The 52,022-nt window shown below is 52.7% G+C and overlaps 1 protein-coding gene across 1 annotated transcript; it reads right to left on the reverse strand.

The window, feature by feature from the left end:
• Positions 1–25,144: 25,144 nt before the first annotated feature.
• Positions 25,145–50,205, reverse strand: MTURN (maturin, neural progenitor differentiation regulator homolog). Its single transcript, XM_055131408.1, has 3 exons — positions 49,850–50,205; positions 39,965–40,087; positions 25,145–29,823 (listed from the first exon to the last, which is right to left on the reverse strand). The coding sequence occupies exons 1-3, from the start codon at positions 50,009–50,011 to the stop codon at positions 29,713–29,715; spliced, it is 396 nt and encodes a 131-aa protein (XP_054987383.1). The 5' UTR covers positions 50,012–50,205; the 3' UTR covers positions 25,145–29,712.
• Positions 50,206–52,022: the final 1,817 nt, after the last annotated feature.

Here is a 52,022-nt window from a genome sequence, read left to right on the forward strand (position 1 = left end):
CAAACTGGATGCTTTTCCACTGAAAATACTCCAATAAGAGTAATCAACAGTAGGTCTGTTCAGATGGGTGAGTAAAATTTGACATTAACTCAAAGAACTGAATGTGTGCTTGGTGCCTCTTTTCTTTTATCTTTTCATTTTGAAGCTCTTATTTCATTCCACAGTCCTAGCTCTCATTGTGGTCTGTGTTTGAAAGTTTTCTCAGGGTCAACCCTACAGATTGCCTGCCCCCATAAACAGACAGTCCATATGTCCATCTTCAGTGCTGACTTTTTTAAATTCAAAGCTTAAATGTACTATTGTTTCTCCTTAAAATGCAAATCTTCAAGTCTGATGGAAAGAGGCAGCCTAGAGGCTTCCTTTTGTGTGTGTGTGTGTGTGAGGGGTATCATACCGCATGTGCTCAAGGCTTACTTCTGGTTCTGTGTGCAGGAATCACTCCTGGCGGGCTCAGGGGATCATATGAGGTGCCACGTATTTGAACGAGGGTCAGCTGAATGCAAGGCAAGGGACTAAACCCTGTAAAATCTCTCCAGACCTTAGATGTTTTCTTTAAGCCTTGTGAAAAATCCATGTTTTACAATAATCATGTCTTTCTCTCCTAGCATCATTTTTTTTCTTTCATGTAAAACTTGACTTCTCAGTTGTGAAGAATTACCATCTCTATCATTATTTTTGGTAGAGGTCATAATTTTGTGACAGTGAAGAAATCCAAATTGGAACTAGACATTTTTTTTCCAGAATGAGTTCTCACAGAACCATGCTAAACCCAAGACATTGGGAAAAAGTTTGGGATTGAATGATGATTTTTAGGATGTATCTGGCTTTCTCAAGCCAACTCTAAAAGGAAAGGTTCTGGATGTTAAGATTAAGAACTGCATAAACTTCCCTCACCGCGGCCCACGGTTCTCTCAAATCTAAATGTGGTATTTCAGATTCTGTCATTAAATCATCCATTAAGCACCCATCTGGCATGTCAACACTCTGGGTAATTAGCCGTAATGAGTAAGAAAGAGAGAGCAGACCAATTAAAAAACCTCCACTTGTTAGTCCTATTTGCAAATTACCAGCCAAGCCCTGTCCATACCACATCTATTGAGAGGGCAGATTTTTGAGATCATGATTCAGATTTGAGTCGAACTGCATGAGTCAGAATGGAAATGTCCAAGGTCAACAGACAGAGTGAATAAGACTTGGAAGAGTTAGAACCAACAGGTTGGAACAGAAAAGAATCATGCTGCCAAATATTGACGCTTTAAGAGTTGGGTAAAATACCACACTTTAAAATGTTAAGTGTGGGGGCCAGAGAAATAGTACAGGGATAGGGCATTTGCTGTATGCAGCCAATCCGGGTTTGATCCCCAGCATCTCATATTGGTCCCCTGAGCACTACCAGGAGTGATTTCTTGAGTGTAGAGCCAGGAGTAAATCCTTAGCACTGTAGGGTGTGGCCCAATAACCAGAAGCAAAAAAATTAAATGTAAGCATCTGGAACTATAGGGCATGCAGCCAACCTGGGTTTGAACCCTAACACCCCATAATGTTCTCTCAGTCTGCCAGGAGTAAACTCAGAACAATACTGAGTATGACATAAAAACAAATAAACGAACAAAAAATAATTCAGTACAGGGGCACAGAGATAAGTAGGTAGGATGCTTGCTGGAAAGCTGATGTAGATTCAATCCCTGATAATTCTCCCTATAATTTCCCGAGCCCACCAGGAATGATCTCTAAACTCAGAGCAGGAGTAAGCCCTGAACTAAGACAAGGTTGACTCCCAGACTGAGAAATTTTTTTTTTTATTTTTTAATCAATTTACTTATTGAATCACCATGAGAACAGTTATAAAGCTTTCGGGTTTAAGTCTCAGTCATACAATGATGGAACACCCATCCCTTCACCAGTGTTCATTTTCCACCACCAAAACCCCTAGTATCCACCCCCCATCCCTTCCCCTCCCTCTACCTGTGTGGCAGATGATTTCCACATTACTCTTTCTCTACTTTGATTACATTCAATATTTCGACATCAGACCCACTATTATTATTTGGGATTTTACCCCCGCACTCAGATCTGCTGAAAAGGCAACATTAGCCAATTTGTTTTCTATTGCTGATTATGAATAGTATATGATGCCAGACTGAGAAATTTAAATTTAAAAATTAAAAAACAAATGTTGATGGGCTGGAGCTGTAGTACAGCAGGTAGGGTGTTTGCCTTGCACACGGCCAACCTGGGTGGTTTCCTGCATATGGCCCCCCCAAGGAACACCAGGAGTAACCCCTGAGCATCCTGGGTGTGACCCCAAAACCCCCCAAAAATGTTGAGTGCGATGTGGGCCCCTGGTCATGGGCATGTTGAGCCTTTCTTCCTTTTGCATCTCTAGCAGCAAACTGCACACAGAACTCAATAAGCATTTTGTAAAGCAATGAAGTGGTCATCAGATAAATAAAATGAAATTAATTTTCTATCCCTTGTCTCTTAGTCAAATATCCCTAATGATGTCTGTTCAGGTGGACAGACATGTCAGCGTCCTGACTGTAATAAGCCATGAGCTGTTCCTGGGGCAAGTTTTGTCCTGTTTCTCTGCTTCTCATCAGTCTCAACTGTCCAGGGTTCCTCAGAGTCAATCCAAGTTCAGTAACTTTCTTTGCACTGAAAGTTGCTGGGGTCAAGGAACACAGTCCAGTCTCTGGCAATGAGCTCGCCCATCTCTGGTACACGTTTCACTTCAGCATTGCAGTGAAGAGGACTTTGGATCCAGATTAGGGTGGGAACCTGACGCTGAATACAGACCTCAGCAGGTCACCAGACCCTCTTCATTTTTGCTTCCTCCTGGGAAAATAAAAGCTGTAAATAGAATGAAAGCAACCCCAGAGAGTAGTTAAGAGCAGGGAAAAAATTCCTAGTCAAGTACCCAGCATGGAAATTCTCCTGTAGAAAGCAGACCAGAAACTGGTGTTTCTCAAGTGTGTCCCCAAATGGCAGCATAGTATCACTAGGAATTTACTACAATGGCAAATTCTTAGTCCCACCTTAAATCTATTGAATCCAAAAGTCTGAGTGTGGAGCTCAACAATCTGTTTTAACAAGATTTTCAGGTGGCTAGATGCAAGCTAAAGTGAGAAGAGCAGCAGTAAGTTAGCTAGACTAACAACAGCCCTACAACAGCTAACCCGAAATGATGCTATAAATATGGTTACTAATATATGCTCATCATAAAGCAGTTAATAATATGCTGATATTTTCATTCTTTGACAAGGGCACATACAAAATTTCAGTTAAGTTGCTTTCCAACAGGTTACTTGGACACTTTGAGACTCACAGAAATACAGGTGAAACATTTCAAATGTTAAGGAGCAGAATTGCAGAGTTAGGCTGCCCTGAGACTGGAGGGATGTACAACCAGCAGGCACTTGCCTCCCCTTGTGGCCAACCCTGTTCAGTCCTGTCTCCCCATATGTCCCCCAAGCACCACCAGGACTGATCCTGGAGCATAGAACCAGGAGGAAGCCCTTTGCACTCCACCCCCACCAAAAAAAAAGAAAAAGAAAAAACACAATATTTAGGCTGCCTTAATTCTGCTTTGATAAGTGATCTCAACTTTATCAAATTTAGGGGCCAGAGAGATAGCACAATGGGTAGGATGTTTGCCTTGCAGCTGACTCAGTTTAAATTCCTGCATCCCGTATGGTCCCGTGAGCACTGACTGCCATGAGTAATTCCTGAGCAGAAATTACAAGGAATAACCTTTGTGCACCACTGGGTAAAGCCCCCAAACAAAACAACAAATAAAAAACAACAAAAAAAAACCCTTATCAGTTTCATATATGTTTGCTTTTATATACAATTTCAAAATCATTCTGCTCTGAGATAAATCTTGAAAGCTGCTGACTGGCCTACAGGGCCACTGGCCTAAAGGTGATGAGGGAGAAGAGAGCAAACTCAAAGACTTTCCCAGCTCTGGCCCCACACTGTGACCCTGAACACAGATCCAAATCCCGAAAGCTTCCTCTGGGCAACTGTGACACAGCAGAATCGATCCTTTCCTCAGATGTCTTATCAATCCATCTTTACAAGGTATTTGACTCCCTCCTTTACAGGAGGGAAAATGAAACCACAGAGAGGTAAAGTACAAGTGTGCAAGGTCAGGCGGGTTGTGGGGCTGGGGCTAGAAAGCAGATGGGCTAGTGCTGGGTTGCAGGAGCAGATCTCTGTCCCCCGAAGAAAAGTCCCCCCAGGGCCCAGCTGAGCTCTACATGGATTCGTAGGTAACACTCTTGGGCTAAAACTGGAAGGCAAAAGTAGGATCCCCTTTGCTCAGCACCACAGTCTGAGTGGGACAACCGACTGCTTCTCTTGCAAAATGATTTCATGCTCATGGGAACTTCCTAGTCCCTACATGTGCAGTCCAGAGGGGCTTTCCCCTCTGTTAAGTCAGCCAGTCCGGACAGATGATCACACTGCACATGTGTCAGTAATCAGCTAAATCCCAACCCTGTAGCCACACCACACATGTTACATGATTACCATCAAGGCAAGTCTACCCCTGGAGGTAGTAAAATGCTAAACTCTGAGGCCAAACTTGCTACTGATCATCCAAGGCTGTCTTTGAAATGGAAACAGATGCTACTGAGAGATCTCTGGGAAGTTGCACTCAAATAGTTTTATCACTGACTGCAATATTATTTATTTTATGTATTAACTTTTGTCCTTCGCCAACTACAAGACCAAGATGACTATCCTCCGACATCCTGATGGATCTATCACATCTTCCAGAAGGGCAATGGAGAGGATTATCCATGACTTCTTCTCGGATATCTTTGACAGCCATGTCCCACCTGCCCACATACCAAATTCCACAGGATGGATATGTCGTTCCCAACATCCTCCCTTCCGAAATCCAACATGTCGTTTCATCGGTAAAGACCGTACAGCACCCGGTCCAGACAAGGTCAGACCCAAACACCTGAAGAATCTGCCGCCAGTACGCGTCAATACACTGGCTCAGCTCTTTACATGCTACCTGTTCGTATGCAATGTTCTATCCCGATAGAAAACCAGCAGGACTGTTCTGTTGTATAAGAAGGGAGACATCCATGACATTGGCAATTATCGCCCAATCTGCCTGTTATCTGTCGTCTACAAGTTGTTCACTCAAGTCATCCTGAATAGAATAGGCAGAACACTAGACGAAGAACAACCATGCGAGCACTCCAGGTTCCTAAAAGGATTCAGCACGATCAACCATATTCACACAGTAACCAAACTTATTGAAGTTTTGAGAGAGTTCAAGATACTGCTCTGTCTAACGTTCATCAATTTAAAGAAGGCCTTTGATTCTGTTGAGACTGTAGCAGTCATCAAAGCCCTGGCCAAACAGGGCATTCAAACTCAGTACATCAAGATCCTCGGTGAGCTGTATTACAGATTCACCACCGGGATCTCACCATTCTACAAGGAAGTGATCATTACGTAAAGAGAGGGGTTTGGCAGGGCAATACCATTTCACCAAAACTCTTCAGTGCCACCCTCAAGAACGTCATGTGACCACTGGAATGGGAAGGAATGGGAGTGAAGATAGATGGTCGGCAACTACACCACCTCTGCTTTGCTGATGACATCGTTCTAATAACACCAAGCATTTGCCAAGTGGCACAAATGCTGGCCGACTTCGACTGTGAGTGTAGAAAGGTTGGACTGCAGCTGAATCTCACCAAAATAATGTTCATGAATAATGAACTAGTCCCTGACGTTCCATTTGCTTTCAATGGAATGAACATCTTCGAATGCAGCAGCTATGTGTACCTGGGTCGAGAACTCAACATGAGGAACAACTTGATGTCAGAACTGCGCAGGAGGTAGAGAGTAGTGTGGAATGTGTTCAAGAGTGTTGAAGAAGTGATTAAGAGGACGAACCTCCGGCTCCGGGCACATCTTTTCGACTCCACCGTTCTTCCTGCACTAACATACACCTCAGAGACCTGGACCCTACAAGAACAGAATGAGAACACTATTCAGGTATCCCAAAGAGGAATTGAAAGAGCTATGCTTGGAGTATCATGTTTCACTCAAATGAGAGAAGGAATCCAGAGTTCCAACCTCCATCAACGATCAAGAATCAGGGACGCTGTCTCGTTTGCCAAGGCGTCGAACATCAGAACATCAGATGGGCTGGACATGTAATTCAATTCAGAGATGACCAATGGACTATTACTGACTGGGTTCCATGGGATGTCAAAAGACCGTGTAGCCACCCACCAACGAGATGGTCAGACTTCTTCATCAAAACCCTGAATGAGTGGTTTGTGGCTCTTTGTGTTCTTGGAGTGAACAGATATCACTGGGCTACACTAGCATGCGACAGGGACGAATGGAGACGTTACTGGCATCGGCTTGAGCAAATCGAAGATCAACGGGATGACAAGTGATACAACGTATCAAATTCATCCTCTACTTGTGCTTATTGGGCATCAGTGGAGGCCAGCGTGGAGGATGAAACTCTAAACAAGACAGGCGTGATCTCAGCCTCACGGAGGACTCAAGTCTGGCAGTGAGGGGGATCGCTACCAACAGTCCTGGTACTCCCACGACACACAAATGTTTGGTTTTTCTGATATGTCAGCTGTGGTATTCAGTGAGGCAGACAAATGATTCCACTTAACTTTTACCACAGCCCTGGAAGGTCAAAGAAATGAACACCATGTTTCAGGAAAGGGAACAGGCCTTGCAAGCTTAGCTAAGTTGGCCAAGCAGAATTCCCAGTTAGGAAACAGCAGGAGCAAGAATTGACTTCTGAAGTGTGTGTATAGCATTTGTGTCACAGGTCTGGCTGGACCTACCTACCTACAAAAGGAATATTTGGCTTCTAGAAAGTTCTCCGTATGTACATATTTAGTGAGTAGACTCACATGGGCTAAGTTAGAGCCAGAAGGTCCCAGAAGCAAAGCTGAAAGGAATCGTGGAAATCAGACTGTCCCTTCTGAGGGAATTGGAAAGTGGGGAGATGTCCACTTAGGACATTGAGTCTGTTGATAAACAAACGTTGGAGCCCCCAGATCATCTTCAGGACCGTGAGAAGCCGCAAAGCTGGGAATTGTGCTTGTGGGGTGTTTCCAGGGGGCAGTGGTAAGGGAGGGTGACCAGAAAGAAGGGTTACCCAGAAGGGCCTTCTGGGGGTGGCCCAGACTGACGAGTGGCTTTTTCCTCCACTCTGTACCTAACCCATGATCTCTTTTCTAGGCTGAGTCTTCAGAGTGTCTCTTCCTGAGGGTGTGATACTGACAATGTCATCATCTGCCACCATCTCCATCCCTTTGGCCACTTGGCATCACACAGCTATTCTGGAAAACAATCCTCATTTGAAAGTTTAGATTCTGACATGTTAAAGTCAGATTAGCGATACCCTTGGCTACAGGATTTTTTTTTTCCTTGATGGCTCACAGGCAGTGAGGAGAGGAATAGTCTCACCTTTTGTCCAGGTCAGAGCAAGGTACAGCCATGGAGGATCCAGGCCTGAAAGAGGGAAGAACCCAAATGTGGGAGGTTGGCAGACCTGAGTTAAGCTTCTGCCTACCCCCACCCCAGGATTCACTGTGCCATCACTCCCCCAACAACTTCCTTCCAACCAACAGCATGCAGCAAAGGTGATGGGGTGTCACCTCCGGGACTCAGGTAAAAGAGTCGGAGCGTCGGGAGACTCAGCTTCTCTGTGGCCTGCTCCGCTCCCCACGTCCACAAAGTCAGTGGCTCCCTCTAGGGGCCTTGAGGCCTCCGGAGCCCTGAGAGCTGGAGTCAGCTTCCCCAGGGGTACGCACACACCACCAGCCAGATCATTCTCCTCCCCTGGCATGTTGTGTTCCTAAATTCCTCCAGGTTGCATGGAAAGGAACTTGCATCACTGACCCGCAGAGGCATGGCCCCTCCCGTCTGTCTGACACAGTCCAGATGCAGCTTCCCTTAGGGCGCGGACTGGCTGGCCAGTGAGGATGGGCTTCTCCAACCAGCAGGCCCCTCAGTCCAGCCCCAGGCTCCAGGACTGTGGCCTGGTTATGTATTGGCCCTCACCCTCCAGTGAAACCAGAGCTTCTCATCCTCATGAATTTAACAGTCATGTTGCCCCTCCAGACTCAGGCAGCCAGAATTAAATAACCCTATATGGCTTAAGGCCATTTCCTTACTTAAGTCAATTGGAACTGACAGTCCTTGGCTCTGGGTGCAATTCATTCCCAGACCCAAATGTCAGTGTGCTCCTTGGATCCAGCAGAGCCAGGCTGTAAAAGCAGAAGTGGAAAGGCACAGGCAGCTGTCAGCTCCTCTGACACCACTCTGGGGCCACCCTAGCGTCAAGGGTGGCAGAACAACACCTTTATCTGGCAGAGGTTGGCAGCTCTGCCCTGGGGTGCCTGTCGACACTCAGAGAGCTTGGGTGTCCCAGAGAAGCTATCTCTATAAATAGACGTGCATGGCAGGGCTTCCACAGGCAGCGGACGGAGCTGCCACGCCACCTTCTGCATTTTGCACAGAAGTAGCTGTGAATGCTGGGAAAGAGAAGCTTGAGGCACTATCCACGGCAGCGTGCAGATCCTGCAGCATGTCAGACTGAGACCCCTGGGAACTTGCAAGACAGGAGGGGTGAGCCTAGAGCTTTTCCCCAAAATAAGAGGTAGGAGCTCCAACTGACTGGGAAGTAAATGAACCTAGCTCTCTCATCACCCAGATTCCCTGATCCTCTTGAGCTGTGTCTTTCAGGAAACATAGTGTTAGGACTTTGAGGTCAACCCAGCCCCCACTGGAAGATGCATGTGGTAGAATCAAGTTCCAGCAGCTGGTGGACCAACTTCAAGAAAATGTCAGAGCTATGTTCCTGCTCTCTCACACACTAACGCCCATCCTGACCTTCGGCCATAGCAGGGCATCACAGCTCTGTCTTCTGTGGGTTGGAAGCAAGGATTGAGTCTAGGATGGGGGTGAGCAAAACTTGCTGGAAGAGTGGGTACCCCAGTGAGGGACAGCCCGCCTCAGGAACGCGAGTCTGCACAGTAATGAGAGGGGATGAGAGGGCTGAGAAGCAGGCTGAGCCCACAGCAGGAAATGAGCCCCTAAAGCAAGGAAGTGGCACGAAGGAATGGAGCACAGCTCGAGAAATAAGCAGCATTCTGAGGACACTGAACTCAAAGGTTCACGGCGCCAGCAGTGGCCAATATTGTTTGGCTCATCCTATGATTTCTTGTTTTTGTTTGTTTTTCTTTCGCTTTGGGAGCCACACCCAGCTGTGCTCAGGGCTTACTCCTGGCTCTGTGCTCAGGGATCACACCTGGCGGTGCTTGGGGGTCACATGGGGTGCCAGAGATCAAACCCAGGGTGGGCATGTGAAGGTAAGTGTCCTACCCGCTGTACTGTGCTCTGGCCCCTGATCCTGTGAATTCTTTGGGAACCTCCCCAGCAAATTGGGGATCATGGAATTGTGATGCCTAATGGAGGAAGTTGAGAATTCCTGGATTATTTGGAACAAAGGCATAAGATAGATAAAGTAATGCATAATGGGCAGAAAACGGCACGCTGATATCCAGAAAGGCTGAACCAATGTGGAAAGCCATGGTGAAGATTCTATGATGCTCCACCTCTACTCTTCCTCCTCAAGGAAGCAGATCTTTGGCAAAAGCCCATTATAAGGATGTTTGCACTGATGTACTGAGGCCCTGGGATATATAAAGTTTGGATGGATACAGTAGACTAGTGAGTCAAAAAAGATTGTTCCAGGGAGCTGGAGTGATAGTACACTGGGTAAGGCACTTGCCTTGCATGCAATCAACCAGGGTTCGATCCCCAGCATCCCATCTGGTCCCCTAAGCCTGCAAGGAGTGATTTCTGAGTGCAGAGCCAGGAGTAATCCCTGAGCATCTCTGAATCTAGCCCCCAAAATAAACAACAACAACAACAATAACAAAAAATATTGTTTTCCTTTCCATGATTCCTGGCTCAAAGCAGTAAATACTGAACTTGAAAGGCAGCATGGGCCTGAGTGCGTGGGGCTGTTAGCTCCTGACCCCACACTTTTTCTCCTATTTCCCTCTCATTTCCTTAATCCTCCACTGAGCCCTGGTTTAGACCCCGTTTACCTTGACTGGTCTCCAGCAATGAAAGGTTTTGTTTTTTTGTTCGACTCCAAAGCAGTGCCTAGGGGGTCCTAGGGCCAGTGATACTGAGGCAGAGCTATTAAGTTCAGTGTTAGATGTGAAGCTGCTTGGGTCATAAGTGTAAGGACTCACAGAGGCACCCTGGTTGGTGGTGTTGAGGACCTCTAGGGCTACACCACGTGGACCACATCACAGGGCTGAGGTTTGAACTCAGCTTCCAGCACTTACAAAGCATGTGCCCTGGCTGCTAAGACATTAATCCTGCTCTGTGGAAGATTTTTTAAAAGAGAATGTTGGGTCCAGGAGGTAGTTCAGTGGCTGAAACGCCTGCTCTCCAACCTAGGAGTTGTGAGTTCAATTCCCCGTGCAGCTGCCAGCCCAGAACACAGGCTTGGCGGCTCTGCTGTCAGGGATGCCCAGGGGTGTCAGGGTTCCTTGGTCACACTGCAGCCAGGAGTGTCACCCACGGGGCAGGAGCACAGCTGAAATGGGCAACTCTTGGAGTGCGCCACCACCAAGCATGCAAGCACTGCCACCGAGCGGGATTCAGACAGAGCCACAGAGGCTGGGGAGTGTAAAGGCAGGGAAGGCTGCAGAGTCCCTGTGACTCAGGAGCCGGGAGGGGCTGGCGGTGAGGGCACAGATGTTGTAGATTTGGAAACCTGGGGTGATACTCTAAACCAACCATGTTCCTTGTGCCTCTAGGTCGAAGCTTCATCCCCAGTGTGAAGACTGGGAAATCGGGGTGAGATCAGTTTCCATGAATGGGTCCAGCAGTTCCTCAAAGGGACCAGGGAGCCCCCTTACCCTCCTCCACCCTGTGAGCCACGAAGTTATCCTTGCCACCTGCTGGATCTGCCAGCACTGAGACGATGGGCGGCCAGTCTCCGGGCCCCAAAGAAACTTCAGAGCTTGTAAGCCCCCGGTCTAGGCAAGAGCCAAGAGCCACAGGGCAGTGGTGGCCCAGGAGGGCTGGGCCACACAGGGCTGTGTAGTTACACACCATGAGGCTGGCATGGCGGAACCCCCTCATGACTCCTCTGCCCAAAGTGCTTGGTTGTCACTGAGGCATTCAGAACCAGGTTCTGTTTAGCAGCCTGCTTTCATTTTCTTTTTTTTTTTTTAATTATTTGATTAAAAAAAAAAAACTATTTAGTCACCGTGATCACAATAGTCATGTTTCAGGAATACAACAGTGCTCCACCGCACCCAGCACCAGGACCCCAGCACCCCTTACCACTGGCTCTGGGAGCCCCTTCACCCCGTCTCGCTGCCCACTCCACAGACTCAGCTCTATGGGCTGATTCTCGGGGTCTGCTGGCCTGCCATCACCGGCCATTGTCTATTCCCTTACAGTGCTTCTTTATGCTCCACATGGGAGAGAGATCATTCTGATACGCAGTTGTCTTCCCTCTGACTCACTCTGCTCTGTGAGTGAAGCAACGTGAGTCAGAGGGAGGACACCCACCAGCCAAGCTGCAGAGAACTGCAGAATTTCATTCTTTCACACCGTGAGTAGTATTCCCTTCTGCATAGACCCCAGAATTTCCTTTTCTGCTCATCTGTGCTTGGACACTCAGCTGCCTGCAGATCATGGCTATTGTGAACAGTGCTGCAATGAACACAAGAGTGCAAATGTCACAGCGTCTATGGAGGCAGCCCTGCAGAGCAGCACCCCACTGCTGGGAAGTGTGTCTTATGTCTGGGCTGCCCCCACCCTGGGTCAGAAATGTGCAGTAAATGCCTGCCCACGAGGATGCGTCTCCTTGTGATGTTCCCATGTGCTCATCACACATCCTTAATGTCATTTAGGACCATGGAGAGGGGAACAGAGTCGTGTTAGGGCCCACAATGCAAACACAAGGCACCCATGAGGAGTTCAAAGATTTTATTAAAGAGGTTTGTTGTGGGCGGGCGGGGGGGGGGGAGAGGGAGAGAGGGAGTGAGCAAGAGTGAACAAGTGAGAGAGAGAGAGAGAGAGAGAGTTGTTACAGACTGACCCTGACCCCAGCCAGGGCTGCATCTCATAGAGAAACAGTTGGGGGTATCACCCCCACCCCCACTCCCCACCAACTGTGGTGGTTAAGTAACTTAAAACCACATTGCTCTTTCTCCCTAACTCACCTGTAAGCTGTAAGCTGATTGGTCAGTGCTACCTGTGGGTGCCCCTTTGTTCTATTCTTTCCATGCCTGGCCAACCACTAGGTTTCTTCTTTTTACTGATTGGCTGGCACTATCTGCAAGCATTGTGAATTTTGTTCGTTCTGTTCCCTTTCCCAAGGTGTGGTCTCGGGTCATGCCCAGTTCAACTGTCAGTTACATAATCATACGGAGTAGCAAAATGGCTACTAATAACTATAACGGCTGCACTTTGGTTCACACCGAAAATGGCTGTACATTGGTTCTAACAGTCCCACCCACCTACCCAGGCCTGGCCCTTTCCCTGGTAAATTCCAGAAGTATAGGGGGCTTACCAACAACATTCCCAACTCGTTTCTTTTTAAGTTAGCAGAATACTCTGTTATTTAAAAAAATATGTAATTCTTTGCATTCTTTTTGTAAATGAATCACCATGAATTACAAACTTACATAGATATATATGATTCCGTTTCAAGCATATATTGTTCTAACACTGATCTCTTTATCAGTGCCCACTACCCCCCACCAATGTGCCCAGTGTCCCTCCTGCTTCCTTCCCATCCTGCTCTGTGGTGGGCACTTTCCCCTCCCCCACTGCCCTATTGCTCCCTTCCCTAACCTACCCCCTCCACCCCCGCCCCTGTGCCAAACTTCCTAACAAAGTCAGTTCTGCTCTGGGGCTATATTTTGGGTGTTGTGGATTCCTAGTGCTTGTCACAAGTCACATAAATCATTGAGAGTAGATGGGTCTTCGAGCAGAGCCGCTCTCCAGGTGCCCAGGAGCCGGGGTAACCTGATTTTCTTCACCCTACACCTCGTTCACTCACTCATTCATTCATTTATTCCACAAATGTTTCCTGTGAGCCTTCGCTTGCCAGGATTGTGCTATGCGTGAGGGATAGATCTCTGAGAAAGAGAATGGACAGAATTGTTACCTTCATGTAGTTTATGAACCAGTAGACTGACAGGTCATAATTAAATGAACCAAAAATGAGCCACACGGCCAGAGTGATAGTACAGCAGGTAGGATATTTGTCTTCCATGTGGCCAACACAGGTTTATTTGTGGCACTCCATATGGTCCCCCAAGCCCACCAGGAGTGATCCCTGAGTATAGAGCCAGGAGAAAGCCCTGAACACTGCCATGTGTGGCCCCCAAACAAAAACAGAGAAAAACCCAAACGTATTGACATATTTAGAGAATGAAGTTTCTGTCCTCCATCCTCAGCTGGTAAGGGCCATCTTCAGCAGCCAGGCTGATGGGACATTTTTGTTGTGGAAAGTGTAGTGGATTTCAGCTTGGTCTTTGTTTAGTTCCATTTTCTAATCTTGGGATCATACTTTTAAAAAATTTTATTGATTCACCGTGAGATATAGTTACAAGCTTTCATGTCTGAGTTACAGTCACACAATGATCAAACACCCATCCCTCACCAGTGCACATTCCCCACCACCAATATCCCTGGTATTTCCCCCCTTTCCCACCCTCCCTCTGCCTCCATGGCAGACAATATTCCCCATATTCTCCTCTACTTTTGGGCATTATGGTTCGCAATGCAGATACTGAGAGGTTATCATGTTCGGTCCATTATCTATTTTCAGCACACATCTCCCATCCTGACTGATTCCTCCAGCCATCATTTTCTTAGTGATCCCTTCTCTGTTCCAGCTGTCCTCTCCCTGCCCTCTTGGTAACCTCAAGGCGCTGAGGATCAAACCTGGGGTTCCAGGGGTAGGGCCAAGATGACCTAAAAGGCACAATTCTGTGCACGCTCTTGTAGCAACCACCCAAATGCTCGTGGAAACTGAAGAGAACACAGCCCCCTCCAGGGTGCCCACTGCAAATATCCACTAGAGGAAATCGCCATCACGACAGAGTGACTCAGCTGGGTGGGAGAAGAACCCACTCAAGTCCAGCGCTGAGGAGCACTTCCCTGGTGTGGGGGCTGAGGAGAAACAGAGGCTGAAAGAGCAAAAGGCCTGGAAAGTCCACCGAATGCAAAGAACAAGCAGAATGCAGGGGCCTCCTGGGACATCGGCTTTACACCAGCGCTCGTGAGGTTCCAAGCAAACTCGGGTCTGGCTGAGCCCAGCACAACCGGCTGCCACTCCCGCATGAACAGAGCCACTCCAGACGAGTCACGCACAGGAGGCTCTTCAGACCCCACTCTGCCACATGCCTGCTGCCTTGGCTGATGTGCCAAGGTGCTGAGCATGTCGCTTCTCACAGCATCCAGCCTTGTGCTGGAACTGAGGAGTCCTGGAGTCTTGGTACTTGTGAAACCAAGCAAAGGTGCTGCCACACCTGGCTCTGACTGGGAGCGGCTGTTCCCAGGGCGAGTCCCACCCCGAAGGGTCACAGCCACGGCTTCCACAGATTCATTATCTTCGCCCCACCTTGCAGGTTCCAGCTGCCATAGACTGGTTTGTAGAGCAGCCAGCTCAGAACCAAAGCAAGTCATTTCCCCTCACCCCCCGGGAGAAGCACCAGATAATCTCCCAGCCAAGTCGGAGCACACTGAGCGCAAAGAACCCCCAAAGGTTCAGGTTTGTACCTGCACCCACCACATGGGACAGACGGGGAACTGGCAGGCCCAACAGTGACAACCAGGTGCAGTTGTCCCCAGGTCACAGTGAGAGGCAGCTCTTCCCAAGAAAGCTAGGAGCCGCCGTGTGAGAAGGGCAGCAGGCAGCAGACATCCCTATGCTGAGTCCCGCCCACCAGGCCATGGCTCCAGGCAGCCATTCCCAAACTGGGCCTGGAGCTAGGAAGACCAGCTGTCTGCGATCGGGTCCATATGAGCACAACCCCCAATCATTGCCCATGTCAGTTGGACTGTGAGGACACATCAGCAACCAGATGCCAGCAATCGTGAGGCCCGGGTCGGAGCCCAAGCCAGCTAGACGTGGGTGCCGTAGCAGCTACAGCACTGCGAATCCCTGTTGTCATTCAGGAGATTGCAGATCAGAGTCATGGGCACCAGGCCGGTCCTACAAGCATTGAAAAAAAATCCTAAGAAGGCCAATGACAGATGAATGGCTGATGAAGATGTGGTATATATACACCATGGAGTACCATGTAGCGGCAAGGAATGATGAAATCATGCAATTCGCTGCAAGCTGGTTGGAACTGGAAGATATCATGTTGAGTGAAGTAGGCCAGAAGAAGACAGGCAAACACAGGATGATCTCACTTTCTGAGGGATACAGAATACCAATGAGAAAATATATTGTAGTAAAAGAAGGATGCTTAAATCATCCTTTACCCCAGTGTTTACAGTCAGAGAAGAAAAAAATCAAGGATGAAAGAAGAGAACAAGTAATAGGTGAACAAGCATTAGGACTTCAGTTATAGCAGTGACATGAGTAAGGGGTATAGTCATATACCCAAAACACAGATGCAACACAACTGAAACATGAAATCTAAATGGAAACCACTGAAACTTTATAATGTGCCTGTCAAGTTGACAGGTGGAGGTGGAGCAGGGGTTGAAATGGGAGGGAATCTGGGAATACTGGTCAAGAAGTTAGCACTGGTGGAGGAATTGGTGTTGAATTATTGTATGCCTAAAATACAACTATCGGTAACATTGTAAATCACAGTTCTTCAGTTTTTTGTGAAACAAAAGGAAAAGAAAAGCAAAATATATTCTGAGAAGGCATTGGAGGCAGCTAGAAAGCAGATTCATAGGAACCAGCTTGATAATGTGAAAAGAAGATATTCAGATCACTTGGTAGTCAGAGCTCAATTCTTAACTCTGATTAAATATCAGGAATAATGTTGGGGGGGATAAGACGGAAGGGGGGAAGAAAGAGGAAGAAGAAAAGAAGAAGAAGAAGAAGAAGAAGAAGAAGAAGAAGAAGAAGAAGAAGAAGAAGAAGAAGAAGAAGAAGAAGAAGAAGAAGAAGAAGAAGAAAGAAGAAGAAGAAGAAGGAGAAGAAGAAGAAGAAGAAGATGATGATGAAGAAGAAGGAGGAGGAGGAGAAGGAGGAGGAGGAAGAAGAGGAGGAGAAGGAGGAAGAAGAGGAGGAGGAGAAGAAGAAGAAGAAAGAAGAAGAAGAAGGGGAAGAAGGAGAGGAAGAAGAAAGAGAAGAGAAGAAGAGAAGGGAAGAGAAGAGAAGAGAAGAGAAGAGAAGAGAAGAGAAGAGAAGAGAAGAGAAGAGAAGAGAAGAGAAGAGAAGAGAAGAGAAGAGAAGAGAAGAGAAGAGAAGAGAAGAGAAGAGAAGAGAAGAGAAGAGAAGAGAAGAGAAGAGGGGAGGGGAGGGGAGGGGAGGGGAGGGGACGGGAGGGGAGGGGAGGGGAGGGGAGGGGAGGGGAGGGGTGTTGTTGGCCCGGTCTGGGGTCCAGAGCATTCTCCGGCTTGCGGTGCCCACCAGCCCAGATTCTTCACTGCTAGATGTGGCAAGATGGCACCCAAGGTGGGTTGAGGGCGTGACTTCCGGCGACAGGGGCCAGCTGGAGGCTGGGATGGCACCTCCCAGTTCCAGTGCCCCCACGAGTTTTGGAGAAAATGTCCCAGTCCCATATACCAGAGCCATGTTAGTAGAAGCTCAGTGTCTCCGAGACTCCATCTGGAGAAGGCGGAAAGCCAGTGTCCATGTCCTTGGAGGAGAGATCAGGTTTTGAGGTCAGGGAGGGCTACTACTTCCAGATCAGTCACCACGTGGGCTTCCCTTTTCTCCAAGTCTGGAGATTTTGATAGCTATAGTGGAGGCACTTTTCTATTTGTGGAATAAGATATGTTAGGACAGGAAGGCACTTTGCCTAGCACCCAGTACTCAGGAATCTCATGGTGAATCCCCAAGGTCCCTTAAATTTTGGTCTGTAGACCATCTGCAGCAGTACTACCTGGAGTATTTATTTCCTTTCCTTTGGGGGAGGGGCATTACGAAGGGGGGACCAATGCTCAGGGCTTACTTCTGATTCTGTACTCAGAGATTACTCCTGACTGTGCTCAACGGACCATATCCAGTGCTGGAGACTGAACCAGGGTCTGCTGTGTGCTGTAACCCTGGCTGTCTCTCTCTCTCTCTCTGACCTTTATCTGGAGTATTGTGAGCATAAATACATAAAAAACCCTGTGTTCATCAGGTCCTGGGTAGAGTGGATCGTCCTAAGAATCCACATATTTCACAGACTTCCCCAGTGATTCATAAAAATCCAAAGATTGAGACTCCTTCCTCCACAACCTTGGTGGTGACCCAGTTTTTGCTACTGAGTCAAAGAAAATTACACTTCACCAAAAAATTGATTTCACAGTTTTTGTTTTATTTTGAGACAAAATTGACATATGCTATTGCATTCGTTTTAGTAGTAAATATGATGATTGAGTGTATATATATAGCGAAATGGCATCCAAAGATGAGTAAACATTCATCACCACAAAGCCATCACCCCCCTCCCCCATTGTGTAAGAACTTAGGCCCACTCTCTTGGCATTTCCAAATACACACTAGGGTACATTTAACAGTACTTACGACTATGAATGACACCCCCAGGGCTCACTCATAACAGGAAGTGTGTTCCTTTTGATCACCTTCACACATTTCATCCTTCTCTGCCCACGGCTTTGTTTTCTGGAGTCACTGTTGCTATGACATTCCACATACAAAAGTATTTGTCTTTTTCTCTTATTTGCTTTGTGTTGTTTTTCTGTATTTTTTTCTCTTTTAATGGAGAAAAAAGCCACAACTGTTGATACAATTCTAGAGTGAAGTTGATTAGATAATAAAGGTCCAAAATGAAAACTGAGAAGTATAAAAGTCAACCTTTAATGTGAAAACTGTTATATCTCATCACAGGGTTGTCTAAGAATTTATTAAAATGTTTGTTGCTAGTTGAGCCTTTTTTTTTTTTTTTTGCATCACACCCGGCGATGCACAGGGGTTACTCCTGGCTTTGCACTCAGGAATTACTCCTGGCGGTGCTCACAGGGGACCATATGGGATGCTGGGAATCGAACCCGGGTTGGCCACGTGCAAGGCAAACGCCCTACCGGCTGTGCTATCGCTCCAGCCCCATCTAGTTGAGCCTTCTGTGTTCATGTTTTGCTTGTTGAGTTTAGTTGGCTTCTATATTACTTTCCCATCTAATTTGGTGTGCGCCTACTGGAATTTCAGTATGAGGAATCAGACGTGTGGCCCTGTCTGCAGCCACAGGGTCCAGAAGCTTCAGGATCTATGATCTGGGTCAATGAGTTGACGTGGCAGGGGCTGTAGGAGGTGGGTGTGGCTGGGGGGGGGGGCTCCCAGGAGCACAGAGGGTAGGAGAGGCTGCCCACCGTGACTCTGAGAAGACACCAGAGATCTCAGCCCGAGCACTAGGTACCTGAAATGATTCCGTTTGGTGTCTTGACAGGAATATTAGTGAAGTGCTGGGGTTGAGCCCTTGGCGTGCCTGCAACCATGGGGAGGGTGCGGCTGCTGGCCCGCCTGCCTCCTGAGGGCGCCCCAGAGTTTGCAGCTGTGGGGACCAGTCTGCCCACAAATCTGCTTGAAGATGCAGTCATGAATCAGGAGAGCAGGGTGGGTGGGTGAGTCAACACTGCAGTGGCCACGGGAGGTAGGCCTGTGCTGTTTTTCTTTAATGAAATATTTCTAGTGACAGCTCTAAGCACAATAGCTTGAACAATCCCTGCGACACACCCTCACTAATCCACATCTGTACAGGGAGGCAGGCTTAAGTTTCCACATTGGTTTATAACATAATTTGTTAAGCGAGATTTTTTTTTTTTTTGGTGGTGGTGATGGTGGTGGTGGTGGTGTGTGTGTGTGTGTGTGTGTGTGTGTGTGTGTGTGTGTATGTGTAGTGGGGGCACACCCAGTGATGCTCAGAGTTTACTCCTGTCTCTGCACTCAGGAGTCACTCCTGGCAGTGCTCAGGGGACCACGTGGGATGCCAGGGATCAAACCCAGGTCATGCAAGGCAAGCTCCTTACTCTGTACTACTGCTCCAGCGCTAACCACGGCTCATTCGGAAGCTAACACTGGTTCCAGCACTGCTGGGTCTCGGGCCCGCAGCTCAGCCTCTCAGTGCTGCTATCTAGATTTCACCCGCCACCACCTGCTGGTCCTCCTATCCTGACAGCCACCCTACAGCTGTCATTATCCAAGTGGCTTTTAAGGGGGGAATTTCATTACGTAGCTTTGGGAAGGGAGACTTTGAAGGAGCAGGACCTTCACCCCTCCTCAATCTGGCTACATAAAGTCCACTGGCCTCAGGAGAGGGCCGCAGAGGGCCTGCCCCTCCCACTGGCAACTCCCTCTGACCCTTTCTAGGCTCGGTCTAAGTCAAGCTGATTCCCTGCATGTCTGTAGTTTTATGGTCCCTACAGCTTGAGATAAAAAGTGATCCTTTATTACTTTCTAAGCAGAAGAAACTAACGATTTTTTTTTTAAATGTGAGAGCCACCTGTGAAGCAAGAGGCAGTGCCAGAGGCTGCAGGACCCTGTCAGTGGCTCTGCGCAGTCCTGCGTGTCTGGCTTCCAGCTCCTTGGAGAGTTCATAACCCCAGAGATCTGTGCCCAGCCCGCTCTCTCTGTTTCTTTTCCTTTCATCTGTGTAGCATTCGGCACTCAGGACAGCTCTGTCCCTGGGTTGGCAGACAGCCCTGCACCACGGTCGGCCAAGGCCCACCTGTCAGCAGGGTCCCACAGGTCCCAGGCTGAGTGGCTGGGGGATCCTACTCAGGCTCTCGAGCTAGGGGGAACAGGTCTGGGGACCCTCGTGCTGTGCGGGCTGGATATCCTTCCTCTATCAGCAGGAGAAGCGTGTGGTCCTCCAACTAAGCAGACAATTTCCAGACTGAGTTGAATATTCAAAGTGTTCTACGGTTTCCAGACATTTCTGTGCCTTAAAACCAGCAGAGGGCAGAGGGGCTGGAGCGGGTTGGGCATTTGATTTGCAGGCAGCCGCCCTGGGTGGGATCCCCAGCATCCATCTGGTTCCCAAGCACCACCAGGAGTGATTCCTAACTGCAGAGTCTCCTCCAAAAATAAAAAACCCAACCCCCCCCCCAAAAAAAAACCAACAAACAAAAAATGTCTATTTGGGAGCAGAGAGAGAGAGAGAGAGAGAGAGAGAGAGAGAGAGAGAGAGAGAGAGAGAGAGAGAGAGAGAGAGAGAGAGAGAGAGTGTACAGGGGGTTAAGGAGCTCTCCTTGCAAGTGTCCGACACTGCTTTGATCTCGGCCACACAAACGCTTCCCCAGGCACCGCCAGTGGCCCCTAAGCGCAGTCAGGCCTAAGCCCCAAGCACTGCCAGGTGAGGTCCCCCAGCCTCCCCGTCCATAATCCAGAAGAATCTCGCAGCAGTGGCCGGGCTGAGGCTGGGGCTGCTGCCTCAGCAGGAGGGGGAGGGGACTGGAGAGAGGCTGCAGACCTGCGTGGGTGCATCTGCGTGCTACGGGAGACCGGAGCCCAGGCCCTGCGATGTCCGCCGCACTGCAGCAGGACGAGCAGCCACGAGAGCCTGACTACACAGCGAGTGTGCGTGCGTGCGTGCGTGCGTGCGTGCGTGCGTGCGTGCGTGTGTGTGTGTGTGTGAGACCACGCCCAGGGCCTCCCCTTTCGAGGCATACACACTGCTAGTGAGACACACACCCAGTACTGCAGTGAATCTGACTCCTGGTTATCCCAGGATCAGCTGGGCGGGGGCGGGGGGAGCTTCATTTGGGAGTCTGTGATGGCCACGCAAGAACAGGAGGATAGTACAGAAAGGCCCTGCTGACCCTTCCTACAGCTGGCCCATGCCAGACGACCCTCCTGTTTGACCTGGCCGGGATCTTCCACTCCCTCTCAGTCTTGGCAAGCAGGCAGATGCACGAAACAATGTGTCGCATCGTCCTAATCCACGGTGAGGCCAACTGCTGCTCTCTCCTGGCACCGACAATCCGAGAGATAAGCAGTGTTCGCTGCTTGACGCTTTAGGTGAGGCTGCCATCAGGTTGAGCAAGAAATACCAGACACAACATGACCAGTAAGCCAGTCTGATGGCACAGAGTAGAGAACTCTGAAGCCACACCGCCTCCGTGCAAAACCCAGCACCAGCATTCACGAGCTGTGGGAACTCGAGGGAGTTATGTATCTTCTCTAGGGGTAAGGTTGTGAAAGAAGGCGCCACTCAGAACTTCTCTGTTCTAGAACTGTTGGGAGGGTTTGAGGCATGAAAAAAGAACAGGGTATACTACCTGCACCTTAGCAAGAGACATAACAAGTACTTTGTTAGACACACACACACACACACACACACACACACACACAAACTCTCTCTCCCTCCCTCCCTCTCTCCCTCCCTCTCTCTCTCTCTCTCTCTCTCTCTCTCTCTCTCTCTCTCTCTCTCTCTCTCTCTCTCTCTCTCTCTCTCTCTCTCTCTCTCTCTCTCTCAGGTTACTGCACCCGGAGAGTGGGTGCACCTGTAGACTGGGCCTGCTCAATCACACTGTTTGCTTCATGACAAATGGTGGACAAGTCAGCAGGTTGTTTCCCACGCGTGCAAAAAATTTATAACCACCACCTAAGAGTGAGTTCACATGGGGCCTTGTCCACACTAGGGCCAAGCCCATTATCTGATGCTGAACGGTTGCAAGAAGACTAGTAGTTGACCGTTTAGTCTTAGTTTTGGGGCCATGCCCGATGTGGTCAGGGCTTACTCCTGGCCCTGTGCTCAGGGGTGTCCTGGCAGACTCAGGGGACCATGTGGGGTGCTGAAGATTGGCTCCCGGACTGCCGCGTGCAAGGCAAATGCTTCCCCTGCTGTGCTCTCTGTGGGCCCCGTGGCGAGGCTGAGTGAAGCTGCAGATGCTGAGACGCTGTGCTGGGAGCCGGCTCCCTTCACCGGGCGCTTCCTCCCCCGCTGTTAGTCTTCACCAGCGAGACCCCAACTCGCCACGCTGCCTGGCAAGGGGCACCACCAGCCTGACCGTGGCATGGGTCAGGTCAGGCTCTGTGTGCACGGCAACAGACACCCAAATAGGAGGGACAGGGAGAGAGGTAGGAACGGTCTGCTTCTTCCTGTCGTGAAGGGAAACCTGGGGCCGTGCTGATAGCCTGTGCCAAGTCCCAGGCGGCCTCTGCCTTGGGTCCCTGAAGCCCTTGGCCTGCAGAAGAGCCACCAGGAAGCCTGCTCAAGTGCTCCTGGCACTGTCTGCTGCGCCTGAGCCTGGCCGGCAGTTTCTGGCTAGCAGCGAGGAAGGCCAGGCCTGGAGGACTCTCACTGTCAGAAGCAAAAGGAAGCAAGCTGCCCCTCTCCCAGCACCCGTCTCAGTGTCCTGTCGCCGTGCTTCACTGGCTGGCCCGTGGGTGCGCTGGTGGAGCCGGACACGTGTGCGCACGGGGTGTGGGAACCATGGAGAGAGAAGGCGAAAACAATGCCCAAGTCAAACGTCAAGGTTTCTGTGCAAAGCAGCGGGCACTGCACGCGCACACTGGTCACCTTCAGGGATCCCTGGCAGCCTGCCTTCCCCACACACGCCTGGGGACCGAGGCTGAGCCCTTTCTTGATGCATTGCTGACCCCTAGAGGATTCCAATTATAAAGCATCCCAGAGGACCAATGTAAAGTTTCCTGCCGGCCCCACATCCTGTAGCACAGACTGATTTTCCTAGGAAATGAGCAGGAGAAAGATATTTTCGGCCCTTCTTTTCTAATTTGTTTTGGTGTCTGGGCTACAACCAGCTCCTGGGACCATATCGGTGCCAGGAAGCAAGGCTGGCCGACTGCGTTCCCCACAGAACTGTCTCTCCAGCCCAGCTCTCCGATTCCTTGAAGTTGACCTGTAAGGCAAGCCTGATTCTTAGCTTGCCAATTACTGTTTGCTCCGATTCCTACGACTGTCACTGATTTCTGCTCCTGCGAGGGAAAAGCGGGGAGCAGCACAGACACAGAGACTTCAGGGTCCCTTTCTTGAGTTTCCCAAGGACCAAGGACCAGCCAGGCCTGCTGAGAGGGGGGATATAGGCACATCAGCCGCCAACACCAGCTTTGGTCTGCTCACTTGGTCTGACTGCAACCCACCCATACCTGCCCACCAGGAGCACCAAGGACACTGAGGTGCCCCCCACCCCCACCCTTCATCACTGGGAAGACCAGACTTTTATATCCCAAGGATATAGCCACGATCCATTATTCTGTGTTAGTTTAAAAACAAATTTTGAATATAGGTTAAGTAACAGGATTATAATAGTGTTGAAGTTTCTGGTATTGATAAATTAAGTGATTGCCCACCCACAGTGATTGTCCACAAACATCCCCCTCCCCCACATTCCTATGTCACCTCTGATCTGATCTTCCTTCTACCCACTTTGATTTTGTTTGGGGGTCACACCCAGCGGTGCACTGAGGTTACTTTTGGCACTGCAGTCAGGGATGGCTCATGGCGGGCTCAGGGGCTATATGGGATGCTGGAAATTGAACCCAGGTCGGCTATATGCAAGGCAGACACCCTGCCCACTGTACTACTACTGCTCCTGCCCCCTTCACATTTTTTATTCCACATTGTTTATTTGAGAATCAAGGGAAGCGTGTGGAGGCAAGAGAACACACCTAGGAGCACCAGCATTTGGGCTTAGGTACCACTTATCTTTGCACTGGGCTCTTTACTTCCAAAGGGACCCTAGGGAAGATGAATTTAAAACCAGAGAAATAATGTTTCACCCAAATCAGCCACAGAAGCCTGATGTCACAAACTGATATTTCCCTGGTGAATGCTGATCCCCACCCCTGCTCTGCCAGGCTAGACCAGGCTCAGGTCCACACACCAGTGCTATCTTGGTCTCTGTCCTTCATGCTTATTATCTGGGATGCGGGAACTAGGATGGGGGAGGGGAGGTGTGCTAGAGGCTCCTACGATAGAACCTTCTTCCTGACAAGTGACTTCAAAATGATTTCTCTCTCCTGAGGAATCACAGCTCTAGTGCCCAACCCTGAGTTGGTGGACATTTTTAAACTATGTGTGGTAGGACTGAGGAATTCTCCCCAAAAGAAAGGCCAGGTGTGGGGAAGCTCCCAGCTTCTGGAAGGCTCTGTCTGTGAGGTCAGCCTGGGGTTTGTTCTCACAGAGCCTGTTCCACTCATAGCCTGTTCCCACCCTTCAGCAGACTCTGACAATGGCCCCACAGCCAGCAAAGAAGTGCAAATTCAGTTCCCGAGATACACATGGTGTGCCCATTATGGTCACCTCAAATCAACATCACAGTCTGTGAGGTTTATTCGTCTGGGGAAAGACAGACTCTGGATCCCAAGAGAATAATGGCACTTACCACCCGTTTCCAGATTGATTCTTGAAATGCTGCTGTTAACTGCCTTGGTGGGAGGGAAGTCTGGGGAAATGGTGCCATGTCACAGAAATGGCCGCAGAATTCCCACCAATGCCACAGAGGGCATTAACTGGGAAATAAAACAAGAGGCTGCTGTGATGGTACAGCGGGTAGGGTGTTTGCTCTGCACGCGCCTGACCCGAGTTGGATTTCTGGCATCCCATATGGTCTCCTGAGAACTGCCAGGAGTGATCCCTGAGTGCAGGGCCAAGAGTAACCCCTGAGCACTGCTGGTGTGGCCTCCCCCCAAAATCCAAGGTGATCACCTGAAAACCTAAAGAAGGAATTCCAAGGAAGAGAGGGAATACACAGACTCAGAAGGGAGAGAGGCATGCCTCCAACACCCCCTTCTTACCACTGGACTCGGAGACCAGCCTGCATGTAAGCACTTCCAGCCCATCTTCTCCCTTCATTTGTCCCCCCTGACCTGGGTCCAGTCACAGTAACCAGGAAGGTAGACATATCCATGTTCCTTGATCCCATTCAGCGGCCACATTTGGGATCTTCTAGGATCATCCACGGTGTCGGGAGTCAGGACGCAGCACACACCACCTCATTAGGAAGGCTCTTTAATCGCAAGCGAATGGTAATCACATCGGGATGAGATGGGAAGGAGCAGATGTGGACGGGGTGAGCACAGGCTTTACACTGCTGGAAGCATCTAACAAAGGGCAACAATTTTTGGCAACCCATTTCACAGTTTTGTCATTTACAAGAGATTTCTTGGAAAGGAAATAGAAAGGCAAAGAAAGCCCACACAGCCCGCATGAAACATTTCAGGCCTTGGAAGCAGAAACAGAAATCACACCCCCAGACTCTGCCCTGCCACTGCCTTTGCCACAGATGGACCAAGTCTGCTCTTAGACACAAGTGAAGGCCGGGTCACCGGAGCTGTCTCTGAGCACTGACGATTTGCTTTCTTTTCTAAAACACTGACGTTCCTACAGAGTACTATTCGATACTGAAGGGGGGCAGAGGGGGAACCCTGAATTTTAAAAAACAAAAACAGGAAAAGGGCAGTCTATAGCGAACAGACCACCAGCGTTCTCTACAGAGCCAGACAGCCAGAATATCGTTCTCTGCACACTCAGTGCCTGCTTGTATGTGGTGTGGCACAGACCTTGATGACCCATTCCTGTCCAGATCCGCGGTGCCCTTACCGGGCTTTCTAGCATGAAACATTGGTAGCTTCTCCACTTATGTGATCCTTGTGTAAAGAAAAATATCCAAGACAATGTATTTAAGCCATTTCCCCCTGCCCCTCCTCCCCAGCCCGGGCACGAGCTCCAGTTATTTCGTCCTGACACGGAATCACCGTGGACGCCAGGGAGGGCTGGCGTGTAGGCAAGTTTTACAGTTATTCTGTGTCACAGCCAAGGGACGTGTGCCACCTGGTATCACACATCGAGATGACAGACTGGCTCCTTCTGGGAGAGGGCTTGTTCTGAATGCAAAAGAAATCCAGCTTCTCTGGTGATTTCAGGACTGAGAGAGTGGCCCTGGCAGCCTGGGTGGGGTCTGGGGTCCACAGAAGACTTCTTTGTGCTCTTCCTACAGCCCCGAAGCCTGGTCTGGAAGGGGCCCTACTCTGACCCACCACCTCCCCTGCCACCATGGCCACTAACAGGCCCAGAGTCCTCAGGCCTAGCAGGCTCAACCTTAGGACACCTGCCTGCTGGCAGTGGTCAAATCAACTTCCAACCCTTCTACACCCACCAAGCAGGGGCTGGCCACTGTTGCTCTGAAATCTGTGAGCACTGGAGAGTGAGAAGCTCAACCATTGGGCAATTCTTTCATCCCAAAAAAGAACTGCACCAGATTTCCAGGACGCCTTCTGTCCCCACGGCTATGGGGTATTTTTAAAGGCACAAAGCCACCCCCAGCACAGGCCTGCCAGGCATGCAGACAGGCCCGTGAGGGGAGGCAGGCCCAGGAAGACAGCGTTCTCGTTCCTGCCTCCCTGCCTCCCAAGAGCAGGACCCAACGCCCACGTGCTCCCACCTACACGAGGCCCTGCCTATCCCGGCACAAGTCTCTAGCCACAGGAACCCAAAGGTGCCCACGCCTCGTTCCCCACCTTCGAGACTGACCCTGCAGGCAGCTTCCTCAAGGACGAAGCCCAGGGGTGCTCTGCAGTGCCCCATTGGCTCACAGACTTTGTGCTCTCATGAAACAGAAACAGAAACGGGATCAGAGATGTTGATTGTGCTTCAAGGAATCGACTCCACTTAGCTATGAAAAATAACAGCCACCACGACAGGATAGAGGTTTGCACTCTGGAGACAGGATTCTCACACCAGGTCTTCTTCTTGAGGAAGAGGCTTTTCATGTTTCAGTCATGGGAAAACGGGGTGGAGGGAAAGAGACCCAATGCAGCTCTGAGCCTGGGCTCAGGCATTTTGTGGGGTCTTACTGACCCCCCAGCTCCCCGGTCCCGGGCTCCACCCCAGCTCTGCAATTTGTTTTTGATCCCTTGAGGGCAAAATTGCATAGTTATTGGGCAGAAAAAAATGGAACCAGGTAGCCATAAGAAAAATGTCTGAGGGTCACCAGAACCCAGGACCCACATTGAACACATGCCATCAGAGGCACGATTGCATGACTGGCCCACAGTCACCACAACAACTGCTTCTTTCTTGCGTTTACCTTCCTCTTCTCACAGACACACAGACAGACACTGCTCTGCAATTGCCTTGGCAAGGCCAGATAACTAGCAGGCAAAAGTGCCAGCGCCTCTTGCACACTTCCTACCACTCACCCTGCTCATCTGCCCCCTGCGACACTGAACCTGCCCGGAACAGCTGCGCCCCTACCCCCTGCAGAGTAAGTCTTGTCTCTGGGGGCCTCACCCTCCCTCTCCCCTATAAACACAGAATTTCATCAGGCCCCAGGGACTTGAACACACACACACACACACACACACACACACACACACACACACCTGCACAAACACTATGTCATCTCGCGGCTGGCACCTCAGTAAGATCCACTCCGCATCTCTCTTCTGGCTCCTCAAACAGTTGCCGACGAGTGAGTGAAGAAGTGGGGACCAAGCAGCAAGGGCGCCAGTGCGCTTGTGTGGGGGCAGGGAGTGGCATGTCACGCTGTCCCCCACCAGAAGCCGGGGACCCTCCCGCTGCCGGCTGCTGAATGTATCAGAGCGTGCAGGAGGGATGGGAGCGTGTGTAGCTACCAAAACACTTGTGTAGCAGAAGCCACGGCTGCCAGACATGCAGGCACCCTGGGGGAGTAACGCTGGGTGCAGCCCTGATGCCGCCAGCTGGGGTGTGAAGCCTTCCGCGTGGAGGGTGGCCGAGGGTGCAAGTGTGACCACACGGGCAGGGGGCACTGGCAGGATGAGTGGAAGAGGCACAGTCCAACTTTCTCATGTCTTTGGGGGGAATTCTCCAGGGGAATAATGGCATTGTGACTGGCTCCCTCACACACACACACACACCACACAGACACACACACAGACACACACACACACAGACACACACAGACACACACACACACACACACACACACACACACACACACACACAGCTCCTGGAGCAGACAACAAGGAAAGGCCCAATTTCCCCTCAGCCTAATTCTCTCACTCAGGGTTTAGGAGCAGAGACCAGGAACACCAAGAAGCATCTGGTCAAGATCCAAGCGCTTTCACGGAGAAAGTGATGCCTGTTTCACTTTCGGCCTGAAGCCTCCGTGTACACGATCCCAGTTTGTTTGAAAACGGAGTAAGCTAGTTGTGACTGTTTCTTGCGTTAAAGGGAGGTGACCCCACCCTGCCATGTCCCTGCTGGCTCCAGGGAAAGCGCTGAGGGGGCAGAGGCAGAGGACAAGCGAGGGGCCACTCACCCACTAACCCAAGTCCCAGGACAGCTATGAGAACAACCTTGTTTTGCAGCACTCGCCAGGAACCTTTCATGGGTTTTTCCAAGAAAAGAAAGTGTCTCCAATGATTCATGTGAGCATTACAAAGATTCCCCCAGGAGCATGCCCGGCGGCAGCCCCTCCAATTCTGTGCATGGTCTGAGGATTACAACCACCAGAACTTCCTCTTTGAACCAAACAAGAAGTCCTGAAGTCCTTGCTGTTGCTTGTTAAGAAGAGAATCCCGCTTTCACGTTACTTTAAAAATGACTGCGCTTCCTTTCCTCAAAGTACATGATTACAATTTTCAAATAAATGGCATTGTGGTAACCTTTACTTGACTTAAAAAAAAAAAAAAGAAAAGAATGAATACTAAGATTTTAAAAGGAAAGAAGGATCTTATCATTAAAAAAAAATTATCTTGGTTTCAATTTCTCTATGGCTTCAAAGTTTAAGTGGCACTTGGATTACAGATGTTTCATGATTGAACCAGTTGCCATTACAAAGAGAGACGGGGCAGTGTCTCATTTCATAGGTGGGATGGGGTTTAGAAACGTTTTAAAGAAACGAGGAAGTTGCCATTTACTCCATTCCTGTGCTGGGGACTTTTATAAAATGACTTTGGGATGCGCGTGTTTGAAACAACGGAAGAGGTCCATCACGCGTGCGCCTTCCCGCGAGCAGCTGCCGCAACACCAGCCCCTGGAGCCTCGAGACTCCCTGCTCCGACCCGGAGCAACTAATGATCCTTTCCTGCCTTGAACTTGCACTTGTGCTGTTTAACGACTAGATATTGAAACTCATGCTGTATAAGCAAAACCTTTCACATACAGACACTTAGAAGGTACATGGAAAAAGTGCACACCGCATTTCTTCTCTGCCATGCTTTCCCTCAAAGGACACCCGCAATACATTCAGGTCCCCACTCTCGAGTCAGCGAACGCCAATTCTCCAACAGAAACTCAAGAGAGAACAGACAGCCGGGAAAAACAGACTCTGAACTCAAAGGGCCAGCGCTGCCCACATGACTCCATGGAAACCCACCGCCCCGGAGCAACGTCCAGGTCACCTCCGAGCAAAACGCAGCGCAGACACTCTGTGGTCATCGGGAAGGTATTTCATTTTAATTTGGGTGCTGGGAGGCGGATGTCCAGTTCTGAGGTGCAAAATACTAACCCAGGAGCTCAAGACCCCTCCTTGGGGCCCCTCGGCCGCACGCTCCTTCTGAGTGGGCACCTTGGGAGGTTACTGCTGACTGACCCCCATTTGGGGGTGGTCCGCCTCTGGTTCCTCCTCTTCTACGTCTGCACTGTACTCTTCAAAGGCATCATCGTCTGCATCCGGAAGCCCCAGCAGCTACAGGGGAGAGAAGAGAAGCGGCAGTGAGCACTCGCAGAGGCCTCGGAGTGAGCCTGGAAACCCAACCCCAAGCAGGACTTGGTGAAACCCCGGAAGATATTCCACGGGCTTCAACTACCCTGACAACTGCGTTTATGGACTTAGGCTATGAAGAAGTCAATCCTTCCAGGGGCGGGTGCTTGAAGAACGAGGTTTCATGGGGAGCCTGACGTTCTCTGCTTTCACGTGTCAAAGTACAGAAGCACCAGAACCAAGTCCATGCGCACTGGCACGGATCTGGGATGCGAGGAACCATACAATGGCGGCCAAACCCAACTCTCTTCTTTATTTGCCTCACCTAAGAATAAGCACTGCTAATAACTGCACACACAGAGGCATGCAGAAACAACTCACACGTTCAACAAGACAGCTAAATAAATGCATCTGTGAGATATATACAATACAGCCACTAAGGAGTGGGGGTTTGTTTGTTTATTTGGGGCCACACCTGGCAGTGCTCAGGGGACCATATGTGATGGTACCAGGATCGAACCCAGGAGGGCCATGTGCATGGCAAGTGGCCTACCTGCTGTGCCAGCTCCATGGCCTCTAAAGAGTGTATTTTAATTGGATGACATAAAAGTGTCCCTAAGAGTAAAAATAATATAATAAAATTATTTATAATATGACATCAATTTTCTTAAATACTTATGCTTTAGTATATGGAAAAATGACTTGAGTGAGGAGAGGAGAAAAGGGTGCAGGAGACAGCAAACACAGCTTCCTGCTTCTTCCCTGACTCCACATGGTCCCCAGAACTACAAGGTTGCAACCCCCCACAAAAGAAGGAGGGGATGGAGAGATAGGACAGTGGGGAAGGCCCTGCCTTGCATGCTGCTGGCCTGGGCTCAATCCCGAGAACCACATCTGGTCCCCTAAGCCCAGCCAGGCACGTTCCCTAAGGCCAGGTGTAAGCCCCAGAACTGTCAGATGTGGCCCTAAAACAAACAAATTATTTCAATAAAATGCACCCCAATTTTACAAATATTGTTTTTGATAGTGGGATTATGGCACTTTTCTTTCTCTTTCTCTTTTTACTTTTTCCCCTTTATCGACAATTACTTGATAATTGTCATCAGGGAAAAATCACAGTAACTTGGCAGTAAATATTTTCTTAAAGCACTGACTGGTCTTTGGCTAGAACCTGCAAGTACTTTTTGCAGAGGCTGATCAAATGGAATGCATGTTCTTTCGAGCAGAAAGCCACGGCTGTGGGTACCACTGAGTCTTCCAGCCCACAGCACCTCCAAGGGACAGGGCTGTGCATGGCCAAGGGGATCCCCCCCCCTGTGCTGGGTTCTGGACTGATCCCTTTCAGGGAATTCACCGAATAGCCTCATGACCCTCACCCCACACCCCAGATCTGCCTCAATACAGCCCCTACGGGCTCCGGGGACCGTGCAGCCTCCGTCAGAGGACGCCTGCAGTCCAGCCCCCGCCCCTCCTACATGCACCGGCAAGGACAGGCTGGGCAGAGGTGGCAGCAGACGAAAGCTTCACCTGGGCTTCTCCCACTGCGGCCCATAGGTGTCTCGGGTCCCCCTTCTCCTACCACCATCCCCTTAGTGGAAGAATACAAAGAAAGAGGGAGACCCGTGGTGTGGCAGAATGAGGATGGATGATGACTATGTGTGGCTCCTGGCATAGTGGTCCTCGAGGTGGAGGGGCCAGCCCCGGGCACGCGCTCCACCCTGGACCTCAGAAGCAGCAGCTGCTCCGAGACTGGGCATAAGGGGAGGCCAGGGAGCACTGAGCCAGGCCAGGCCCTGCCTGAGAGCTAGAGGGAAGAGATGAGCCCCTGTCTTCTACCTGCCTTCCAGATGCAGGCGGGAGGAACACAGGCAGCAGCGAGTGCCCACAGAGAGACCCACGGTGAGTCAGAACAGGCCTGGACTTTGGCTAATCTGGCATTTGAGCCGCAGCTCAAGAGCAGCCTGATGGTGCCACCGGCTGAAACTACCACTCCGGGGGCAAAACCGAGAGAGCTGCCCAAACATGAAGGGTGTGGCCACGGGACAGCCCGAAGGAGAGGCGTCCTTCAGCTACTGACCTGCACTCCTCAGTGAGGCGTGGAAGGGCGCGCCCAAAGAGGCATGCCCATCTCTCACTTTACAAAGCGGCTGCCTGAGTCCTGGGGCTTGAGGAGGCCACCAAGGCCCAGTGGTCAGTGACCACAGAGGCCGCCACAGCCTGAGAGAAGTGCCACTGTTTCTGCTGCCCACAATCCACTTCGGGAATCCACACTCACCCAAACATAGAGGCCCGATACCTCCTCTGTTCGGCCTACAGAGGCTTCTAGAAGCGCCGAGGCCTGCCAGGCACATAGCCATGGCCACCTCCCTTGCCCCCAGCCCCGCCCCCCACTCCTGCCCCACCTCAGCTGTGGATCTAGGCACAGAGTCCAGGTCTAGCCTGGAGCCCAGGAGCGGCCCTTCCCCCAGGAGGGAAGGACTCGGCCGTCAGAGCACAGCTGCCCGGCCCCTGTCCTCACCGACCGGAGAAAGGAGAGAAGCTCTCACAGCTCAGAGGGCACCACGGCGCCTGGGCCGCAGCTTCGCCGAGGGCTGGGAGAGAAAGGCCATGGAGAAGGGCCCGGAAGCCAGGGCTGGCCAAGACCTTCGCCTGGCCGAGGTCCCCACCTGCCCCCGGGATGCGCGCCTCTCTGACACTGCTCCTCTTCCCAGACGGGGCTTAAGTGAGAGCGTGCATGGGCCGGGGCTGCGAACTCCACAGCCCTCACGCTTCTCTGACAGCACGACAGGATCCATCACCCTGCAGGAGCGACTGACGCGCTGGCAGAGAGCCGAGCCCCTGCTCCCCTGCTCCCCTCTCCTCTGCCCTGCTTGCTTTGGGACCGCCTCACCACTATCTCACACTCAAGGAAAGAAGGAAAGACCCAAGAAACTCAACGCTTTCAGCTCCTCACGTCGAAGTCTCAGGTTTATTATTTGGGGGTGTAGGGGGTAGGGCTGGGATACAGCTGGGGCGGCTCAGGGCTCTCTGGCTCTGTGCTCAGGGATCACCCTTGGTGGTTCTTAGGGAACCGTATCTTATGCCAGGGCTTGACCCCCAGGCTGGCCACATGCAAGGCCAGTGCCTTAGCCCCTGTACTATGCCTCTGGCCCCGGGATCCCACTAGTTAACAGACAGGAAGACAAATCAGGAGCTAGAAAGGTGCTTAATGGGTTAAGCATACACTCCGCAACCCCAGTTTCAAAACCTGGTAGTGCAAAGTGTCCCAAATATGCCAGAAGTTACCCCCAGCATAGAGCAGGTTGTAAGTTCTGAGCGCCAAGGGTTACCCCCAAAAAACAAAACAAAGGAAACATAAACACAGGACGACACATCAGAGACAGGAACACAGACAGACCCCAAGCACTGCTTGTCCTCTCTTCTCGCACATTCCTGAGAGGAAAGGAGACAACTCCCCTCCCCCAGCCCTGTCTGATATGCTGAAATCATTCCTGAAGTTTGAAAAATTTTGAAGAAAAATCTGAAGAAAATTCTTCAACGAAAATAAATGAAGAATCGCCGTGCTCAGTCCTAGCCACTTGGCCAGACAGCAGCGCTGGCGGTCCCCGGGCCTCCTGCCGGCCTGGCTTCCCCTGGGCAATCTGTGGTCACGCAAGAATGTGGGGCTCCCCCACCCCAGGGAGCACGCGCGTGGCAGAGATGCCAGTCCCAGGGAATGAAGCTCTTCAAACCCGAGAGAGAGGCGATCACCTGCAGGGCCGGCTTGAGGGCTCTCGACCGGCAGTGCAATGAGCTGAGGTCACACTCCACTGGCCTCTGGGATCTGCTGCCTCCCCAGGCACGGTGGGCTAGAGGGTCTTCACAAGAGGAGGGAGGAGTTGGCGAGGAGAGGGCTGGGCCATGGTGGGCTCTGTGGTTGCTGGGCAAGGGTGTCGCTGCTGCCCCCTAGTGCCTGTGGCTGGAACAGTTCCTGCAAACGCCGTCCAGAGGAATCCTGGCAGCAGGGTTCCGTACCCCCTCCCATGGATCTACCTACGGTGTAAAGGCTGACTCCGGGGGTGTCTGGGGAGAACTGGGAGTCTGGACATCTTCCGTGCTCCCCAGTGGCGAGGAGCCTACTGGTGCAGGGACCAAAGTCTGAAGATGGAGACTACACAGCATTCAGGGACTCTGACAGCATCAGCGTAATGCTACTGCAGGAACCCAGGGACCCAGCGCGCAGGGTCCACCACAGCCTTTAATACTGGGGGGCTGAAAGCAGAAGGCGGCTGGAGGGAGGGCCCCCTTCATTTCAGGGGAAACTAGACTGTCTACTAAAGACACGGGTATGCATGTGCCTAAGAGGAGAAAAGTAAAGGCCATGATCCACTGGAACAGCCAATATCTTGGGGCTGGAGAGAGAGTCTGGCAGGTAAGGCTCTTGCCTTTCACGTGGCTAACAGGGGTCCAATCCCTGGCACCCTACATGGTCCCTGAAGCCCACGAGGAGTGATCCCTGAGCACAGCTGGGTGAGGCCAAAGACAAAACAAAAAACTAAACAAAATGACCACTGTCTTGGAAAAAGCCACATTAGTGAACTCTTTCCTGCTCCAACTGCCCGTCCCAGGAGCCGCTTCTCGTGGTGCTGCCTTCAGTTCCTCAGCAAGACAGCAGGCTCTCGGGAGCTGGAGTCAGCGCTGCAAGGGGAGGCAAGAATTTCTTTTCTGGATCACCCACAGTCTTCCTGTGGGCAAGGTTGATCTGAGACCCTCTAGCCACTAGCGCCCAATGGAAAAGGTTTTTCTGGCCCATGCTGGTCAACTCACGGGAGAGATATTTTTCCAAATGGGAGTGTCCTGGTTTCCCGAGAGAAGTGTAGAGCCACATCCAGCCCCAGGCAGGGGCCAAGGGTCACCCAAAGGGAGAGTCTGGGGCTCACCAAGCCACATCACAGAGCAGCACACCCAGCACTGGGAGCCACAGTGACTCAGGACCCGGAGGTCCACGGCGTCAGGAAAAAGGAAGAGCAAGCACACAGCATGTAAAACAGACGCCAGAGGGCAGCTCAGAATGGTGGACGGAACAAGGCCCAGCCAGGGTGAGTCTGCCCGTCACCGCTAAACAAAGTGACAGACGTGTGAGCACAGAAACGAACTGTTTGCCCACCATTTTTTTTTTTCTTTTTGGGTCACACCTGGTGATGCACAGGGGTTACTCCTGGCTCATGCACTCAGGAATTACTCCTGGCGGGGCTCAGGGGACCACATGAGAGGCTGGGAGTCGAACCTGGGTCAGCCACATGCAAGGCAAATGCCCTGCCCGCTGTATTATCCCTCCAGCCCCAGCCCACCATTATCTGACCCCTAAACACTACCCTCTTATCTAGCTCATCCTGTGACACCCAGCCACTCCCATCTGAGGGCGGCTTCAGCAAGGAGGTGACAGGACTCCCGGGGACTCCAGCAGCAGCGCAGCTGCCTCCATCATGGCAACTGGCGGGCACCTGTGAGCATCAATGGCCACATTTCATGGAGAGGCCCGCTGCCAGGACAGTCGGCTGGGCACCACCACTCACATACATGTGCCCTCGGTTCTGGACGTGCAGGTGGGAGTGTAGAGGCTTCAGCAAAGTAAACTGATGCTGCCTGTCTGCCCGAGGCCCCCAGAGTGGCCGAGAGCTGACCACGGACAGGCCCTCTCTGTCCGGAGAGCTGAGCAGCGTAGGCGAGGCTGGCGGGGGCTGGTGGAGGGGAGGTGGGGAGGGCTGGAGAGGCAGTACGGCAGGGAGGGTGCTTGCCCTACATGCCAAAAACCTGGGTTGGGTCCCTGGCACCCAATATGGTCCCCCTGCAGAGTAACTGATGAGCACAGCTGGGAACAGAGCACTGAGCACCACCTGGTGTGAGCCCAAACACCCCCCTCCCAAAAAAAAGTGTGGGGTGGCTAAGGAAAGATGAAATCATTCTCCTGCCTTTCCCCAGCAGTAAGCCACAAGCCACTGCAGGGATGGGTCAGACCAGCACGCACGGTCCCAGAAATGAGAAGCCGAGTGGACACACTTGCTGGCCTGCAGTGTGGACAGGTGCATTTCCTCAATAGGCACCTTCCCCCCAACGGCAGCGAGGCCAGAGCTCGCAGGAAGGAGGAAGCACAGTGCTCAGCTGAGGGGGAGAGGGCAAAGCTCCCTGGGCCAGAAATGCTTCCTTTCCCCGTCCCTGTCCTGGGGCACATTCTGCCCAGAGAGCCGCAGTGTCCAGTTGCACACTGCATGTCCACTCCCCAAGAGGGCTTCTCAGGCTGCCCCCTGGGAGCAAAACTACCCGGCCAGAGGGTGCTCAGGACTCAGACCCTCCCCACTCGAGGGCCCCTGGACAAAGGCCAGACACAGTGCTGTCCCCTCAGACCCAAGCCCCTGCCTGTGGCATGCGGCTTGCCGGGGCAGTGCCCTTGCTGCCTACCATATCCCATCAGACCTGTGTGTCCAGGGTGGGAGGCATCCCATGGCCTTCACCATGCATCGGGATGGTCTGGGACTGTATTCTGCCCCCTCCCGCCCCCAACCCCCCCATTTCCCACGTGGGGGTCCCGGTTCCCAAAGTACTGCCGGAGATTTGGTAAACAGCACAATAAGTTCCATAGGGAAGTCCCACCCCGCTGACTCGGCCTGCATTTTGCTCGCCGACAGAGCCCACAGCCACAGACAGAAGACCAGGTGCAGGCAGGCGAACGGGCCCTCGTCAAGGGAACCAGCTGTGAGGACCACTAGGGAAGAGAATTTTTCTCCCCAGTTAAAATTTGAGGAAATCAACTGAAAAATACTGTGCCGCCTCCTCGTTTTGTCTCCCTGGATGTGTAACGGGCATCTCAAACGCTAACGGGTACAAACCGGAGCAAGCTCCTGCCCCCAGCTGTCCCTTGGCCCCTCAGGGGACCTGCTGCCCCTTCACTCTGGGCTGGCGCTGACTTTCTCTCTTCACGCCCGGCAGGTTCCTGCGGGTCTGCTCTCATGGTCTCCCCAGAACCCAGCCCCTTTCCCCCCCAGCCTCGCTGTAGCCCTGCAGCCCCGGCCCCTTGGTCGCCCCCAGGCTGACAGTCCCAGGCTGCCCCGTCACACTGACAGCCCACTCTCGACTCAGGAACCGGGGGGGGGGGGGAGGCTTTCAGGCAGAAACACACCCTTGGCTACTGCCCCTCCACCCCCGAGACTGCACAGTGCCAGAGCAGATACAGACCTCACACCCCTGGCCCTACAGGACACACAGGTCATGTCTGTTTCCCCCTCATGGCCACACTGGCCTCTTCTTGTTCCATTCTCCCTACCACCCACCTGCTACAGGCAGAACTGGCTCCTCTTGCCCTCTCACCTACACACATGCGTGCGCGCGCGCGTGCACACACACACACACACACACACACACACACACACACACACACACACTCGACTGTCAAACCCACCAAGACCAGTGATTTTCATCTGCTCTATTCAAGTGCTGGGAACAGAACCGTTCTAATGCCCACTGCCTAGTGAATGCTCAGTGAATATGGATTGAATAAATGATAAAGCGATGGACTCATACTTTTAAATCAAACATCGACTTGGAAAGCACCAGAGTGATAGAAGTTAACCAAAAATAAATAAATAAATAAATAAAACCATTTGGAAAAGGGAGGCAGAGTGGGAGAGTGACAAAAAGCCACTGAAATTCCACAGACTGAGTAATCGGTATCAACTCTTCTGTGGGGATATTTTTAAAAAGCTGGATTATATATGAATGCCTCCTTAAACAGACTGAAGAATTACAGTCAAGAGCGTTGAACTAACACAAAAAGCTATCTGGTCTCCAGGATGCTCACTGACAGCTGTAACCTGGCTGCATCCCAGGTCTGCTTGGGGCTGAGGCGGTGCATGGGGTCTCACAGGAGCCCACCCTGACAGACCCCACTGCAAACCCAAACTCCTGCATCCTGGGTCTGTTCTGGATGCTTGAGTCCCTCCAAACTTCACGTGGCAATCTCTGCAGCCAGGTGACGGCACTGCGGGGAGGGGTGAGGTCATGCGGGCAGGCCTGCTGGGGTGAGACCTTACCCGCCCTTCTGAAACAGGCCCCAGAGAGATTCTTCTCCTGCCACATAGGAGGGTACAGCCAGAAGGGAAAAAAAAAACCCAGCCCAGGCACGGGGTCTCGGTGCAGGAAAGGGGTCCTCAGCAGACCCCAGAGCTGCAGAGCTGGGACAAGGACAGGTCTGTGTGTCCACACTACCAACCAGGACAGCTCTAGCCACGACAAGTCTCAGGCCAGGGCTGAGCCGGGGGACCGGTGCCTTGGGCTGTCCCATCATTTACAGAGAGCCACAAATATTACACTGTTTGGAGATGGCCTTAGGCTAACAGGCCCCAGGCCCTGGCAGGAGCAGATTAAAAATCCTCTCTGGAGGGGTCACTAAGAAAATGATGGCTGGAGGAACCAGTTGGGATGGGAGATGCATGCCGAAAGTAGGTGATGGACCAAACATGATGACGTCTCAGTGTCTGTGTTGTAAGCCATCATGCCCAAAGGTAGAGAGAGAGTATGGGGCATATTGTCTGCCATGGGGGCAGGGGGAGGGTGAGAAAGGGGGGGTATACCGGGGATATCAGTGGTGGGGAATGTGCACTGGTGGAGGGATGGGTGTTTGATCATTGTGAGACTGTAACTCAGACATGAAAGCTTGTAACTATATCTCACAGTGAGTCAATAACATTTTTAAAAAATAAAATAAATAAAAATCCTCTCTGGGAGCAGGATAGCGAGGGCAGCAAGATGGCACCTGCCTTGGCCCCAGTTTGATCCCCAACTAACCCACCCCGTGGTCCCCCCAAGCACTGCCAAGAGTGATATCTGAATACAGAGCGAGGAGAAAGCCCTGAGCACAGCTGGGTATGGCTCAAAAACAAAAAAGCAAACAAAAAAATCTCTCTGGCTCTGGAGAAAGGCACCCTCATCTCAGGCGCCCGTGAATGGCTAGTTCTACAGCTGAAACACACAAAGAAACAAGGCGTGAGACACAGAAATACAGACTTGGAACTACAAAGCAGACGAGATCCTGGAAGTACCATCACACCAGAAGTGCTATCCACCCAACCAGCTAACAGACATAAAAGAGAGTTGAAAATGTCAGCACACACGAAGATAACATTTTGAAAATAGAGCAAATACCCCAGCGGTGTGGGAGTAAGGGGGGCTGCCCCATCATCAGCCTCACGAGGCAAGTGTGAGGGTGCTCTGCCCGGGCCCCCTGCGGGCAACTGATCAGCCCAGCAATGTGGTGATGGGGGGGGGGTGCTACCAGGCCATCCCAGTGATGCTCAGTGGGTGCCAGCCAGTGCCAGGGACTTCACTTCCCCTTTGAGCTCTCCCCCCAGCTACAGTTGGAGGTTATTTAGTAGGTTTGGGGAAAGGAATAGAAATTCTAGCACAAACACCACTGAGCATGTAGCCACTGAATGTGTGAGCAGTGGGGCAGGGAGAGGGGCTTGGGTGAAGCCTTCTGATGCCAGTCTTGGCTTTCTCACCCAATAAGAAGAGGGGGAACGGGCATTCCCCAGAGTAAGGGTGGGCATACACTTGACAGGTTTATCCGCTATGGTGAAAGCAAACTCTCCAGCAGCCAGAGACACACAGATCCTAAGACTGAGAGGGGAGGGGCAGGCCCTGGGGGCAGCGAGAAAACAAGGTGTCCACGCCAGAGTCTCTAACCAGGGAAAAGAGCGGAAGCAGCATTCAGTCAAGGGGGGAGGCTTCTGGCAAGCCCCCCGATACAGCCCTCATTAGTCACAGAAGCCCCGTGACACTTCCGAGCACTCTGCTTTGGGTCCCCTGGCTGGGAGCAGGAATGCTCACTCGCCTCATAAAGACTCCGCTTGCTTCCCACCCTATCAGAGATCCTTAACTCAAGTGAGGCTAGAAATAACCAGCACCCCAGCAACCAACAGCTGTGTCACATCCCATCTCCCCCTCCCGCCCTCAGCCTCCCTCCACGAGCTGCTATCTTTAAGCCACAGGGCAGACAAGAGACAAACAATTAGTCATGCCAGGCTTTGCCCACTTTCCCCCAATCCCTGTTATTCAAAAACAAGATGTCTTTAGAAGTCAAGCAGGCACCTACGGGTCTGAAAGACTTGAAGACTTTTTCCAAGACTTCCTGGAGCGTCTTCTTGCCGCAGGAGGAGATGTAATCCTGTGCTAGCTGCAAGAAAGGCAGGCAGTCCTCGCTCTCACTCCACACGTGCTACGCGCCGCGGGCAAGGAAGGGAGAGAACAAAGACACACAGGCGTTACCCGCAGAGCCGGCCAAGGTTGCTTTCTGGGTGTACCGTTCACGACCTGAAGGGAAGATGGTCTCTGTGCCTGGCTCACAGTTGTATACTCATTCTTGAGCTGTCCGCCCGGGCAGGGACCAGGGGACCAGCCCAGGTGCAGGCACCACAGGGAACGCCCTCAGGCTTGGGGTCCATCATCTCACCTGTGTGCTTCCCCATCGGGCCTGCTCACCCCTCTGAAATGAACTCAGAGTCACGTGCCTCTGCCCAGAATGTCTGCCCCCCCCCAGCCATCCCACCGCCCCCTCCCGACACAGGCAAGGGGAGGGCTTTTCAACGGGAGGGAGGAGAAGCCAGGAGCCTGTGTGATCCTTCGCCTTCGGCTATGGCTGAAGGATTAATTATGCAGAGCTTGTAACCACTAACTTGGAACAAGACATTCTTTACCCAGATTAGCCTGCGAGTGGGGAGCGGGTAAGCTGCAAACTGCAATGAATTGAGGAGAAGGCACCCAATCGTCGCCCAGTCACTGGGGGGAAACAAAGGCTGCCTGCGGGCTCGGCTTCCCTGAAAACGCAGAGGGCAGGGCCCCCCGCCTCGCTCGCCCCCCGTCAGCACCCGTCTCGCCCAGGCTGGGCTCCGCTTTCTTTCCTGTTTCCCCCTCTGAGACAAGACGAGCGGTGTGGTTTCTTCCCCTCCCCCCGCGAGCGGATACCCATCGGAGCACTTTGCCCAGATCTGCCGAGGCGTCTCTCCCCCATTCGTGCTCATGGACCAGGAATAAACCTAAGCCTCGGGCTCGAGTCCTGGCGCAGGACCCACCGCTCGGCCTGCAGGTGCGGGTGGCCGCGGCAGCACCGGGGCCGTGCCAGGCAGCCAGGATTGCCGTTCAGAAGCGACAACAGCACCACGTGGTGAAGGGCTGAGGCCTGGCAGGGAGGCGCAGAGCCCTCGTGGGGCGGGACAGCAGGGGGGAGGTGGGTGTGGAGGAGGGTCCCTGTCAAGTGCACAACAGGGACGGCAGGCCGGGGCCCACCCTCTTCCAAGCCCGCCCTACACACGCACGTACCTGCTTCCTTCCTTCTCACCGCGGGGTTTCCAGGAGTGAAAACATGGATCCATGCTCATCGGGAGAGAACAACTCGGGGCTGATGTGTCGTCTTCACGCCCCACTACAGGGTAACCCCAGCCCCCCCAACCCTCCCGGGAGCTTCCTCGTGGCCCCAGCTACGGTGACTCAGTCTCTCTCACAGAATACGGCCTCCGATTAGAGCTGCCAAGCCGCTTATGCGGTGTCAGTGTCCCTGCCCCCCTGAGCCAGGGAGCCGGGGGTCCCTCTTGCTGCTGTGCGCCCATCTCCAGACTCCATTATAAAAATGTGCCAGGGGGGCCCCAAGCCTGGTTAACGATGGTCCCAAGAGCACCTCACAATCGAGAGTGTCACACCTGCCCTCCCCAGCCCCCAGGGAAGTCTGAGGGAAGGAAAGCGAGCATCCTCTGTGCCCGATGAGTGTGGCGGACACCCAGGCATTGGTGCCAGTGCTGGGGGCAGCATAAGCACACTCTCTCCCCTCGCACATGGGCAGGAGAATGGGGAGGCAGGGGCGGGGGGGGGGGCACTCTGCAACTGTCACTCTGCTGCTAAGGCCACACTGAACATACCCGCCCTCTGTGAGGCCTCATGGAGAACACACCCCGAGTGTTGTTCAATAATGTGGGGGCGAGGAGCAAGGGCAGCCCCCAGCTGAAAGCCTGCATGAAGTATCTGACTTCCCCCCTAAACTTCTACAGTATCCCTGAGGGGTCAGTTCCAGGTTCCCCAACCCCTACACCAACAGCAGTATGTGCAAGGGCCCTGCGGTTGCCCCGAGTGCCCTGGGCTTCCTCATTCTTGGTGGCAGGGTCCGGGGGGGTCTTCAATGAACTCGAAGGAAGAGAAGCGGTCCCCTGTGCCATGAACGTCTGTGCTGTGCATCTGAGGGTCAGACCTGCCTGGGGGAAGCTGTACCCACCACCCCCTGGGAATCAGACAGCTTCTGAGTTACCAGATCAGTCCTCCTCGGGCAGCACCAGGAGACAGGGCGTACCCCTTCTTTATCCCGCCACTTCTGGGCCTGGGCTGCGAATGTATCTTTGAGAAGGAAGACTCCTGCCACCGCCCAACCCCTACCCCGCGAGAGCCTTCTTTCCTGAGCGCCTACAGTTCGCTCACTAGTTGTCTATTTGGTGGATTCCCAGTCGTACAAGTTCTGTGGTTTTCAAGCCAGTTCTCACTCCCTGCCCACACGGTAAGGCGGGGGCGAGGGAGGTTTGGACTCAGACAGCCCCAGGTGCACAAGACCACTTGAAAGGCCTTGCTTATTAACTGCTAATTGGTGCATATTCATCGTCTCTCCTAACAAAAAGCATTCCACTTTATTTATTGAAACGGCTTCCTTCCAAAATTAATCAAGGCCGTCAGCGAAGAGCTGCAGAATACAAGAGGAGCTAAAAAGGATGTTTGCAGTGGGGAAAAGAAGGAAAGGGAAATAATGGCAAAAATATAAGAGAAAAATAAGTGAAATGAGGACAAGCACCACCAAGTCCTAGGCCCGGCCACTTGCCGGAAGGGGCCACAGATGTCCCAGAAGCCCGGTGCAACTGCGGCACACCCAGCATCACGCCACACAGGAAAACGGCTCCTCCCAGCTGGCAGGATGGTCACCTCTTAGAAAGGGAACGGGGCATCGGGGGCCTGTTTACAAGCCCATGTGTGCTGGCAGCACCTCTGCGGGGCGGGTACGTGGCGGGCAGAGAGTGGATGCTCCTGAAAACAGGGTTTGGGATCGTTTCTCATACAGAGAAAACTGCGAGGAGCCAGAAAGTATTGGGAATGAGTCGCTGCCCTGCACCCAGCAAATCCCGGTTTCAGTCCCTGGCATCACGTATGGTCCTTCCAGCAGGGCCAGGGGTCCCTCCTGAGCACTGCCAAAGCGTGGCCCCCAAAGAAACAAAAGAGATCAAAAGAGCAGAAAGAGATCAAGGAAACTGGGAACTGAAGACCCATGTCCTGCATCTCAGAGGGCGGCTCCAATGACCTCAACTGGGACACTGTTTGAGGCCAAGACAAAAAGGATGGCAGGGCTCAGAAACAGGTGTGGGTGCAAACAATGTCACACGTGTGTATGAGTGTATGTGTGTGTGTGTGTGTGTGTGTGTGTGTGTGCATGAAAGAGAGAGAGAGAGAGAGAGAGAGAGAGAGAGAGAGAGAGAGAGAGAGAGTGAGAGAGAGAGAGATCGCGGGGCGCACCATGATCACCAGGAGGCTAATGAGAACCCAGCACAGGGTCCCACCCAGACCTTTGGATGGGGCCGGCTGAGCGGTCCATCTGAGCCATGTCCAGGCAGCTCCGTGACTACACTCTGCGCAGCCCACTGACCTTACCGTGCAGGTGGGGTGAGCACCCCACAGCCACTGCTGACTCACAGGCTGCCTGTGGGTCTGGGCTGGGGTGGAGGGTGGGGGTGGGGGTTGCCAAGGAGTCCCCGGGGGCCAGCCTGCTCCTCAGCAGCCTGCCCCTGCCTCTCCACAGCTGCCCGTCAGGAGGAAAAATCCCCCGTGAGGGCTTGTGTCTTCGAACAGGCCATCTGTGGCCCTTCTTTCTGTAATGAGCTGGGCCAGCGTGTTCATCCCAGCTCCCACAGCCCGGGACAATGCGGCGCTGTCAGGGCCAATGGCAGACAGTCCCGGTGTGTCAGTGGGCAGAAGCATGGCCTGCTCCTGAAACTGGCCGGAGAGCATCAGAGCAGCCCTGCCCGGCACACCCACCGTGTCTGAGCACAGTGTGTGTTGCCGCTGCTTTGACTCGTGGGGCAGAACTGGACTCCGCAAATGAGATGCCCCTGGCTCCTCCCTGGTCCCGGTCACTTCCTAAGTTTCCTATCCTGGGGGGAGTGAGAGGAATTGACTCCACCTTGAATGGGTACAGCTCAGTCCCCACCTGACAGGGGACAGAAGGTGGAAGAAGATGAAAGCTGCAGGACAGCCCGCGTCACGTTTCTGCCCAGGTGGGGAAGAGCTGGGCCGGCCACATACACAACCTGCTCTTGGTGCCACCCACTGGTCCAGGTTCCCCAGGCCACTGGGCGCAGGACCTTGCGCAAGAGCTAGAAGCCAAGCCAATGTCTCCCACCTGTGTCCCCTCCCCTGGACTCACTGACGCCCACAGGACAGGGATGAACACACAGAGGGGTGGCTGGAGACACCCCCTCACTTAGTAGGGGCCCAATACCTGCTACTTCCCGTCTGCCCAGAGTCACAGTAACAGGATTCGACTGTCCTCAGGCTTACTACCCGCTGGACACACAAAGCACATTATTTGCCCTGGAACCGCCTCTCCTGACAGAGAGTGCGGAGTCACCAGGGAGCCTGCAGTTTCCCCGTCTCCCTCGCAGACCCCTTACAATAATCACATAAAGCACGTGGGCAAAACGATCTCCCTGAACCGATGAGGAAACGAAGGGCAGAGTTTGGACAAGTGCTGTCTCTTCTCCACACCTGCGCCAACAATGCATCTCATTTTAACACGTGAGATAGGCCTGATGGAGAATGCATCGGTTGCTATTTGTCACACAGCTTAGAGACATATCTAGAGAAAAACTGGGGGGACACATAGGGACATAGGCATCCACCTGCCTTGGAAATTAAATCTCATGGTATAAATATGACTTTTTCCATACCACGACAAGTGCTATCTTTGTTTTGCCACCGAGGAGGAATTTATCCCACCCTGTGGATCCAAACAGGCTAACACGTTCCTCCTGGAGTTACTGGGGCAGCCGGCAGGGTGGCGGAGCCTTTGTTCCAGCCCAGGACAGCAAGGGAAACAGCTGGTGCCAAGACACAGAAGCAGGCCCCTGTGTACCCTTCTGTCCAGCTGGCCCGTGAGAGCTGCCAGCGCCCCACTTCTCAGCTCCGACTCAGCCTGGGCAGACTCAGAGTCGACAGAAGGGGAGTGAGCTGCAGCCGTCCCCCTCTCCTACCTGGGGAGATGGCAGGACACCCCCAGGGCCGTTAACTTCTGGCACAGACAGGGCACAGGTGTCGATCTTAGCTCGGGACCTGTCCCTGCACCAGTCACATGGCAGCCCAAGCGAGGGCACATTTAGAATCCTAAAGGTTGAGTCACAGCAACCATGTGGAACTGGAACGTTGTGGACAGATGGATGCGAGGTGAGAGGGAGGCATGTGCAGGAGAGATGCTAGAGCAGGGAACAAAGAGCAAGTGTCTGAGGGTGCAAGGAAGGTGCAGTGATGGGACTGGCATTGGAATATTGAATGCCTGTAACAAATCATCATGGACAACTTTGTAAGCCACAGTGTTTATATAAAGTGTAAGGGGAGGGGCTGGAGCAATAGCACAGTGGGTAGGGCGTTTGCCTTGCACGCGGCCGACCCGGGTTCAATTCCCAGCATCCCATATGGTCCTCTGAGCACCGCCAGGGGTGATTCCTGAGTGCAGAGCCAGGACTGACCCCTGTGCATCACTGGGTGTGACCCAAAAAGCCAAAAAAAAGGGGGGGTAAGGGGGAAATTGGAAAATATAAATAAATTTTTTAAAAAAGAACAAGTGTTTGTTCCTGGCAGGCTCCTGTTGAGGCATGTGATGGTGCCAGGGACAAGTCTCGGGCTCTAGCTCAGGCCGGGCCAGGAACTTCTAGCAGAACATCTGGAGACATCCCTGAAACACAGGCGCTCGCTTCAGACAGAGCAGGACTGTCCTAGCCAGGTCACAGCATTTTTGAGAGATTCAGTGAGATGTTCTCCTTGTAGCCACAGTCAAGGCTGGCCCTGTGATCAGTGCCAAGGCCTCTATAGTCAACACAGGGCTCATGCTCACAGTGCTCACTGGTCGGCGATCTTGCAGAGCTTATTTGTTTTCCAGAGTAGAAACAGTCAGACTAAGTGCTCAGCGACAAGTATGAGGCAGTACATTAGCTGCAAATGGCCTTTGGAGTTACTGTGCTTTGAAGGCCTGGCGTCCTTCATGTTTTGGGGCTACCCGGCGGGGCTCAGGGCCCACTCACGGCTTGTGGTTCTGGGATCACTCCTGGCAGGGTTTCAGGGGCCCATGTGGAAGGCCGGGGAGTGAACCTGGTTGGGTCTTGTATCGGCAAGTGTCCTAGCAACTCAACTGTTGCTCCCACTGTGTGAAGCCCTTCTTGAAATGGACCCTCTGTCTTTTACATGAGCTTGTTGTTCATTGGCTCATTCTTATCACCGTGGATGAAGCACCTCTCACATGTCAGACCCAGTGCCAAGAGCTGGGCTACAGTGGTGAGGGGGGAAGCTCCTCTTTAAGGAGTTTCTCATGGAATGGAAGAGGCAGAAAACAAATGAGAGAGTATCAAGCCTCTGAGTGTGATAAGAGTAAAAGAAGCTGAGATGAGGATGAGTAAGCCTCAGGAGTACACAAAAGCTCATCAGTTAAAAATGTGGGGCGCAGGAAAGAGTGTTTTAGGCAGAGCAATCAGCAAGTGCAAAGGTCCTGAGGCAGGAGTATAGTAAGCCAGGAGGATAAACAGCCACTGTGGTGTCAGAGAGTGGGCAAGAGACCCACCAAGGGACTGGCCGCAGCTCGGAGCAAGCATTGGGTTAGAATTGAGCTTGTGAAGTGGGGTGTGCGGGTAGTGTTGGGAACCTGGTAGAGGGAAGTGGGCACTCTGCAGGTGGTGGGTGGGTGCCGGAGCGGTGTCTGCATGAAATTGCCATTAACAGTATTGTTATTACAGTGCCTCGAATATTTTTTAAAAGTGTGTATGGGGAGGTGAGGGCACGTCAGACTAGGGAAGATGGACCGTGGGGAGAACAAGACCCGGATTCTGAGTGATTGCCAGCGTGGGGGTGGGCTCGGAAGCAAGAAGACTCAGTCAGACATAAAGCTAAGAACAACGTGAAAGCGTGGGGCCGGAGAACAGTAAGTGGGCATCACGTACATTCTGGAGGCTAACACAGACAGGATGCTTGATGTACTGGGTGTGGGACGCAGTAAAGAGGAGTCAAGGATGTATCTGATTTAGACTTTTGGCTTGAATGAGATGGCTGCTGGTACCCAAGTGGGCTAACGACTACTGAGCACTCACTCAGTACAGCCAGGCGCCCTTCTCAGGTGAGCCTGGCAGGCAGGCACTAAGATTATTCCCACTTATAAGTGTGGACAATGTGGCACAAAAACTCCCCCCAAAGCAAACAGCCCTGGGAAGCTCGCTAAAGAAAGCCCAAGGAACCTGACCCCAGTTTCTGCTGCTAACCACTAGGCTACTCTGTCTCTTAGATGGCAGCCCCAGAGCACAGAGACTCTAATGTAGTAGTGGCCCAGGTCAGCTACAGAGTACTCCCCAAAACATGTTTGCCAAACAAGAGATGCGAAAATCCCTTGTGAACAAAGAGATGCTAGTTGAATATTCCCATTGTTGACCAATGCTTCCATTGCAGGAGCTCCACTCATCTTGGATTTCTCTGAATGCCTTACAGATTTTCCTGGGAGAAGAAAACGCCAAGAGGCAGGACACTTGCTCCATACCCTCATTCTAGAGCACAGTGCAGCTGGCCCTCCTGGGCTGGAACAGCTTCGCAGGGTGGTCAAAGCTAAGTAAACCGTAATATTGGTATCTTGTCCTTAAAGGTGGCTGGAAAGTTTGAGAAATTTCTGGTTTATCCAAGGAATCACTTTCCTCTCCATTCTTCTTCTTTTTTTTTTTTTTTTTTTTTTTGCTTTTTGGGTCACACCCAGCGATGCTCAGGGGCCACTCCTGGCTCTGCACTCAGGAATCACTCCTGGCGGTGCTTGGGGGACCATATGGGATGCCGGGGATCGAACCCAGGTCGGCCGAGTGCAAGGCAAACGCCTTACCCGCTGTGCTATCACTCCGGCCCCTCCATTCTTCTTTTTTAAAATCTATTTCATTTTGTTGTAGCAACTGAATCCCTTTGAGTACTTTACTCATACAGGTGGGAAAATGTTTCAAACATAATATGGGCGTTCTTGCAAACTTCCTTAATACATTGCTTCTGATCACATCCCTGTCAAAAGCCAGAGGGGAGCTGTCCATGAGCCCAAGCCTTCTCTTTGGGTGTCTAATTTGCTCTAAATACTTGGGTTTTCATTTTGGGGCCACACCCACAGGAATTACTCCTCGTGGTGCTCAGGGACCATATGGGCGGCGTGAGATGGAACCCAGTTTCGCAGCTTGCAGAGCAAACACCCTACCTGCTGCACCGTCACTCCGGCCCCTGCTCTAAGCACCTGGAGGGAGGAATTGTGATCATCCTCCATCCAGCGGGAGCTCTTAGACTCTTAACAAAGAGACAAGCTGTGTACCTTGGAAAACCTCTGATCCAAACCTGCATGCGGGACCTCGGCCGCGTGGGCTGTTAGGTGCTTTATGGACGCCATTGGCCGTGGTGGGGACAGGAAGCACGCATTTGGAGGGATGTGTCAACTGGGCTGCAGGGAAAGCGCCCGCCCAGCCACTCCAGAACTCAAATCTGGATGTCACCAGAGCCCTGCTCCAGGGTCCCAGGGATGGGACCTCCAAGCATTCTCTCCCAGGCAAGGAAGGATGGGGGTGGGAGGCGCGTGCCTTTACTGGCAAGTCATGCACAAGCCCTCACCTCTCTCGGGCCAAGGATTGCTGGCCTCGCGCGCCCCTCCAACTTCCCAGGGTGGTGGGGGGAGGGCGGGGGTGACTTCGTCCTTCCCGCACCTGAGGAGCCCGCGCCAGGCCCGCCGGGGGTGCCGCCCCACCTCGGTCTGCTGCGGCGGCGGCAGCGCCAGCCCCATCTCAGGCCGGCGACCGCACGGTAACCCTGGCCCACGCCGCCACCATCTTACATTTGGGGACCATTACATGCTCCCCGTGTCCAGCCAACACCCAGGGAGCGCCTTCCTCGGACACTCCGCACCTCAACTTCCCCCGCCTCCCTCTTCTACATTGCCAGCGCCCGGCTGCCAGTGGGCGTGGGAGACGGAGTGCAGGAGGTGGAGGTCCTGCCGGGAGCGGCGGGGCGGGGAGGTTCCCGCCCCGGGCACCGCCTGAGGGGCTCGGTAGGTGCCCGGCCGCCGCGTCCCGCCCGGGTGGCCTGCAGGTCGCGGGCAACGGCGGAGGGCCGGGGATAGGCGTGCCCGCGTGTGTGCGCGCGTGGGGCTCCGTGTCCCCGGTGCGTGCGCGCGCGCGCCTCTCCGAGATCCAGGGTGCAATTCCGCAAAGAAGGTCCAGGAGCTGGAGCATCGCGGGTGTGGACAGCGGCTTTGTGTCCAAACTGGCAGCGCAGAGGGAACGAGCACGGGGCGGGGGGGCTGCGGGGTCCTCCCGGGCGGGGACAACTCGAGGAGTTGGGGCTGCGCAGAGCGAGGGGCGACGGGATTCCTCGCCCGGACGGGACACTGGGGCGCGGGGGAGCCCCCGGTTTGGGACGGCGGCTCCGGCGGGGAGGATCGGAGCATCCCCGCCCCAGGTGGGGGCAACACGGGGACATCCCCAGGATGCTCCCAGCCTCGGCACCGCGCGCGGACCGCGTGTCCTGGCCCCGCACCTCGCATGCAGAGGCCCCACCCGGAACGCGGACACCAGCGCCGAGCCTCGGGGCGTCCCGGGCACGACGCGGAGCGGAGGGCGCGCTGCACCCCACCCCACCCCACCCCGAGTGTGCAGGAGCCCGGGAGCGCGCGGTCCCTCCCCAGGACACTCACAAAATTGTCCCCGCATCCGTTGTCCGGGCACAGCACGTAGAAGGAGACGCCGGGGTCGGCATAGAAATCCATCCTGCGCTCCGTCTCCTCGGTGGCGATGAGCTCGAAGGGCGTGTGCGAGCACCATTTCTCCGCAACGTCGGCCAGCTGCTGGAAATCCATCGCGGCCCGCCGCGCCCGCCCGGCCCGGCTCCCGGGAGCCTCCCGCCGGGGACTGTTTACACGCGCGATGGAACGGGCGGGCGGCGGCAGGGTCGGCGCAGCGCCGCGCCCGGCTCCGCCCCGGCCCGCCCCGCCCCCTTACCGGGCCGCCCCGGAGACTGGCGCGACCGGGCCTGCTCCGGCTGCGGCGGGGCGGGGCCTCGAGTGGGCGTGGCTTATGTGTAGGCGGGGATAGGGTGGGGCTGCCGTCGGCTCCTCCCAGCCCAGGTCCGCCCCGCCCACCTACAGGGAGACTGGCGCGGCCGGACCCGCTCAGGCGGCGGCGGGGCGGGACCCCTGGTGGGCGTGGCCTCCTATAGGCGGGGCCAGGGCGGGGCTGCCATAGGCTCCTCCCCTCCTCTCAGACACCCGCACGGAACATCCACGCCGCCCCCAGCCGCCCGAAGCGCCCCGGCCCTCGCGAACAGGGCCGCCCCGGCCCGTGGCATCAGGGGTCTCAGCCAATCGGAGAGCCCGAGCCTGCTGATGTCACGGCGTGGGCGTGGGCGCGGAGTAGGTGACAGGCGCGGGCCCTGTTAGCTTCCTGGAGAGCGGTGGGCTCCCTGAAAGCCACTGAAGTGCCAAGGGGCGGGGCGGGGGGCTCCTAGAGCACCGCGGAACACTTGTGTCTACTCTTTAGTTGAGGCATGGGGGAGCTGAGAAGCGAAGGAGCAAGGGAGCTTCACTTGCTCAGAAGTCAGTGCTCTGCTCTGATGTGAAGCAGTGTTTCCCTTACATGCATCTGTGGACACCAGCATAAACACTCATTTGAAGAAGAAAGAGAGTTTAGTTTTGTTGGGAGGGGGCGGGGTTGCATTAACATTGAACATGTCTTTTCCAAAAAAAACCACACACTTATTAGATTTAGTATTAGTAGTATTCAGCATTAGTTCATATTGCACAACCTGGAAAGACGGACGAGCCTTTGGCAGGGAGGGAAGTACAGTCTAAAGCAACAGTCTGGGTCCCACTGTTTGCACCTGTTGAATGCTCACCGCCTGCTAGGGACCGGACAGGCATTGCTGGACTGCAGAAAATGCGCTGCATGAGTCCTTGCCTGCAGGAATTGAATGACCACCAGCAGGACACGTTGAATAGCATTCATTCTACAAATACTCAGCTTTTATCTTGAATGCTTGTCTTCTGGACCAGGCGCGGCTGTTGCTGGTCGTAAGGACTGAAATATGAGTAATACGTGGCTCCACCCTGAAGAGCTGGCGGGTGGCCACGGGGAAAGGTTATGACAAGATGAACCCAATGGAACACACCCTTTACTTAACGGAATGATGCGATTCTGGAAACTTGTCTGGCTCGCACACTTTTAGTTTCCCACTCCGTTTTCCTTAATAAGTCAAAGCTGTGTTCCATAGTAAAGAAATGTTTCTTATTCCCTTGTAGAGAAGGTCTGCTCAGGGGCCTCCTGGGCTTTGCTATTTACTGAACCTTTTTCGTGGTGAATTTTATCCTTGTTAGGAAGGTAATGCTCCTATGTAACAGTTTCCTGATTTTGTAAGTTCCCATAGTCCTTCAAATCAGTTCAGCTCAGTGAACAATTACCAAGTATCTTTCAGCTGCCAGTGGAAGCCGCACAGGATCCGGTTAAGGTTGCACAGGGTTCAGTTTTTGCCATTAAGGAGTTTAGAGTATCTACGACCCAGATTCCAAGATGATCTTCGAGGTTCCTGACCCTACATACACACACCTAATTATCCCATCAGACACACCAATCTAGGTATTTCTCTGAGAGGGGTTGCTATTTTAATTAAGTACTCAAATTAAGTGACTTAAAAATAAGAATGTCCTCAATGTGCCTAATCTAATCTCCTAACCCCGTGATAGGAATTAGGCTCATTCATTTCTTTTTTCCTAGGGAGGAGAGTGGTTGGGCCACATCTGGCAGTGTATTCAGGACTTTCTCCTGGCTCTGTGCTCAGGTATCACTCCTGGCAATCTTGGCAGATCATATGTAGTG

Source organism: Sorex araneus, chromosome 1 (genome assembly GCF_027595985.1).
Source record: "Sorex araneus isolate mSorAra2 chromosome 1, mSorAra2.pri, whole genome shotgun sequence".
In the NCBI taxonomy this organism is placed as follows: domain Eukaryota; kingdom Metazoa; phylum Chordata; class Mammalia; order Eulipotyphla; family Soricidae; genus Sorex; species Sorex araneus.

Coding starts and splice junctions, on each gene's coding strand:
- MTURN (XM_055131408.1), bottom strand. CDS start 50,011: ATGGATTTCCAGCAGCTGGCCGACGTTGCGGAGAAATGGTGCTCGCAC. Junction 40,088..49,849: donor ACGGATGCGGGGACAATTTT/GTGAGTGTCCTG, acceptor CGCGGCGCGTAG/CACGTGTGGAGTGAGAGCGA. Junction 29,824..39,964: donor TCTTCAAGTCTTTCAGACCC/GTAGGTGCCTGC, acceptor TCTCCCCTGTAG/CTGCTGGGGCTTCCGGATGC.